At 42.4% G+C, this 72089-nt stretch overlaps 1 protein-coding gene across 1 annotated transcript; it reads right to left on the reverse strand.

Moving 5' to 3' along the window:
- Nucleotides 1–422: 422 nt before the first annotated feature.
- Nucleotides 423–35333, reverse strand: ATP8B1 (ATPase phospholipid transporting 8B1). The gene is made up of 27 exons (XM_066613246.1): nucleotides 35156–35333; nucleotides 33842–33939; nucleotides 32318–32431; nucleotides 30794–30892; nucleotides 29729–29790; nucleotides 29252–29324; nucleotides 29084–29154; nucleotides 27200–27282; nucleotides 26560–26718; nucleotides 26242–26330; nucleotides 24216–24406; nucleotides 21857–22065; nucleotides 21388–21431; nucleotides 19363–19519; nucleotides 17931–18119; nucleotides 16061–16173; nucleotides 14615–14779; nucleotides 12090–12201; nucleotides 11836–11911; nucleotides 10231–10360; nucleotides 9176–9464; nucleotides 7098–7321; nucleotides 6549–6632; nucleotides 4167–4412; nucleotides 3786–3924; nucleotides 2205–2335; nucleotides 423–650 (listed from the first exon to the last, which is right to left on the reverse strand). Exons 1-27 carry the CDS (start codon nucleotides 35331–35333, stop codon nucleotides 423–425), a joined length of 3753 nt encoding a protein of 1250 aa, XP_066469343.1.
- Between the last annotated feature and the right edge of the window lie 36756 nt (nucleotides 35334–72089).

Genomic DNA, 72089 nt, shown 5'->3' on the forward strand with positions numbered 1-72089 from the left:
ATGAAGTGGCACATGTTGGTTTTTTCCTTAGCTGCTCATCTTTGGTATTGTTTCATGAAAAATCAACTGAAATTTTATTTCATGATTGTGATTTTTTTAAAAAAAGAGAGAGATAAGGTTTTAAAAAGAGCATTCATTTTTAAAAGAGCAAAAACAAAGCCTTATGAACTTCAGGCTTTTGAGACCCATGATTATTTATATCCTTCAAATTTCACATATTTTTCAAACATACAAGGATCAAAGTTTAAAAACACCATTTGGTTCTTCAGTTCAAGAGCCCCAAACTAAGTAGTTTGAAAACAAAAATTAGATCACCTCTGCTTAAAAAAAAAAATCCTGAGTCTTTCATACAAAAATAAAATATTTGCACAAGTGTTTTTTGTTTGTTTTAAATCCACTGTCTTTAGGACACGGAGAGTTAATCAACTGTCTTCAGCTTGCCGGACTTCTGCCAAATTGGTGCCAAGTACTGCAGTTAATGAAGCTCGTCTTCTACGAATGATCCGACCAGAAGCAATGAGGTCAGCATAACCCCGCTGGTGGGAGAAGGCATAAGCAGACCGACGGCCTGATATCCCACGACGGAAGGCGCTTCGCCTCCGCTTCCACTGTTCCTCTTCAGCCTTGTACTTCTTACGATTCTTCTGAATCTTTAAATGAGAAAGTTAGTCATGTTAGCTGTCGGCCACAATAACGACATGAAACCTCAATGTCCAGAAGCAATGACTAGCTTGGCAACTGGGAAGCTACAGCAGAAGAGGGCTACTGCTTTCCTTTCCTTGCTTGTGGGCTCTCCAAAAGTATCTAAGGAGCAGGAGTCCGGATTAGATGAATTTTTGGTCTGACATAGGTTCCTAAGTTCACAATGTGTATATTCTGAATACTTAGAATGCACACTACAAAATCTTCATCCCTTATTGGGAGGAGATGTCTGGCACTGTCCCCCCCCCCCCCCCACAGGATGCAGTGTGCTCTTCAGTATAATGGCTGCATCAGCAAGGGAAGATATGGGAAGGATTCTGCTGTGAATCATTCAGACCTGATCACAGCAGTCCACACATAAATGAGACTGAGGTGGGATTATTGTAATGTGCTCTATGTGAGGCTGCCTTTGAAGACTGTTCAGAAACTGCAATAAGTTCTTTGGAGACCTTCCAGCAGGGCCTTAATGAATTTTTTTTTTTACAATGGCCTTTGATGGCAAATGCTTATGGTTTCCAAATTTCAGACACAATTTGACTCTTTTAACTGATGTTAAGAACATAAAACAGCCCTGCTGGATCAGGTCAAAGGCCCATCTAGTCCAACTTCCTGTATCTCACAGTGGCCACTAGATGCCTTAGGGTGCACACAAGACAACAAGAGACCTGCATCCTGTTGCCACTCCCTTGAAGCTGGCATCCTGTTGATCCATGGGGGTGTCTTAAAATTATTTTTTACTGTTTTAAGATCTTCATTTATTATTGTTTATTGTTTTTAGATGGTTGTAAGCTGCCTTAAGTGCCTTCACCAGGAGAAAGGTGGGATAAAAGCCAATAAAACAAATGTGGTGACCTGTGTAGTGCTAAGGATGAGGTGGCCTGACTTTGCTGGACCACTTCCCTCCATCTGCACTTGTTGCTGTTTGTGTACGGCCACAATTCAGTGCTTCTCTTAGCCTTTACAGCTTAGGGCTGAGATGTCCTGGGAACCAGCCTGCTGAAATCATTTGGGGGGGACCTTTCTACAGGTGCCACCAGTCTCTGAGATTAGACTGGTGGTGACAGGAGGAACAGCCTTCTCCATAATAGTACCACAACAGTACAACTCCCTGTCTATTTAACCAAGAATGAAAACCTCCCAGTTAGCTTTCTGGTTGGGGCTTAAGTTGTTTTTGATTTGTATTATGTTTGCTCTTTGATCATCATCATAATTTTGGCAGCTTGATAAATTGAGCTTATGGTTCTTTCCCTGCTTTTATCACTTGGTGTTTTTATACACAAACTTTGATGAAACTGCTATAAAATGATAGTATTTTAGTGACTAACCAATTCATTGTATATATGCTTTTACAAAGAACAACCCTCTCCCCCAGATGTCTGCAGGGAGACTGACATTCCATTACATAAAAAGTCAGGTGTTGTTTTTTTTTTAACTACTCCAGCATTGTTACCACTAGATAGTATTCTAAGCTAATCTGTTCTGGGTCTTGCTCTGCTACTTACCTTCTCACTTTCTGTAGGCCAAATGGACATAGTCAAGAAACGTAGAGCTATCACAGGCAACAAGCAAAGTGCGACGGAGTAAATTATTGTCAGCCAGATATATGGTTGTCGGAGGGCATTTGAAGCCGTACCTGTGAGGAGACAAAACAAAACTATACATCTAGCTGCAGCTCCCTCTAGCCATGAAATACTCCCTCACACCATGCAGAAGCCAAACATGCTTGTAATTTGCAGTGATCCTTTTAAGAATTACTGGCTAAACATTGTTTTAGAGGCTTGCAATTTCAAAAGCAGTCTTCTTGTCGAGCAAAACCATGTTGCCTTTTCCTGTTAATTACAGGCGTGCACCGCTAAACAACCTTTCACTTAATGACAGATCACATATATGACAGTGGTCAAAGCACAACAAAGAGGCTCTTAATGAAGCAGTCAGGTCTCCAATAGCCTGCACAAGAGTGTCTCCCGTAGCCTGTGCAGCCAGCTAGTTTCTGAAAGGGAGTGTCTGTTTACACAATGGCACTAGATTGGGCTGAATGTTCACTTAACAACCTAATTGCATAACAACGTGATCAGAGAACATATCCCCATTGTCAAGTGACACACACCTGTATATGCTTTTGTGTGCCAAATATTTGTGATTCTAGCATATGTATATTCATGCCTTTTACCAAATGTCTCTAGCTCAGCATTGTGTACAAAAGACTGGCAGCAGTCTCCACAGTCTCAGAAAGACACCTTTTCCAGTACCTGTTACCTGAGGCCTTAACTAGAGATGCTGGGGAATGAACCTAATTAAGCAGAGCATGCATTCCACCAGTCCTACATTCCCTTCCCATCACTTTTAGTCCTACCAAGATTTTGATACAGTTGGCCAAAAGGGCTCACTTGACAGGTATCAACACTGCATGCAAATTTTGTAGGTTCAGGTATCCTGAACCCCACAGCCCACCCTAGCAAGATGAAGTTATTAATTATTGCTTCTGTTAATGTCCTGGGATAATTTGCATAATGTGGTATTTTAACATATGGGCAGGAGGTCTGGAGGGTAGATTTTCCGTTAGCCCGAAGATAACATTGGAAGGTCGCCAGTTCGAGGCCACTGGCAGCTCCGTGAATGGTGAGACCTTGGAGCAGCTGACAAGCCAAGCTGAGTTATTCCACCTGCTCTTTGGTGTGCGCGAAGTAGCGTCTTGGCTGCCCTTCCTGTGAGAGATAAAGGAGCTGCTTGTCAGCCTGCGTGGGAGGCAACTGGAGACCAGAAGTGATACAAGACCAGAAATATCCATCTGAAATGTTGTGTGGTTCTTGCAAGGCAGAACCTTTATGTGATTGTAAAAATCCCCTCGAGGATTTAGAAACAGCCTGCCTATGTAAACCGCCTTCAAGTCAGAGGAGTAATCCGATGACCAGAAAGGCAGTATATAAATACCCAGTCATCATCATCATCATCATGCTGCAATCCTATACATACTTTCCTGGAAGTAAGCCCCATTTAGCACAATGGGACTTACTTCTACACAAACATGCTCAGGATTATGTTTGCTACTGATGCAGTCTCAAGAGAAATTAATACCTACTGACCTGTAAACTGAAAAGAAGATGGAAAGAGGACGTGTATCCCAGCACTGTGTAGGTCAAACATAACACCGAAGTAAAGTGCGATACTCCCAAATATTGAGAAAGCATTAACAAACGTCCAGTAAGATGTATCCAGACCCATCTACAAGCAAACCAGACAGCCAGGTTATAAAAAAGACCTGCAAGGTGTAAAGTGATGCACATTGGGCAAGAAATCATAATCTCACATATAGGCTAATGGGTTCTGATCATGAGAAAGATTTTGGGGTGGTAGTGGAAATGGAAAAAAGTACAGAAGAGAGTGACCAAAATGATTGGTGGTTGCCCATCTCAAAATTTGTGCTTTGACAACAAAATCAAGAACACAAAGATTAATAAACTTGCCTGAAAGTTGACTGCAAATGTAAGAGAAGAGGATGCTGTTACGGCAAAGGACTGGTAATCAGAAGGCGCTTCTCCATCTTGCCCCATTGTTTGTAGGTATGCGCCATATGGCACAAAGAAAATGATCAGTGATGTTAGAACACCATGTAGAAGGCTTATGAAAAATTTCTTGTAGTTAAATAGCAAATCCCTCTGTCCTGAGAAGTACAACGAAGGAAACCGTAGGCTCAGCTTGTCGCTCACATCCTGAAATTAAATGATTTTTATAATGTCATTACACAGCAATTGTAGCATGCGTTAAGTATCAACTCTGCAATGCTTTCCACTATTTCCACTCTGCAGATGAAAAATCTTAGAATAGCAGAGTAGCCAGTACCGCAAGCAAAATTTAAATGTAAATATTTAAAGGTTGTGCATGCAAAAATTTAAATGTAAATATCTGCAGGGTTTCTAAACAATAACTGTTCTAACCTAATGGTTTATCTTTCTGCTTTGATGAGTGGAAAGTTACACCCATTTTCCATTCTGTCTGATAACAGTGCCTTGTTTAATAGGCAATCTTGCATATACCCACACCATGGAGACCAAACTAGCTCAGAAATACTAGGATGGGCTAGTTGCCAGAGTTGCCAGATCACGGCTCAATACACGGGTTCTCTTTTTGATGGGGTTGCCATGACAGACCCTGTATCCAAACACAAACACAAAGTGGTCCGCTTCCATGCTGCATTGTTTACATGTAAAAATACTTATCCAGTGGTGTGGTTTTTGTTAAACCTTGCTTACTACATTCACAGAAGTGCTGGTAATTTAATGGGTTTATTAACAGGGTTATATACAGCAACCTGATAGATGCAGCAGTTTTTCTTAGTCCAAGGAAAGGGGGGGAGCCAGGAGATTGGGTTGTTCTTAAGGTGACCAGGTGCTTATAATTGCAGGGATGGGAAAATCCAGTCTACGGTTTCTGTACAGAGTCTTCACCCATCAAATGTTTATGCCTAATAAAGGTTTTGTTGACTGTTGACTGACTGGAAAACCCAGCACAGCTTGACTCAAGTTGAGTCACAAGTCTCCACCCCCCCTGCGACTTGACTCAAACAAGTCATAAGTTTCCAAGTTGCCAAGTCACGCTTTCACAACGCTAAAGAACTAAAGGCCCCCCCCCCCCCTTTAAAAAGCATGCTGTGGTAAAAAACATGGCTGCTGCCAGGGGTTGTGCGTGTCTGAATTCTCTTTAACCACTTCCCTGCTGTTCCTGCCCATCTGCAAACACAGCGGGAGTGGATGGGACGGACTGCATGAGAGCAGGGAAGGAAGTGGCAAAAGGGAGGAGAGTCACATGCAGCAGCTGCAAGTCTTACCAGGATAAGCCAATTCTTGGCAGCTCTACTCAGAAGCAGTCCTACTGCAGCCGGTCATTCAGTGGGACTTCCTCCCCACAACTAACAATGGAGCTCACAGCAGCCATGCGGTAGAAGGTATGATTGCTGTTAACTGCCTCCCTCTCTTGCTTCCTTGCCTCCTCCCCTCCCTGGGTTTCTCCAGCCAATCATAAGGCAAGAACCCCCTTGGACTCCTCCTCCAGCCCTATCTCAGCCAAAGAAAATATCAGAACACCATCCTTCATCCAATGATCATTGGTTCTTTCAGAGATGGGCAAGAGATGCTGTTCCCACCTCCCTCCCCATCCCTGGGCTTCTCCAGCCAATCCAAAGGCAAGAACCCCATTGGATCTTCCTTCTGTCCTCTCTCATCCAAAAAAAAAAAATCAAAAAAAAAAATCAGACTGCCCACAGTTGTCCCATGATCTGTTCCTTTCTTCCTATCAGACATGGGCAAAAGAGTCTGCTCCCACCTCCCCTCTCCTGCTTCGATGCAAAAACAAACATTAACCCTTCCCTGCTTCCTAGCTGGAACTTCCCTGCTGCTTACCCAGTTTGAATTATGGCCCCACAAGGTATTTCAAGCCACGAAAATGGAAAGCAAGCACACCCAGTCACAGGCAGACTTGACTGCTGAGTCAGAGGGCCCTTGACTCAAGTGTTTTTCCAAATCTTCCATACATGGAACTCAAGTCTTAATGAGTCAGCAAAAACCACTGATTTCGCAACTCGGACTCGAGTCACCTGACTCAAGTTCCCATCTCTGGATAACTGCAGATAATTCACTGCAATTAACACACCACTTTTGCTCACCCAGATGACACTTCCCACAGACCCAAAGGAGATGTGGCACTATGGAAGTGCCATACCACCTGTACTTTTGCACAATACTAATGCAACATGGGAGTCAATCACAGGGGACTGATTTTGCATCCAACAATTAGCTCAGAGGGAGTTCTATAGCCATCTTGACAGCCTTTAAAGTGACTTGTTGACATACCTGGTCAAGTAAGCCAACAAGAAGAACAGGAAGGCTGGTATACAACACATTGTAGAGAGTGATGAACCAATCTTCATAGGCAGTCTGCAATTAAACAGTAACAACTCAATTATAGCATTTTGATCCATACAAGAAGAGATTTCTCAGATTATTAAATGAAATGATAAATTATGAAATCATGCAGATGATGCTGTTTCCATGGCAGTATCAATAAATACAATGAAAAACAGCAGACAATACCAGCGTAGGCAAAGAAAAAGAACTCAATAAGAAGACTACAGAAATAAAACTGTCTTCACTGACTGTTTGAAGGTTATTGAAGAAGCAGCCAGGTGTACTTTCCTTGTAAAAGGTGTGCCCCCCCCCCCAAAAAAAAACACACCCTGCCTCTTGTATAGATCTGCTACACTTCCAATAGCAGGGAAGAACAGAGCAGAACCTCTGTTAATTTCAGTGTTCAGGCTACTTCATAAGGGAGAAAATAGTTCTCCATTTCTACATTTCTACAATAGTTCTACAATTAAAATTCATAAGCCCCTTTCCCCTTACCTGAGCTGAAAAGCCATTGAAGAAAGAGTACCAAAAGTGAACTAATGTAAATGCAAAGTTTTTGTAGAAAAAGTATCGTAGGAATTTGCACATCCTTATGTAGGACCATCGACCATGAACAAGTAACAACCTTTGAAGATATCTGAACTGGCCAAAGGAGTAATCACTAGACATGACTGCTTGCATCCCTTCTTGTCCACTTATGCCAACACCAATATGGGCAGCTAAAAGAATGACAACAGAAACCAAACACAGTGAGTCACTTAAAAAAAAAATGGAATAAAGTTAACAGTCAATATTACATTATCGTATTTCACCCCTTCTGTTTATAGTGCTTCTTTCATTAGAACTGTACTTGAGGGAATCTCACTTATTTCCTGCCTTTCCAATATTTAAACACTTGTGTAATATAAAATAAAACTTTTATTTAGACTTCTCAAAAATAGCAAAAAAAGATACAGGTGGGACCTTGGTATCCAGTGATTTAACTCACCACTGATACTAAGATCCACTTTAAATGCCTTGGAAAAACGGCACCAAAATCCAATTTCCTACCTTCATGCTGTTAAACCGCACTGGTTGCAACTGCACTTTAACGTGTGGTTAAAGATAGCTTTAAAGACCCACTTTTAGGTTGCATGCTCCTCTACTGTCGCCCTAGAATGAATTGGTATAGGCGCTATACCGAATTCAGCCACTAGATGGGGTGAATAATGGAATCTAATGGAATATTATTCACCCCATCTACTGGCTGAATGCAGTAAGCATTGAGCAAGAAACCTGGAAGAGGGTTTTAAAGCTATTTTTCCACTAGATTTGGTATCCACTGATTTTTTTAAATCCACTTGGGGTTCTAGAACAGAACCCTACTGGGTAACGAGGCACGACCTATACTGTAAAACAGATCCAGAATACAAGGACTGTTTATTGCAGAAATTGGCAACCTTTTTAGCAAAGGGGTCTGAAATTCAGCAATGACATCATAACATATCTCCAAATTTCCAGGTTGCCAAACTCCCAAAAGTGACAGGATGACCTTGGGTGGCAGGCCACATCAGGCCCACAGGCTGTAGGTTGCCATCCTCTGGTCTATTGGGAGAAGAAAAGAATATGCAAGATTAAAGCAAGAATATCAGGATGAAACATAGAACTGCCCAAATGAACCTGGATACATTTTGGGTAAGATAAATGCAAATGTAATGGCTGAGTATGCTCTTCCTATTCTCCCTCATCTCTGCACCAAGGCTGCCCAAATTCCATATTCATAACACATTTTGAAACCAAAATGAACTTACATGAGTATATTCATTTTTCTGCTTCCACAGATCAGTTAACAAAAGTTGGAGCGGTGGGGTTCGTTTTGTTTTTTGCAAGCAAAAGGGCTCAGGGAATAAGGAACATATAGTTTGAAATTAGGTGGTTAAAAGAACTGTGGTAAGGGGAATGATAATTTCAGTAGCCACGGTAGACTGATAGATACAGTGCATTACATCAGTATTTCATCCAACCCAACTACTAGAAACAGTCACACCCCTTCGACTTATGGGCCTCCAACACTGTTAATGCACCTGAAAACTTTCTTCTGCAATGTTCCTGAAACGTTCTTTTACAGGTCCTGAAACCTTTGGAAGGCTCTCATGGAATAAAAGAACAAACCTACTGTCCCACTGTAAAGTCTGAGACGACCAGAGGTTTGGGGGCTACAGTTTCATTTGCTACCATAGAACCGGCAGAATGCAGATGTACTATGGCCGTTACACAAAATGCATTCAAGAAACATTCCTTGGTAGTGAGAAAGTTATTGGGGAAGGATGGTGACTCAGTGGTAGAGCACATGCCTTGCACAGAGAAGGCCCCAGGTACAATCTCTGGAAGCACCTTCAGACGAAGCAGAAAAAAATCCCCAGTTAGAAACCTGGAGAGCCACTACCAGCGCCAAAAAGACTGAGCTAGAGGAATCTATTTTAACTCTGTACATGGTAGGTTTATATGTTCTTACCAGCAGAAGCTTTAAATTTTGTAAAACCACCAGCAATTAGCCTTCTCAAGAAGAGAGCGTGTTTTATGCAGACACTTACTTTTAATCATATTTACATCATTGGCACCATCACCAATGGCTAAAGTTATGGCTTTCTTGTACTTCTTCACCAGCTCGACCACCATGGCTTTCTGCTTAGGTGTCACCCGACAGCAGATCACAGCACTGCACTCGCAAGCGAGGTCCACGAAGTTCCGCTGCTGCTGCTCCTTATATATGTCTGCCTTTCTTCTGCTCTCCCTCTGCTTCTGTTTCTCTTCCGCTGTCCTGGGAAATTTCAGCTTCAGGAGCTTCTTTTTCTTTGTCTTCTTTTCTAAAAGAATTTCATTCTGTAAGGAGAAAAAGGTAAGAGCATTATAAGGTTTGCTTTATTTGCAGAGTCTTGAGAAACTAGATCTCAAAAAGTTAAATGTCAGAAGCAATTACTAAAATAACCCACAGGATGCTAAAAGTTCCTGGGTTAATAGTCACATTGATTCATTCCCACAAGAGGTTTGCCTTGAGAAGTTTCCATGGGTCTATAAACTAATATGAGGATCAGTACAATGACCCAAATAGATATTTATGAACCATCTGCAATTGAACACACCATTCAAATGCATCTTGTAATAAAGTAAGGCTGCAATCCTAACCACACTTTCCTGACAGTAAGCCCCACTGAACAAAATAGGACTTACTTCTGAGTAGACCTGGTTACGATTGTGCCCTAAGATCATTAATCTTCTACAAGTTGCTTTTATAATAACTTAGCCAGTTGTTAAGAGGCATGGATTATGGAACTAATCTGATCCCAAAGCTTGTACATAAACTTAAGCAAACAGTGACAGTGCTATGCACATCAAAAGAGAATAGTTTTGTGCCTACACAGCAAACAACCATTAATGGCACAAAGGCCTGGTTCATAAAAAGAAATGGTAACCTTATGGTTTCCTACATACATTGTATTGGCAAATCATTAGAATCATACAAATTATGAACGGATGTTGTCTGGTTGTTGGATTCAGATGAAGATGTAAGCTAGACTTTTACCTGCAACTCCTTATTTTGGTCAATTCTCTAGTTTCCATGTCGCAGTAACAACAGCTCTGTACTTACCAGCCAGGAGCCCGTGATAATTAGAGCTCGGTTTCCACCAGCCGGAAAAAAGGGTTCATTGGCTGTTTGAGAATTTATAGTTGATCCATCTCTGTTCCTCTGATTTTCCAAACGTGTTTGAAGGAGAGCACTGAAGAGAAGGGAAAAATAAAGATCCATAAAAATCATCATTGTTTTAATAGTGAATAGTTGTCTTTGACACCTTAAAGTTTAGCAATTCAAGAGCCAAGAACACCACTTGCATGTTCTGAAAAATTCAGCAGTGTATTTTACATTCATCTTGGTGGCACCTGACCCAGAGTCTGCCTTTTTAAAAAAACTGTAGCAAGTTCAAAGTTGATTAACCTCCTGTAATCCCCGCATTTTCATCATGAGACAATTCGAAAGTTCTACTTGGACTTTGGGATTGCAGGTGACAGTTTGCAGTGGTGAGGCCTGGGGCGAGTGGGATGACCTGACACCACCACAGCGATCGCAGTTCTGCGGGAACCCAGGAGCATTCCCCCTTATCGGGGTGCTCTGCTAGTCTTGAGGAAGGTCCAGGAAGCCCACAGCCACCTCTGCAGGACTTCCTGATGCTGAAAATTGTTCCAATCGGGAACTGGAGTGCACTTCGGGATCGGAAGCTGCAAGCCTCCCAGACCCTCCCCAAGGCAGCAGGACCCCCCCCCCCAAGCTAAGGGCAAAGCCCCTAGATTCCTGCGGGGCCGTGATTGCTGCGGTGTCTTGGGACACCCATTACTGGGCCACTTCCCCTAGGGGAGGAATGGCCCAGTTTTGGTTCCCAGTGGTGGGTTGTGGTCTACCACTTTGGGAACCACTGACCTAGACATTTCTATTCCACCTTTCCTCCAATGAGTTCAGTCTGGCATACATGGGGGCTTACTCACTTCATCCTTACAACCATCCTAGTGGCAGACTAGACTAAAATTGTTGTCCGAGTGGAGGATTTGAATCCAAATCTCTCAGCCCAATTCCAGCACTCCAGCTGCTAAGCCACATTGTTGGACTGACTTTCAATGCACACTATATTCTAAAAGGAGAGAGTATCACCAGCCTCCCCATTCTGCTGTAGGCCCTGGGAAGAGGGTACATTGCATCAGACAAGCTTGGCCGACGCAGGGGTCTGGGGGAGCCTGGGGAAGGCAGGAAGGAGGTAGGAGGGAGGAGTTTGGGGGCAGGGGGAGGACTGGCTGCAGGCATTCCTGGGGGTGGGCAGGTGGGGAGCAGGAGGTGGGGATAGCACCAGCAGTTATGCCAGATCCTGGTCCCGTTCCAAGACAGTCCCAGGCTGCTTGGATTTGTGCCACCTCCGGACATGGCACAGATCTGAATAGCCCCATTCAGACTGCAGTGGCTGTCCCCGGGCTAAGGGGAAAAGTTTCTCCTTGCCCGTGGCTGAGCCTCTGAGTCTTAGGATTGCGCTCTTAACAGGACAACATGGCACAATCCTATACACACTTACCTGGGAGTAAGCCCCATTGACTATAATGTGACTTACTCCTGAGGAGACATGCATAGGATTGGGCTGAGAGTCAGGATGCAAGACAAGTGGCGACACCCATTATAATTCCTTCCTTCCAGAAAGAAGACGTTTTTATTTACCTAACATCTTCTCCATAGCAGATGGTAGTTTCATCTGTTAAGAGCTCACAAGAAAACCCAATGTTTTCGGCGGTTTCTGTAACAGAAGACAATACAGTGTCATAGTTTGAGCCTCATCTGAATTTCATGCCAGGTTTGGACAATGACTCCAAACCAACAAAGAAACATGCAAGCCCCGTAATAACCTTTAAAAAGAATTAACTTCCTGTCCCCCACCTTAAGTAGATAAGAAAAGAGCTCTTAATATACATCACCTTTCTTGTCACCTGTTAACACCCAGATCTTAATGTCTGCCTTCGCCAGTTTGGCTATAGTTTCTGGAACCCCATCTTGTAACTTGTCTTCAATTGCTGTGGCACCTAAAAGCTGCAGATTATTTAAAGATTACTAAATACACATGTTTAGCATGTAAAATAATTGATACACAATACTGATTTATTTCCCACCTTTTTTTAAAATTTCCTTTCCCTCCCACCACTCCCCTGCCCCTCTCCTCTCTCTTTCCCATCTCCCTTTTCCCTCCCCCCTACAACCATTCCCCCTGTCCCCCTTCCCATCCCCAAACCCTACTTTGGTATTGAGGCATTGAGGTCTCCAGCTCATTACTTTGAGCTGTGCCATGTGGGTTCCAATGAGAGGTCAGGAGTAGTTCTCCTGAGCAGAACCTCCCCCTCCCTGTCTTCTAACAAACATGTTTTAAATTGTCAATACCATTATTTCAACTATTTAAACTTATTTCAATTATTAATGTCCTCCTCACTTATTAGTCCATCTACTAATAAATTATTAGAACTCACTTTAAAGTGTTAATCATTTAAGTTTCTAGCCCATCTACTAATTCAGTTAATACTTAAATTCTTAACTCTATCTTATTCTTCACAATCCCTCTTAATAACCTCATCCCAATTCTGCTATAATTGGGTCTTATCTTCTCATGTCCTTCTACTTGGCACACAGCGCAAAAACCCAGGTGTTCAATTGCTCTGGGAAAGTTCAACGAAGTCTATCTTTTCAGAGTTTTTTTTTCTTTCAACTCTGCTCCACTGTCGTCCATGTTCCTCTTGCAGGTTTCTTTCCCTTCCTTTTTCTGGGAGTTGTATCTTCATTTCTCTGAAAAAATCCTTCAACTGTATTTCGTCCACCATAACTCTTGTATTATGTCCACACCAGACAATCAATTTGAACGGAAAGCCCCAAGTGTAATTTATATTTTGTTTCCGAAGCTCTTCTGTGTACACTTTCCACTCTGTTTCTGAATTATCTCTGAAGCCAGATCCTGATATATCTCTACTTCCACTCCTTCGTATATTAACTTATTTCCACTCCTTAAAGCACCTTTGTTGTATAGAAATCACATCTTACAATTATATCCCTGCACCAATTCTAATTTCTCCTTCCACCAACTCTGTGAACACGTTCCAACTGCTTTTCTGTTATCTGCAGGTCAGGGCAGACATCTTTAAACCATCTTGTAATTATGTCCTTCAACTCTTCTCTCCTTTCTCCCTCCTTGAAGTTTCTCAGTCGTAAATTCTGACAACGGCCACAGTTCTCAAGGTCTTCAATCTCATCGCTCAGTCTTTATAATTCATTTTCCATAATACCGTCTTCTCCTGCTGTTCTTGCACCATTTCAAATGCTTCATTGGCTATCTGTTCAGCATTTTCAATTCTAGCCTCCACATTAGAAAGTGTTTCTCTTAATGGAGCAATAATAGCTGCCATGTCCATTAGTAAATCCTTTCTTAATTGCTGTAACAGCAGTTTCATATCTCCACATTGGTCAACAGCTATTTTATCCTTCATTATTTTCTGCTCCTTCCCTTTCATCTTACCGGCTTTATCGCTGGTAGAGTCTTCCAGGGAGGACTCCGGAGATTCATCTTGTTCCCATTCTTCTCTAGAGTGTTCCAATCTTTTTTTTTGTGGTATCCTCTTTGACCTATTCACAGTTACACTCTCCCAGAGTTATTCTTAATCTTTCTATGTAGGTTCACATTTAATTATTCCATAATAGACAGGGTTGGAGTGGAGCTGGTCTTCTATGCTACCATCTTCTTTGCAGCAAGCCACACCCCCCCCCCCAATTATTTCCCACCTACTGTGAAGTACTAAGTAAAAAAATATTTGATGGAGGTGACAGGACTATTTAATTATGTCATTAATGTTCTATTCATCCTTGAAGGAGCTGATAGCACTATGCACTATTCTCCCCCCCCCCACTTACATTTTATTGTCACAACAACTCTGTGAGATAAATTGGGCGAAGATTGGCCAAGATCCTTTAATAAGTTTCATAGATGATTGGAAAGTTGAATTCTAGTCTTCCTAATTCTAGTCAACAAACTAACCATAACCCAACCATAACTCTAACCAAGATAGCTCTCTTGTGCCTCCCTCCTCTACCCAGGGCAACACTTACATCTGCCATAATTTTTGAAGGTGATAGAGGGAAATGAAGAAGAACCCAGGCCTTTTTTTCTTCAGAGTTGTAGTACACATCTGTCAGTCTTACACTACTTCACACAATAAGATTTCCCTTAAAAGAGTTTATATGTTGGCTTAGGTTAGTGTGGTCTGCACTGTAAAGAAGCTGTATGTCTCTTGTCTCTAGGGTGGAATATGTACAGCCTTAAGAGTCATGGGAAGAGCAGGAAAACCCATCCTTGGGTTTTAAAAAAATGTAATTTAGGACACACCTTAAAGGAAATATTGCAAAGGCCAAGCACAGAATCAGAGAGTAAGTTCTTCTTCCCCATTCAATTCCCCATTAGACTTACAATTAAATTTGTTTCAATTTCTTCATACACCTTATCCAGAGCTTCGTCACGGTTTGTTTGAGCGACACTAGCAACCATGAATTTTTCATTCCATGCTTCAAACTCCTCATTGCTAATTTCTTTGTAGCAAAGGCACAATGTTCTCAGGGTTTCATTTGCAAATATCTACCAAGGAAAGAGAAAGGAGTGGCTCAGGACCATTCTGAAGTTTCAAAGAAAAAATTCTCCATGACAAATTGAGATAGGAATCATTCTGCTGGCAAAAGATCAAAATCTGTGAAGCCAGATGCAGAAGCAAACAGTAGCTTAGGAAAATTTGATGTGCAAACCAGCTTCAAAGTGATGTCTGATATTCTGGTTCTGCAGATTCTCAGAAACCATGGTTTCTGAGCCGACATAGGATCAAATTGTAAAAAACAAACCATGGAATGGCGACACCTGAATGAAGCCACAGTTTTATAATAGTGAATTGAATTCTACAGAGATCCCAGTACATGAGGAGACGTGACAGTAACATCTATTCACCGTTGTAGTACAGACTCGTCCTAAAGTGGTGATTGAAAAACTTATGGTCATCATCATCAAAAAACAGAGTCCCTGTTCACAAAGACCATTTCTGTAAGCCAGCAGCAGGACTTTATGAATTTTTATTTATGGAGAACTGTTTGGCACATTTTCAATGCTCTAAAAATATTAAATGAAAATATTCGCTACAGACCAGGAAACAGGATTCCACACATTCGTGCATTCCAGCTGGTGAAGCAACCTCTAGAGCAGGCTTCTTCAATCTGACCTTCAATCATGACCCCAATGTGGTTTCAAAAATCTCATGGGGGGGTCACAGTAACCTTTCAAAGTCTGTGCAAGAGAGGGCTTGGATCCAATTCAAAAAGGTACTGCCTTATCAAAAAAAACAGTTCTTGATACAATCCTGCACAGCCACCTCTTGCTCTCTTGCCTACAGCTCCTAAGGCCAGGATGGTGTAGTGGTTTGGGAGGTGGAGTCAGACGTGAAAGATCCAGGTTCAAATCCCTCCTCAGCCATGAAGCTTCCTGGGTGACCTTGGGCCAATCACTTTCTCTCAGCCTCACCTACCTCACAGGGTTGTTTTGAGGAAAAAAGGAGGGGAGCAGCTGTGTACACCGCCCTGAACTCTTTAGAGGAAGGGCTGTATAAAAATGTAATAAATAATAAGTAAAATAAGGTCAGCCCTGCTATCTCACAGAGTTGTCATGAAGACAAAAGCGTTGGGGGAAACAGCGTGGACAGAAGCGGGTGGCAAGAGGAGCAGGGGATGGACTGATTGTGTCCTAGGAGGAAGGCAGGATTGATGGTGGGTTCTCAGTCTCTTACTTTATTTTATTTAAGTTATGGCACAAATAATTTGAAGACTAGAGTTAGCATTTCAGCTTGGCAAATGCAGAAGAACATGGAAGCCAACTTACATCTAGTGCTTCCTGTGTATCCTGCCTTTTAGGATTATTTGGATGTAGCCGTTCATAGATCACTGTGTCGGCCCCTTTACAATATAGCCGGATGTTTCCATTTGGGTCCCTTGCTACAAAAAGGTAAACACTCAGGTTAAGGACATAAAGAACATATAGAATTTCATTCCACTGATGCATTGTTATGAATCACTTCTACATAACACATTAATATCACATAGGGAAGAAATGCAAAAATATAGGCAATTCACTCACACACACCAGGAGGTTAACTAAGCAATATTTACATTTCTAAAGTGAACGATACTGTGGCTTTAGGCTACATAGAAACTATCACTTAAAAGTGTAATTCATTAAGGTTTTCAGCATAGGGAGATGCACTTGCTCAAGGGGCAACAGCTACAGTTCCCAAACTTATTGTGGTTCGGCCCTTCTTTTACGGTGGCTGCTTCTTCCTGGCTCTTCTGGACACTGCCATCTTGGATTGTGTGATCCAAGATGGTGATGCCCAAGAGAGCCAGGAGGATGATGCTGGGGACATCCCGTGGTGCCCCTTGTTTGTTGTGGTGCCCGAGGGCGCAGTGGCACACAGTTTGGGACACACTGGGCTAAAGTGCACGTTAAGTGCTAAGATGTTAACAGTGCCAACCTCACTTAAAACAAGAAACAAATAAAAAACCGAGAAAAATCTTTTCTTCTGGCAAAATGAATTTAGGGTGAAATAGAAGGTGTGCTTAATCTTCCCCTGTGCCTTGTTTCCAAGCAGCAGTTACCACTTCAGCATCTTTGCCTCCATTAAAAACATACATCTGAAACCCTGAGTGAATGGGGGAACCACTTCTCTACTCTAAATTTTCTCTTCTGCTTTGCTTTGTACAAAAAGAGGCCTGGGCTCTGTTGTGTGCATTTCACAGCTCAGTAACATGACTTGAGCTGTGAAATAGGACTTCCAACCTTGCCTCTGCAATGAGTTCATTCAGTGGCCTTAGGCAAGCCACGGCCTCAGGTCCTAAGAGAGATAATAATACTTACAGCTCAATCCTATGCAAGATTGGGGCTGTCGCATGAAAGCATTTCTGCTCTTGCAAAATGGCCATTGACAGCACACAGAACACTCCATCAGTGGCCATTTCGGGAGTGTAACCACAAGAGGTGGTAGCATTCTCCATCCATTGCTGGACCCTTCTGCAGCTGCCGGAGAAGGTAAGGCAGTAGCAGGGAAGGAGGCAAAATTAGGTGGGGAAGGGGTAGAACAGGGGGTGGGGAGGCTGCACAAGGGGTGGATCTGGCAGCAATGGTGTGCACCAGACCCTATCCCCTCTGTCAACAGCTTCCCCTTTCTCTCCTCGGACTTGCATCAGATAAAGAGCTGGTGCAGGACTGAGGAGACCCACTGAGGAGTGGGAGGCTTATGGAGGGATAAAAGAATTTCTACCAACCCCCATTTGCCTCTGAAGCTTCCCCAGGCCTTGGAATGCCTTTTAAGGCAATAAAAACATCACTTGTGGTTTTATGATACAACCAGAAGTCGCTTTTTTCAATTTAATGGTCATTCTGAGGCCCGCAGAGGCTACAAGCAGATGTGCACAGCCTCTACGGGGCTCGGAAGACCCTCTGGAGGTGAGGAGAACACACGGGGCATACAGGGGGCATGGATCTGATCCGTGGATACTCGAAACTGCAGATATAGGATCCACGGATACAGGGCACCCCCGTATTATTAAACAAAGTCCACGTGTGTTTTTCTCCAAATATATGCTCTTTTCCTTTGTTATCACAAGATAATATTTTTAGGGGGGAAAATTCCAGGCATTCCTCCTCTTCCACCAGGAGTGGCAGCAGCAGAGACTTTAAAAAAAATTAAACTTACTGATTACAGACATCCGTTTTCTGTCACTGTTGAAGTCCAGAATGGCAAGAACATCGTACGTCTTTTGAATCCCCATCTCACTTATTGTGACAGTGTTTTGGGTCCGTGAAAGAAAAGCAAAACCAAAGTTTCTGGCTGCAGTAACCAATGCCCCTTCATCAGGGGAGGCTGCCTGATAGTTGAGTTCACCTAGGTTGTGAAGAAAAGAAGAATCCTTACAGATAGGAGAACTAAGCTAATTGAAACCTTTGCACTCAATCCATAGGTTTGCTTTCTGTATCTCAGGTCAGCTCACAATCTTGCTTCGCAAGTTCTGCCCTAGTTCATTATGGAAAAATGGACGAGAGAAATGGAAAATGTTGGGCTCAGAGAGGTGGTCTGAAGCCTCAACAAAATTGTCGCTATGAAAATAGGAGGAGCCACTTCTAAAGGTACAAGAAAAAAAACAGAGTTCAAGGTCCAATGCAGCTTGAGCATGCTTCCTTAGAGGCTGAAACAATTTCCTAAAACAAGTTGAGAGAGTCATATGCTCAGGCTTATAAAAAACAAACATAACCTAGAACAGGGGCTTCAAACCCTGGCATGTGGGCTGGATCTGTCATTACAGAAAAGCCCTCCAGGAGAAGTGCTTTCCACTCTACACCACAGTCGCTTGTCTTCAGGCCTGATCACCCCACAGCCCTTTGCTGGGCAGCCACTTCCAGGGCTAGTCGACCCAGATGCTCTTACATCCCAATTTTCTGGGGGCAGCAGAGAATTTTCTCATGGGGGACTGTGGGACGATCATGCCCGAAGACAAGTGGCTGCGGTGCAAAATGGAAAATGCTGTGCCCAGAGAACTTTTCCATAATGCATCAGGCCACAGTTTGGAAATTTCTGATCTAGAGGGAATTTTAAGCTTCTGTGCTGGCTTTAGAGGGAGGCATTAAGTTCCATCTAGGTTGTCTTATAAGTTAATATAAGCAAACAGAGTACAGGAGGGGAAAATATGATTCTGAGCTAGTAGAAAGTCAAGATGAGCACAAAATTAGGTAAGAGAGTTAGGGCCCAATCCTATCCAACTTTCCATCTCCGGTGTAGCCACAATGCAGCCCTGCGGTAAGGGAACACGTGTTCCCATACCTTGAGAAGGGCCCAGGGATTGCCCCTCCACCACAGGATGCAGTGCTCACCCCACTGGCGCAACTGCACCAGCACTGGAAAACTGGATAGGATTAGGCCCTTACTTGGCAATAGATTTAGTATACACGTGCCAACAGTTTGCAATGCATTGATAACATCTGATGCGCAGACACTGCTGTGAAGATATGTAAGCCTGTGATCTATGCAAAACCCTTTCATAAATACTGCATACCAAAGAACCCTTGGGCTGCCCACTGAACATTAGAGAAGGACTCTTCATAGCTTCCATCTCTATGAACACAGCACATACCATCACTACGGTCCACCATCACTGTGTGGCAAACTGCAAGCAGGAGGAAGAACTGCTGGATTTCAGGTTCCTTCCCAGAACGAATTTGTTCAATCAGATACTGATCATGAAAGCTGAGTTTCCCATCTGCATACATGTTCCAGCTGAAGTCAACTTGCTACGTAAGAAGAGAATGGGAATGCAAGTGTTAGTTTAGGGACAACTTTGTCTGCAGGTACATGATAAGTTCTACGTGTGAGGCAGTACATGAGTAGCTGCCTGGACCTTGGGGTGGTTTTGCCTCTGGTTTACTGAGCTGGGATAAAGCAGTAGTAATAACACTGGAGAGGCAGGTATAGGCCTGATCACATGTATAATTTCACATTTTGGCATTTTCCTTATTCAAGCAAGCTTTAATCCTATACAGGTTCAGCCTTATTATACATGGATTTTTCATACATGGATTTGACTCAACACGAATGGCCCCTGCAAATGAGAAGGAATGTACTGATGTTCCCTGGAGAAGGGGAAAAATGCATCCTTTAAAAATCAGTTTAAAAAACTGAACAGTCCTTTAACAATAGCCTCCTCAATGAGAGAGAGAGGGCAGCTGACTGACAATCCAACAGTCCTTCTCTCTCCAGGCGACCCCTCCCTTCCTCCTGAGCACGTGAAAGAAAGGTGATCACTGCATTGGTCAAGGGAGGGGCTGAGTGAAGCATCTTTGTAAGCACTTGGATGAGGACTGATTGATGGATTGTTTTCTTAATGACTCTTATCTTACATCACAAAGGTCAGCAAGGCTGTTTTTAAACCACCGAAGCAAAGAAACTTTGTTTTTTAAATTGATTTGCTATACTGCGTTTTTTTGCCATCCAGGTGAGTGCTTGGAACAGAACCCACACAAATAATGAGGTTGGTTGTTGGCATCCCTCAGTCTCGGAAGACTATGGTGTCACGCTCTGAATGGTGGTTCTGGAACAGAGTGTCCTCTCCAGTGCGCGAAGCCTGGGTAAAGTAGGTATGGAGGATAGGCTGTTACCCATGTAGCAAATCCCCCCTCTCCACGTCGCTGAAATGGTCCAATGGAAAGGCATAGGCCAATATGGTTGGTTCCAGCGGCGTCGCAGGAGTTGCCAGAACGTGACTGTGTTCAGCCATGAACTGCCTCAGGGACTCCAGCTCCGGATTTTGCCTCGAGGTTGACTCCTGAAGCCTTTTCCATAATTGGATGTAGCCACAAGGCAGTGGAGGTTTGGGATCAAAGTTTTCCTTCTCTCAGATGAGCTGCCTTCCCAGGTGAACGAGTCCCATCTACCCGGTGGCTGTTTAGTCACCTCTTACGACAAGTACAGCCAAACTGAGGGCCTATTCTTATCCCCAGCCCCCAGGGGTATAATGAGGCTCAACCTGTATATTAAGTAAATCAGTTCTAGGCAGATAAGATTCAAGAAAGGCTGGCAGTACTTAACAAGTAACAGTCTTCATGAAAAGTTGTTGGCAAGCAGCCTTAACATCAGTTAGCACTTGATTCTCATCAACACCTAGTGTGATTGTATATTTCTAACATTATTTAAATTATAAGCCTCTTTGAGAGCCTGTTCTGGCTGAAAAGTGGGGTAAAATATAAACAATAAACTCCATTTTTAAATACGAAGTATCAACTCTGCTGTAGCCAAGACCTGTAGACCTCTATTGCCTGTCCAGATGTGCCAACTCCTTGCTTTCTGTGTGCCCAATTCTATCCAATATTCCAGTGCCGGTGCAGCTGTGCTAATGGTGTGTGCACTGCATCCTGTGGTGGGGAGGAATGTTTGTTCCCTTACTTATGGGGCTGCATTGCAGCTGCACCAGTGCTGGAAAATTGGATAGGATTGGGCCCTGTATCATTCATTACACCAATGCTACAGGCTTACCTATTGTTCAGGGTGAGCCACAAAGAGTTTTCATTAAGCTACAGAGTGCTGATGGAGACATTCAGGAGATGAAGTAGCCCCACTATCAAACTCTATCAATTTCAAATGCATTGATAAAAAAAACTCTTACCTCAGGACGATTATGTGGTTGGCCCACCTTATCTCTGCACTCCCCTGAAAGGAAAAATAATGCCATAAATGACACAAGAAATGCCTTGTCAAAACATAGTACATGTCAATCTTGCCCAGATTTCAACAGTGGCCAACTAGATGCCATGGAAAAGTCTACAAGCAAGGCATGGAAACAGCCCTCCTCTGTTGTTTCTTTGGTAATCGGTTTCTTCTTTTGGTAACCGGCTATATAGAGTACCTCTGTGCATGAAGGCGCTATTTAGCTGCAGCAGTTAATAGTGCTGTAGGACCATCCCTCTTGAATGGATCTCATCTTTTCTTAAATACTACAGTACCTTAGATAGTGTCCATCACTAAACAACTTGCGGTTGTTAGTACTCTATGCTGCAATTAACATATAGTATTATCTTGTCTGCCCTGACGCTAGTGGCAATTTTTTCGTTCACCCCAATGAACTTTAGACTTACCATAGGTCTGTCCATTTATGCAACACTTTTTGAAAGCCATTATGTTCTGCGTCAGTGTACCAGTCTTATCTGAGAAGATATAGTGGATTTGCCCAAGCTGTTCATTCAAAGTAGTGGTTCTGGCCTTGGCGGCTGTATCTTTCTCTGGATAGTACATTTGCAAGTCCCAATTGATAAAATAGCTTTGGCCCAAACGGATCACTTCAACGCTGATTGGGTAAGAACATAAAAGGATTATCTTCATTCTGAGCAAGTCTTCAATACATAAAGCAAGGATTTATCAAAACTAAATAACTCTGGACACATTTAAGGGTCTTAATAAATCAAGCAAGCTAACTGGCCTTCTATTCTAAACAAAAAATTATTTGTACTTATGACTCAAAATATTTTTTTAGAGGAAGCACAGGTATCTGACAAGAGCATCTGGTAAACTTGCATTTGTGTTGTTCAACTGAGGTTAAAAGACTGGTCCTGAAACTCTGGCTAGCATTAACCATAGTTAATGTCATTACTGTCTTGGCAACTAACCATGGTCAAGGCTGGTGGGAAAGGATGGGAGAAAGGAGTGGATTATTACCACCCAATTCCTTAACCTTGACTAAGAGATGGGAAGCATTACATCTGATTGCAACATTTTAGAAGGATATTCTATTAAATCCACAATCCCTATAAGGCTAATGAATAAGTCTGACTAAATTAAGAGCTTGCTTACAATTATCATGTTTAAAACTAGCCTGTAAAAGATTGTGCAAATGTAGTCCCCACCCTCACTTCTAACCAGAGCTGTAGTTCAACAACAAAAAGAATAGCAAACTCCAACCTATTTTATCATCATAAGCCTCTCGCACAGGCAAGTTTGACAGTTTTAAATGCTGAACTACGTGCTAGGACAGGCATATTTACAGAAAAGCTATTAAAAATAGCACAAATGTTTGAAAAAGTTTTGACATGCCCAGACTTCAACAGGACATTAACATGATTTTAAAAATGCAAAGTCATGGTGTGCCTTACAGAAGGAATGAAATATGAAACTTTTTGGACTGAAATTCAAGTAAGCCTTGACCACCTTGACAATAGTTATGCTCAGTCATAACAAAGTCATAAATATTTGTACATAACAAAGTTTTAGGAAGGCAGACAAGAGATGACTTTTATAAAACTGAACATTTTCATTCTATTTCAGAAGTTAATGGACAGATGGGAGAAATTATGGATAAAACAGACAAAATTTACTTTGAATGTTAACATTAAGGAAAATATATATAAGATGATCTATCGTTGGTATGTGACACCAAGTAAATTAGCCAAAATGTATGAAACTATGTCCAATAGTTGTTGGAAATGTAAGAAATAAGAGGGAACATTTTACCACATGTGGTGGACGTGTTCAAAAGTTAAAAAATATTGGTCACAAATTCATGCACAGATACAGTTGATCTTAAAAACAAATATACAATTGAAGCCAGAAGTATTTTTATTAGGTATGACAGATGAGTAGGTGGAAAGAAAAAATGAAGTTTTATTTTTGTATATGATAAGCGCTGCCAGAATACTTTATGCTCAAAATTGGAAGACTATGAATATACCTTCGGTGGAGGAATGGTGGATAAGACTTATAGATTATGCGGAGATGGATAAATTGACAATTTTGCTTAGGGAGAATTCAACAGAAACCTTTTTGAAGAACTGGAGTCCAGTTATTGATTTTTTGAATCAGAGAGAGGATGGGGATTTGAGGTATTTTGGATTTGAAGATTGATTTTGAAGTATTAGTGGTATAGATTAATATTTGTTAGTGTTTGGACTGTATGTATTCGGATTATAAGTATGGGAATGTTTTGGCTTCGCTCGTGCTGCTTTATTAGAATTTTGTTTATGTATGTATTTGTTTTTCTATTTTATGTTTATTATAGTTAAATAAATAAATGACAAATTCAAAAAAAAAAAGAAGTTAATATGGAAAATACAGTAATATACAAATAAAGATAAGCAGAAGTAAGGATTGGGGTGGTGTCCTGGCTTGGGAATGCCCTCCAGAAGACTAGCCTGACATCATCTGATATCTTCTTGACATCAAGTGAAGGTTTCTTTATCTTTTTTTTTTTTACTCCATCAGATCTTTAAAATCTAATCACTTAGTGGTTTTAGAGCATAATCCTATGCATCTCTATTCAGAAGTGAGTCCCACTGTTTGCAACAGGACTTACTCCCAGGAAAGTGTGCATAGAATTTCAGTCAATATGCTGCTTTTTTAAAGCTGATCTTCTGGAGATGGTTTTAGCTTCTTTGTTTTTCTTATTATCACTCAGTAAGCCTCCAGAATGAAGAGCAGGCTATGAGTCTTATGATAAACAGTTACCTCACATAGAGGGAAATGGGAACCATAGTGTTCAGGACAATGATATAGCCCCAAAAGTTGAGGAAGCCACGATATGAAGCGGTATAATCTTTTCCATCATAGAGGTACCAAGAAATATCGCCAATCTGCTGCTCCCAGTAAGTGTGCCCGATAGCCAGGCCAGCTGACACCAAGATGAGTAAAACAAAGATCTGAAACAGAAAAAAGTCAACCTTTGTTTAAGAGGCAACAGCCAAAATTCGTCACCTTTGATTCCCCAATCTTACACTCTAACTGTTATGACTACACTTTAAATCATTGATATTTTTCTCTATAAGTAAAACAATATAGGAACTGTTGTCTTCTGAAGCAAAATAACTTCAAGGACACTGCCCTAAGCAGCCACCTAGAACTGTCAGCTGAATTCTGCTGTTCACAAAGCAAAGTATATTCTGATAAATATATGTTCGTGCTTCCATCCCCCTCACCAATAATGTGAATTCAGAAATATCAGGTCAAACACAGCTTTTTGCCCAAGAGGTATAAATTGTCATCTCCTCCTCTTGGGTCAGAGAAGGCTGGTCAGGATGAGAGCCCTTGGATGGGAGGGGTCAACTAGCCTGGTATAAGCATCAGAGGCAAAGGCAAGAAGCGAGTTACAGCAGCTTTCCTCCTCCTCCTCTCTAGACATCCTTCATTGGGTGTCAGGCGTCTCTGTTAGAAGTCAGGGAGTCTCCTGGCCCTCCTGGTGATCCTCCCTCATCACCAGCCTGACAGAAGCTTTAAGGTTTGTGCTGTTCTTTTCCACCCCATCTGTTCTTGTCCCTTCTCCGACTCACATCCGACTCCCTTAGACCTTCCTCAGGAGCCCTTCTCTCCAGAAGCCTTTCTGTGGCCTGCTGCAGGAGGTAGCTGTGGCACTGCATGTTTACACTGGCTGCACCCGAGCCTAAGCCTGTGATCTCGGCCCCATCCCCAGGGTTTTGTGCTGCACTGTGAGGAGGTCACCCATTCAGGTTCTCACTGGGCTGCATCTCCTCGACCTTGGTCTTGCCAGGCAAGCCCCTCGATCCTTGGGCTGGTGGCTCAACTGCCTTTTGTTGCCAAGGCATGCCAGGGGTTCCTCCCGCTGGTAAGTCCGAAGCCGGACACAAATTTCCCATACGTGCACATTATTGTCATATGATCTAACATGTACTAGTTTAAAATGCAAATGAAACTGCATGTTTATAATGCTATACTTCTATAAGGAAAGCGTAGACTGACAAAGATGGCAAAACTTACACGTAAATATGTCCATCCACTGGAGCACCATAAACTGCATCTACCCATTCATATATACAGATTAGTCGTACAATAAATGATGCCCAACCTATTTTGACAAATTTAAAAAACCCTCAAAACCTACACATTAAACAGTTGAGGCATTCTCCTTCAAGCCCCTTGAGAAAGTTGTCCTGGACACATATACAGGTAACACATGAGGATTTTTACTTCTTAAAAATGCATCTGTGAGCAATGAAGGATAGCTGTCCTACCTCTTCTTTTGGAATTTTGATCAACCGAGGTATTCTGCTGTTGATCAAAATCCAAAAAGAGGAGACAGGACAGCTACTCCATTGCCGCCCCAACAGCAGGTCCTTTGCTTCCCCGGCCTTTTTCCCCTCGCAGAATTCCCCGCTGCAAAAGGGACAAGTTACTAGCCAGTTACTTGCCTCTTCTGCAGTGATACAAACTGCAGGGAAGTAAGAAAATAAAGTCTTAGCTATGTGCATGACGCTCCCTCCAACATGCGCTTATCATTTATTTAACCTTCGCATCTGTTCACGTTTCTCACAAAAACTTTCAAAAACCCTTCACCAACATGGTATCCAATGCAATCCTACACGGACGCCAGTAAAGAAATGAGCATAAAAAACCTGTCAAATTTATAGGAGGATATTCATAACTGATCCCTCCGTTCTGTTTCATTGAGTATAATAAATATTTAATCTTGCAAAAACAGTAACAATGTACAATAAAAATAAAGTAAATGGCAACTTCTTACCGTATAAACCATATAATTCATAAGCAAGTCAATTTTAGTCCTTTTAAACCGTGTTTTTCCACTGTTTTTCATTATTTTGGTGTCTGCTCCTAAAATCACATTAAAACTCACAATGTCAATATCACTGAATTTTAATCAATTCAAATGTAACTGTTTTCTTTAAGGATGAGAAAACCTATGAACCTGAATATGCCTTTCAACTATGCAGGTGCATTTGGTTATTTCCGATACATCCAATTTAATGCTGTCCCACGTGAACTTTAAAACTGAAGCCTTTTCTCTTTAAACAGATAGCAACTTTCTTCCATAGAGACATACCTGCAAAGATGACAAGTCCATGACAAGCATCAGTGTTACGGATTTTACAGCCACGTAATAAGATTTTGTCAGCATCCAGTCCGTAACTCTTTCCTTTCCAAGTCAAGGTTCCTGTGAACTTATCTAGACGATTGTTGGGTTCTTCGCACTCTACCAAGCCTAAAACGATGTTTAATAAAAGATGGGGGAAGGGAGGAGAGAACAAGAAGCACTAGATCACAACAGATGAACAGATAACTGGCAGTTCAAGTTAATATTTTAATACAATCTATTAAAGGAAATTTCATAGAAGCACAATATTTAAAATACAGGTTGGACCTGACATACAAGATCAGTTCCTAGACCCCCATGGATACTGAACCTGTGGATACCGAGATCCATGGGGGCTCACAGAGGACCTTTGGCTGTGACTGCAAGTGCATTCTGGTCACATCCAGACGTGTCCTGAGATGCAAGGAAGTCACGGCACCTCAGTAGGCATTTGAAAGGCACTTCTGGTTTGCTGAGAAACTGAAGTGCCTCTCAGAGGCCTTTGGGTATCCAGTAGACATGAGAGATAGGAAAGGTCTGGTTGGATGGGTGGGTGGAATTGACATTGGCTTTTATGGTATCTGGAAAATGAAATAATGTTTGTACAAACCATCAAATGTTGCCAGTGCACTTTCTCCTTGAAGGTATTTGTCTGTTACCTCCAGAGACATTCTGAACTTTAAGTTGGTTTCACTGAAAGGGAAAAAAAACATTGATTCTAACATGGTAAAGTTCAGTGGAAACAATGCAATATTTCAGAGGTTATTTGTTTAAAATAAGCCTCTGCATATGTTTATTTGGGCTTTTGTTGGGTCATTCCTGTTCTTTAGAACAGGGTTCTATGTTTTTCCAACTGAACAGCTACAGAACACACACAAAAAGCAAACAGACACAAATACAACAACAAAATATATCTCTGGTGCCAAAGAGAACATTTAAAATGAGAAACATTTTTCTCAGGTAAATAGGAACAACAGAACACATTGCCTCAGACTGTGTTCCTTGTGATCCTTGCTGCAGGGGTTGAAGTGTGAGGACAGCTTCACAATGAGAAATAAAACAAGACACAGCATGCAGACCCTGAGCTAATTAGATGCAGTTAAAGTAAAAATTAGTCATAATATGGCAGGCTTTCTTAACAAACTTTGCTGCCACTCAACAGGGTTTTAGAGAAGCTACCTAGAACTTGCTCACACATAGAAGCAGCCATGTTCCACTAAACAAGCACGTATGCAGCTCCACAGGCAGCTGGAAAAACATTAGTATAAGCTTGGGAGGATTCCAGGGAGCCACTTCTTTGATCACAATGGGAGAAATATATGAAGCTGCCATCACAGAAATGGTTGTAGCTGTCTCTGCACCTAGCCTTTTTCTCTGTTCACACCAATGTACTTCCACATAGACTTCTATGCAAATTATCACACAGGAAGGAAACACTGGCTGCTCACTGGCACAAGTCAGACCTGAGAGTAACAGCAAATGTAACAACATAAGCAATGAATAATGTTCTACAGAGAAAAGTACAAGTCACGGCCATGGTCTGCGATTCTATCCCCCAGCAAGAGTTTGACCTGGTGAGGTAAACCATGAAATGGTCAGCCTGCAGTTAAGAGCAACACTGACAGTGTGATAAAGCCTTAAAATGACCCAAGATTGTTTATTACATTAAAGAAAGATTTATCATAAAAAGGAACCTCTGCTATTTGAAAGAACAATGTTTCAGCATTGTCTTATTCCTATGGAAGCAGGTAGAACTAACTGGACCAAAATTTTATCTCCTGATTCCATACAACTTAGAAACAGTCAATGCAAATTCATATGGCACAACAAGACACTTAAGAGTGCAATCCCAACTGGTCGATGGGTCGGTTTAAGTCCCTTACACTGGCCCAGGAGTGTCGTAAACATGACTTAAGGCACATACATCTGTGATGACTTTAGAGTCAGGGAGGCTAGTGCAAGGATGTACACCAGCCTTACTGCATCAGATCCAGGCTAGCAATGAGTGAGTTAGAAGTGGCCTAGGAAGATTGGCACAGGGCGTTGGGGAACTAGGGGAGGGTGGCAGGAAGCTGGAACAGGGCTGTTTTGGGGGGGTGAGGGCGGGCTGGTAGGCAGACCAGGCCAGAGAGGGAGGTGGGGCCATCCTGGGTGATCTAGGTTGTATTCTAACCCCCCTACTGAGCACCTGGTATTACACCAAGATACTTGGATTTCCATCAGCAAATCTGCAGGCACAGATCCGAGTAGCTCCATTGGGGTGGCTGCCGCATGACATGGGATAAGGAGAAATAAATCCCCTTACTTTGAGTTGTGCAACAGCCACCATGAATCCTGCACTGGATATAGTGCAAGCCAGTTGGCCTGCTTGTTCCAGCACAGAATAGGATTGGGCTGCCCGCCATATTGGGACAATAAACAAGGGCATTCATTCAAGAATTATAAAGTGTGTTTTGGCATATTAGGGAAGCAAAACTGATAAGAGGAGCCTTACCCATCTAGCTCAGCTGTCTCTACATAACAAAGGCTATTCGGTTCCGAACTGGACAACAGCAGAATATCAGCCTGGTTGAATAAAGAATAAAGCACATTACATGCATGTAGACATTATACCAGTGTTCCTAATTAAACTTGCATACACACAGAAAAACATTTCACTTACAGGAACAAAAGAATTCTTCCTCAGGCGAATGACATCACCAACTTTGATGTCTTTCCATTTTGTATTTTTGAACCTGAAGTAGAAGTAGCGAGATAAATTTAACTGGGTAGCACAGGTGAGTCATATCTGATGTAGGGGTTGGGCTCTAGAGTCATTGCATAAGGCAAAAATTATGCATGGTTTATTACTCTTTAAAAACCATCAAATGTTGTATGAAAAATACATACTGTCAAATTAGAATCACACTATGAGAGGCACATGGGAACCAAGACTAACTGAGGAATAGCAGATTCACGTCTCTCACCTCACACTCAGTCTGGGGCATACGCACACTGTGGAAGTGGGGGGGGGGGAAAGACTGCCTGCACTATTAATTTAAAAGGTATTTGTGCCACTTTTCTCCAGTGAAAAGTTTCCCAGAATACAAATGACCACCCACTCCTATGTAGACACACTACAACCTAAGTTCTTTCATACCTGCCCTCCTTGATTACATCACATGTGCGGTTGTTAACTTCATTGTCCATTCGATGTCGAGCCTGGAAAAAGGGGAGAAAAGGTTTAAAAAGGGACATTATTATTATATAAACCTACAGCTCTTAAAGTGACCCCATACAAATCTATTGTGCCACAAGTTCTGTCCACTCCCCCTACAAACTTTCTCCACTCCTTGATCAGTCACCGAAGGCACTGAATAGTGTTATCTCAGCAGCCATCAATATTACACAAGCAACTTAGCAAACCCAGAAGTGATGAAACATAACTGGGCAGCAACCTTTACACTTTTTGCATGGAGTTTTGAAATTTCCCAGAGGGAAGACAATAAATAATGATTCTGTTTGCCACGCACCCCCATTATTTGTTTTATATCCACCATTTTAAATTTTGTTTTGTCAAAGTACAATAAGAAAAGAAAATCATATTCTTCTTTAGTCTGAGAAGGTTTACTGTGGAAAGCATTTACGAACCCCTTATAATAGGGTTCCCAAACTGGTGGGTCGCAACCCACCAGGGGAACCAGAAAAGGGCCTTTCCCCTTTAAGAGGAATGGCCTAGAAATTGGCGGCAGCAGCACAATTGAGACGATTGTGCTGCTGCCAGGGAGGAAAGGGTTTTTAAACTTACCTGGGGATCACTATGACTCTCTGGAGGGTCTGGGAACCTGCAACCTCCTATGCAGACCTCCTGGCAGTGCCAAACTGCAGTAGAAATGAAAACTCGCTTCCCAGTTTCACAATGAAAATGGAAAGTGGGGTTTTCCCCCCCCCTTTTTTTTACATCAGTTTGGAGATGCCAAGAGGGCTGCATAGAGGTTTGAAGGCTCCCCAGACCCTCTGGAGAGTCATAGCAACCCCCAGGTAAGTTTTAAAAAGCCCCTTCCCTCCCTGTCACCAGCACAATCGTCCCAATCATGTTGCTGTCTCCTTCCCTCCCCCCACAAATACTTACGGAGTTATATTGCCTTATAAAATATCAGATAAAAGTAGGATCAAACTTAAACTGTGAGGCAAAGAATAATTAAAAAGAACAGAAGGTACTTACAATATCATCCACGAGGTCTTTGACTGCAGTGATGCCCAGAACCACAAGTAAAGGGATCAGGGTTGTATACCATGAGAGGGTGGTTATTTGAGGAATGGCCTGAAAACAAAGCCAAGTATTTAAGAAATGCATACCCTCACTTTCCATCACAGTGACATCCAAGGCAGTGCGTATTAGCTTTTGAAAAATGAAATAAAAGCCCACTCTATACAATGGGAAAACTGCAATTATTGTAATAATTTTTGAACAACAACAAGATCCTATATAATAACAAGAGCACTGCAACGAGATCATGAAGCCATAATCAATTCACTAAAATCTGCCAAATAAATCTGCACTTTTTTCACCAGAAACCTGAACAATATTAAATTCTGCAACAAGCAAGTATGTTTGGAACATATGAAACTACCATATGCCACGTCAGCCCCTTGGTCCATCTATCTCAGCATTGCCAGCACTAGGTCGCCAGTGTTTCAGGCAAGGGCCTTTCTCAGCCCTACTTAGAGATTCCCGGAACTGAACCTGGAACATTCTGCTTGCAAAGTTAGGGCTCTGCTATTTACAAATATCTCTTCTCTTGCAATATTTGAAAAACCTCAAGCAATTTTACAAATATTTCCAAGGAATGCTCACAACACTGAAATGACATAGCTCCAGTGCTCAGTTCACCAACTAGGCATGCATTCTCCCATATGAATCTGCTTCAGAAAGTGGGGAAGATCCCTGAGCTAACTGCTAAGCAGAGTTCTGTCAAATGCTTAATATCTAGTGAATTTTGGCCCACCAATTGTGGCAAGAAAGGGGTGTGTCAGCAGGGATGGTGCCAGGCTTTGCTGGGAGGCTGTTATGTGTGAATGGTGCACACCCTGGCCAGGCCAGGCTTTCCTTCCTGTTGGCAACATTTCCCTCTAAACACATGCTCCCCAGTTCAACTGACTAATTCTCTGCCAATGGGGCAAGCTAGCAAGCAAAAAAAAAAGAGGGTGAGAGTGTTTCTAGGGATTCTGTGCATCCAATTGGTCCCTGAGAGCAAACATGATTTGCACAAGGGAAGGGGGAGGGAAGAGCTTGGGTTCTTCTTTTCCCCATCCACCTCTACTCAATCACATTTGTTCCTCATGTACCCAGAGACCACACAAGCTCTTCTACCTTTTCCCATCCTCTGGCCAATTACGCTTGGCAACAACACAGTCCACTGAGTGCATCTCTCCACAGCTGCCTGCTATAAAGGGGCTGGCTGGCTGGGCCCTCAGCTAGGGCATGCAGTTCTTCAACCAGTGTCCAATCTTGCCAACTTCTGACATCATCCATGGGTTTAAAGTAGTACATTTGGACACTGACACACCAGTACAAGATTGCAGTCTCATAAGCAGTGTAACAAGCTACAAGGCCTACAACCCAATCAAAACTTCTGGAAGCAAACAATGGATTCTGATCTAACTCCCACCTTTACAGTCTATTAACTATTAAACAGGGCACAAAAGAAACAGAATCACCATAAAGAACTCTCCAGTTCTGTTTTACCTGTAAAATGAGTAGACCTAGGAAATAAGAGTTGGCTACCCTTTTAAACTGTTCAAATAAATTCAATGGCAAGAAGGTGATTGGATTATATTTGTAGGTTTTGATTGCATTCCCCTGATGAAGGAAAAAAGAAGAAATTCCAGACAAAACATTAGCATACAAATTCAATTTGAATTTTATGTAAAACATTTCATTTAATTCAAATCATTCTACAAACTGTTTCGAGTTAGCCAAGTGCATTATGCAAACCAGTTTTTCACGGTTGCTGCCTTGAACAAGTCTTAGGAAACTGACTTTGGAGGATGGGCGATCAAATGACCACGCAAAGTGTCTTCACTCTGGAGCATCAAACTCTTTTTGTATATCAAGTGAAAGGTTCCAACTTCTATGAGTTTAAAGATCACATTCACTTGGTCTAGCTTTTCCTGACATTTTGCCCTTAGCTATGTAGGGCATTGTCAAAGGACTAAAAAAATTTTTCTTTCAGGCGTTATTTTTTTTCAGGCGCTGCTTAACCCATTTTTGCCCAGTCCACAGGTGTACATATTTGACCCCTGTTGCATATATGCATTGTTGGGCAGAAATGGTTTAAAGGGCAGCTTGCATGGTAATTGGGCTTTCCAAGCACCTTGGCAGCATCTCCCTCTCTTGCGCTTCTTGGTGACCCCCTTGGTGTCCCCTGCATTCCTTGCCCTCTGAGGACGCCTTCAATCTCTCCCTCCAGTGCCTTGTCAGAAGGAATGCTGCTGAAAGAGTGACACCGGGAGAGCCCAATTATCATGTGGGTTGGATAAAGAGCTTCCATAGGTTGTATGGGCCTTATGCATGACATCCCTGTCTTAACACGCTTCACATTATTGATGGTCATGGAATGGAAATACAGAACATTTCACTTGACTTTCAGGTCAAGTACTGAAAAAATTGACTCAAGCTCCTAAAATGATTACTGCAATAACGAGGCACGGTCAATGTCCCCCTGCTTGCTTCAAATAGTTCTGCAAGCATTTTCTTGCACTATTTGGAAAACCTGAAGCAATTTTACAAATATTTGCAAGGAACGCTCACAAAACTGAGACGACATAGCTCCTCCATTGCTTAGTTCATCAACTATGCATGCATTCTCCCATATGCATTTACTCACCAATCAAGACCTTTCAGGGAGGCTCTCTTACAAGTTCCAGCACCATCAGAGGTTGGGCACTGTGGATCATGCCTTTGGAGGTGTGGCCAGTCCCTTCTCTGTTCCCCCCCACTTAATTTTTTTAAGGAGACAACATTATAAAAATTATCTCTGGCTGTAATGTTTTGTATTGCTGCTCTTTTTGTTATTTTTGTTTGTTAATCCTACCGGTTTAATTTTTTGTATGTCTTTTTGAATCCTTACTGACAAAGTGGGATATAAATTTTTTACATAATTGTTATTGATTAACCAGTCAAAACTCATTTGATAAATCAACTAATTGGATCACAATCCAATATATTACCAGATTTTATTCTCTTATATGTATAAAGAAATCCACTTACTGCATATTTACTTTTCTTAAGGCACAGAAATATTGTTTTCTGGAAGTGGGGCTGTTCATAGAAGGCTCGATCATTTGCTTTAACATGCCAGCTGCAATCTGGAAATCAAAAGACAAAACCCAGAAATATAAAGAACAGAACATGCAAGCGCAAAAAGTAGAAGAAGCTGTTTCATCCCACCTACATCTGATGGCTAGACTTTAAATCTAGTAATTTTTTTTTAAGTAAACAGTTACAGCATAGACAAGTTTAAAAATGAAATAGAAACCAGTGCAACAAACAGGTGAACAGCTGAGCAAATGACAGATATTTCATCCTGATCATGTTCACTTTTTGATCAAGAATAATGTAAAAGGGGTATGCCCCAAATGCTAGCAGAGCTGTGGAAAAACTCATTCACAGCAGATTCAAGATACACAGAGCACTTTATACACATACTGCAAAGTAAAAGTAAGAGAAGCAACTCTTCAAATCCAGCAAAGTAGAGATTGAAGGTAGGTTCAACTCCATAGAATCTCTATGGGTTAAATTACCAGGCCTGAGGAGTGGTGTAATACTGGGGGCGTACTATCGTCCTCCAGACCAGAAACCGGAAGGGGACCTTGAAAAGAGGAAACAGATCAGGGAGGTGTCAAGGAGGGACAGGGTTGTAATCATGGGGGACTTCAATTATCCTCACATTGACTGGGTCAATTTGTGTTCTGGCCAAGAAAAGGAGACTGGATTCCTTGACCTGCTAAATGACTGTGCCTTAGAGCAGCTAGTCATGGAGCCCACCAGAGGACAGGTGACTCTGGATTTAATATTGTGCAGTACTCAGGACCTGGTTAGAGATGTCAATGTTACGGAGCCAGCCGTTGGGAGCCAATGTCAATGTTACGGATTAGATTGTTAAGTGAACATTCAGCCCAATCTAGTGCCTTAGTTGTGTTAACAGACATTCCCTGCCAGACACTTGCTGGCTGCACAGGCTACTGGAGACTAATTGCCTCTTCTTTGCATTAAGAGCTTCTTTGTTCTGTAAACAGAAACTCTGCTACAGGCTATGGGAAACCTAACTGCCTCATTAAGAACCTCTTTGTTGTGCTTTGACCACTGTCATATATGCAGTCCATCATTATACAGGTCCATTGTTAAACAGTGCACACCTGCATATGAAAGATCTCATCCCACCCCACTTCCTGCTTCTATCAATCTAAAATTGCCTTGGGTCCATCAAGTTGAAAACACTTAAGCAAAAAATGAACATTCAGAGTAATACCTCCCCTTCTGTAAGATTTGTTTAGGAAATCAATCCATTTCTTTCATTCTCACCTTTCCTAAGTGTTTCTCGGGTTACCTCCACCTCTCTATTGATGCGGTTTTGCTCCGGTTCGACAGCAGGCAGAACATCCAATTCATCCTCAGTCTCATCGTCACTATAGGGCATCTCCTCATCATTGGGCTGGGAGTCCTCATCGAAGGTTGTTTCTGAATCTCTTTCTGAATGCATTCTGACAACAGTTCCTAAACACAGAATGAAAGTAATTTTGGTCAAGCTGATGGACACAAAACAGAATTTCTGTTTATTCCATTTCATAATCCCAAACTTTACAAAGAAGAACGGAAGTTCTCTTAGCTCTGGGTCCTCAAACACATCTCTGACACTAGCATATTGCAGTTAGTAGCCTTGCTGTTTTGAACTAATTAAAGTTATTAACAGTCTTTACGGATAGCCCCAAGCACAACACACTGCAGCGACCTAAACTGTAGGTTTTTTTTTCCCAGTGACCAACAGAGGCTACAATCCTAACCATACTTTCCTGACAGTAAGCCCCATTGAACAAAATTGGACTTACTTCTGAGTAGACCTGGTTAGGATTGTGCCCACAGAACGTGAAATAATGAGAATTTATGCTCAAATCGCAATTGAAATGATATTAAGATCAAAACACAAAAACCACTTATTTCACGAAATAACACCACTTTTGTTTTCTTCTGAGGAATCCACAAGTAGTTTTCACTCAGGCAGACAGCATTTCCGACGGTGGAGCAGCTGAGTAAAACTATCTGCTAGAGATCTGCTAGAGGGTATGCACATATTCAACAGCTGGGGCGAAGAGACATGAGCGAGTGGGGGAAAAGCAAATGTCTGCACAAAGACACTGAGAAGGAACAGCTTGGCCTGCAATTCTGACCTGCAGGTACAGGAGAGCTACTGCCTGTTTGGGGCTTTCCAAAGATACCTGGGCTGATGAAGAGGCCAGAAAGGTGGCCTGCATGGATCTTTAGTCTGGCCTACAGGACCTGTTCACAAGTCCATATAAGGTGCATTCACTGCCCTTCTGCACAGTCCAGGCCCCCTCTGCATGCTCACCTTCTCATCCTCAAAGATGAACTTCTGTGGTGCTCTCTTTATTATTTTAATGTTTTTCAAAAATATATGGCAAGTTTGTGTCTGGCTCGCAGAAAATGTTCATGTGCTACAATCACATGCATATCGCAGGTTGGCTACCCCTGGTCTAAAATGATGCAGAGTTCACCATTGAAATACTTATTGTGCTTATTGCACAGTTTGTACAATTTTGAATAAGAACTGGGATAAAAACACATAACTACGATTTGCTATTTTAAGCAAGAAATTTCAGAAAAAGAATCACAAAAAGCCACTAATCTGTTATGAGCACACAGCTAATTGTAGCAAAGCCATATTTTCCCCAAGAGGAAAGCAAATATTTAAGTAACTAGCATTTTGCCAAAAACCAAAGATTCCAGAAAACAAGCCCACTACTACACAAAATCTCTTTTGCATAGCAATTTCACAATGGTTTCAATGGCAATTGATTATCAAGGCTACAATCCTATCCCCACTTACCTGGGAGTAAGCACCATTGACTACAATGGGACTTACTTCAGAGTAAGCATGCATAGGATTGGGCTCTTTGACACTGTTAGGCACATAAAACAATTCTGAACTTACAAATTCTTGATACCAGGTAACCTGTCCCAAGTTCTTCATCTGCCCATCAGATCTCTATCCCACATTCCTTCAAGATTTAAGCACCACATGCACGGTCACTTCCCCCCTTTTTCCTCAAGAGCAGGGGTGGACCAACTTTCAACTTTAGGGATCACAGACCTTTAACAATTGTATAGAAGAGGGAATTTCAGCAGGTGCAGCTTGTCATCTCACAGATGACTTGTTTCCTGTAAGTTTTTATTTTCTTACACTGGTATTAGAGTAGCTGGGGCTCCTTGGGCATCAAAGATTCAGGTGAGAATGGTTGGGTTCATTAGAGGAGAGGACCTTCAGAGAAGGCAACTCTGTCATCTTCCTTTGGATGAGACCTAAGGAAGAGTTAGCCTCATGCTAGTGGTGTGAGTAAATGAAAGAAGTTAAATTAATTCTGACTAGTCAGTAAAAGCATTAGACTATGTTAGGGTTTTATCTTTTCTTTGTGGTTCTTTTCAGCAGGTTCACAATACATTTCAGCCCTGGAGGTATCCTGCAATTTTTAGGAGCCTCCTGTAACTGTTGTACCTTTAGCCAACTGCATCTGGATTGTGCAGAAGCCCTTTTTGTTAGTTGTAATAATTAATGGATTTTAATAAACTTTGTGTTTCTTATTCTTTCTTGTTGGGGTTTCATCCAGGTATCTGGGAACCATTACTCTTCCCTGATAGGGAGTAAAAGAGGGGAATTAAGAAGACCCCAATAATTTGTGTATTTAATAGGGAAGAGGTATTTAGCCCAGGGAATCCCTCTAGTAATCCTGGCTCTTGGGCTGGTAGCAGCAGGGTAGTTACTAAAGGGTCTTGCCCCTCAGGACCCTGACAACCCCAAAGGACCCATATTAGAAAAAAGATGGTTGAGAATTCAAACCCTACAACTGAAATAATGCAAATTCCTCCCAATGAATCAGAATCTCCATGGGGCCCACAGCTACTAAAGCAAGACATGTGCTTCCCAGCTGCAAAGCTGCTATTGTAATTAGCAATTAATTTCTAAGAGGAAATTCCAGAGGCTGAACTTGGAAAGGAGGTTATTAGCCTAACTGTGCATACCTGCCAAAAAGCCAACAGTTGTCCCAGCTGCAGTCCTCCCAGATTCAGGCACATGTTTCAGACACAAACATTTAAGCCTAAAGGACCAAGTAAATTTGTGTGATCCAACCATCAGTAGTGGTGATCTCATACAGCCAATCAGCCACCTGCTGTGTTTTGCCAACTATGCATCCAATCTGACATATAGCTCGAGCTCCAATTGACCCTAGGTTTACTGCCTGTACTCCATTAAGGTCAGAAATGGTCTGAGATCAGTCATGAACAAACTCTCAAGATGCTTTAGCTGTGGCTTGCAGTTAGGGTTAGGCAGCAACTGAGAAGCATTGGGTGGACAGATCATAGAGCAGATTACTGAATAAAATCTCTTCCAGCTGAAAACATGTGTGCAAAAATGAATAATAAGGGAGGAGAAGTGAAAGGCTTCTGAGACTAAGTGACACTTTCACAATACAACAGAACACCACACAGAATGGAAAGCGTGTGCTGCACCTTTTTCTCCCATGTCACCTTTTTCTCCCATGTAAACAAAGCCTATTGGAACAGAATATGCTGTACTAGAGCACGCAACTATAGTCCACCTTGGTCAACTGAACAATGATGTCAGAGCAGATAGCTGCATTGAAAGGACTATCAAGGGAAACTAGTGATAATGGCTATGCTAATACACTAATGCGCTATGCTAGTGCACTATTTAACAAGAAGGAACATGTTATGTGGTCGAGGACACATCTAGTTCAACAATTAGTTACCTGTATTATTCTGCCAAAGGGTTAGGGCTGCTAACCAACTGGAATGCCTGACCTGGGACATAATTGAAAATATGAACACCACATTTTCTCTTCTGTCATTTGCATATAAGAACAAAGTGCTTATCTCTTGCCATTATCTGCTTAATGATGTCACTTTCTGCTTAATGATGTCACTTCCAGCATTTCGGCACTCTTTATGAAACAAGTTAGACATCCCTGGGTCTAAACTTCCTTTTCTATCTCAGTAGTTCAGGGTTTTTTTTGTTATTCTAAATCTTAGGTGGTTGATTACCACCATTATTATAAGAAAATTTGAAAACAAAATAAGTTCTCAGTTTACAGAGGAAAAAAAAGACTTCAATAGTAGACAGCTTTTGCACCAGGCATCAAAGATAGACCCATCAAACACAGGTGGGCTCTATTCCCACCCCAAGGACCTGCCCAGATATTAGATTTCTTTATTCTACAAGTTGACAATATTACCAGTGATAACAAATGGCAAAATCCTCCTCAAATGCAGGTGCATAGTAAAATGTGGGTTAGTGTCTACCTATATGGGCTCCATCAGTATCCTCAGGTGCCGTTATCTAATCAATTTTCTTTACAACATATTCCATATCCTTTAAGGCAGGCGTCTCCAAACCCCGGGGGCCAGATGCGGCCCGCAGCAAGCCTCTTTCCGGCCCATGGCCAACCTCTTGTCCCCTGAAAGCCTCTGGCCCACTCAACTGAACATGACCAGAACTGTACTCTGATTGTGTCTGGAGGGTGTTCTGAGGGCCAGAGTGGTTGAATGAACAAGCCCATTCATTCATTTATTCACTCATCTAAGTTCCATCTCCAATTTATTTATTTAAATTTTATACTTAAATTTTTTTCCAGCCCTCCACACCACGCCAGATATTTGATGCGGCCCTCTGGCCAAAGAGTTTGGAGACCCCTGCTTTAGGGAAAAAAGGGTAACAAAACTGCAGCCTTGTCCTTTTGGATGGGCCATGAAAGATAAGTTAAGAACTTCTGAAAGCCCAGACTGTGTGGCAGTTGCCGGCTACACTACATACAGCTCACAACCACTACATGAAAAAGAACATCACAAAAAAAGTAGCTTTTCTACCTAAGTTAATGTGTCTGGAAGTTAATGTGTCTACCTTACTACACTACAGTAATTAACGAGCTTGCTGGCAGCCAAAGGTTGCCAAAAATGCCAGCCAAGTTTAAGCTTTAGCAAGGTCATGATTAAGTGGGCTAATGATTCAACCTCTACTTTGGAGTTGGCAGCAAGTGCTCATGAAAAAGCTACTGTTTTGTGGTCACAACATGGAATTGGGACGCCTGGTTAACTGACATTGACTGACCGATTTTGGAGTTTAAAAATAATCCAGTAGACTCCAGTACATCCCAACCAGCCATATGTCTACCCTCCTCTCTGACAGCAGTCAACTATGACAGTTAATTTCCTGACATAGGCTAAAGCCTAAGTATGTACTGATTTCTAACTGTATACAGTTATTTCAATAATTACAATTATTTAAACGTATACACCATTCTAGTCAATGGACTGGCTTACACCTTTCTTCCTACATGTTACCACACCTATGCCCAAGGGACTCACAATCTTAAAAAAAAAGCTTGCGAGATTAAAAGAAGCCAAGTGAACTAAAAATGACATTATAAAGAGCTATGACTTCAGTCCCAAATGTGAGAGACAGAAGGAGGGAGGCAGAAGGTGAATCCCAGCTCCTGGACTGCTCTCTCCTCCACAAACAGCACCACTAACTGCCAATGACAAACAGTGAAAAGGTGTAGCAGAGACTTTCAGGGCTGCACGGAGTCTGGTTTATTACACGGTCTAGGGAGTGTCCCTGTTAATGCCTAACAGGGTGGTAAAACCGTTAGCCTCACGTCTTATCAACTGTTCTTTGAGTCTTTTTGCCTGGTACCAGATATTCATAAAGAAAGGCAATTATGATCTTGATTACTTCCTTAATTAAAAAAAGGAAAAAAAGACTTCCATCTAAAGTACAATACAGTACATTTAGCTATGCTAATGGCCTACCCACTCCTCATCAGATCATCATTTTATAAGATATGAATTGTTATGCAGTAAGAATCCAGGCAGGTGGAAATACAAGTGGCTCTCCCAGCCTGCGTGGGAGAACTGGAGGCCACAAGTGAGACCAAACCAAGAAGATTCATTCTGAAATGTTGTTGGTTCTTGAAAGAGAGAACCTCTTTGATCATAAAAATCCCCTTGAGAGATTTAGAAACACCTGCCTATGTAAACCGCCTTGAATAAAGTCAGAGGAGTAATCCGATGACCAGAAAGGCAGTATATAAATACCTAGTTATTCGTTATTATTAATATCAGTGGCATTCCCAGAAGGGGTGCAAAACACTAATTTTTTCAGGCACCTTGTAAAGCAGCCTCTCCCCCTTGCCTTCAGAGCTATTCACAGCTACAAAAGCAAGGTGGAGGCAACTCCTCTGCTCTTTTTTTTCTTTTTGCTGTTGCATGGGATGAAACAGCAATTAGGATATGTTATAGGCAAAGCAGTATCTGTGGAAAGGCTACTTGGGAATGACTCAGTTTCCGATCTGTAAATATAAATAGCAAGTGTCTAACCTTAGGTTTGTTGCAAGGATAAAGAAAAAAGGAATGTGGAGAACTTTATTTCCAAAATGTATGTTACTTTGATACCTAAGATCTGCACAAAGCATTCATTTAACAGAGCTTCTTTAAGCTGGTACAGTTAGGCAAGGAGCAAATTCTTCATAAATATAAGTCCTTTTGCAAAGTGACAACTGGACCTTTCGCACACTCTCCAATACATGTCCCGCTCTCATTCTATTCTCCTTCTGACATTTTGACCTTCCTCAGAGAGATTTCAAAGTTTAACACAAACACAAGGCTTCCTCCCTACTTTCTCCAGTAATTGCCATTGGGTTCAAAGATCAATACTTTTAAACTTGAATTACTCGTGTAACTGTCCTCAGTCTATCATCAATACTGAACTGTATATATAAGCCATGTGCTCGAATCAACAGCACTCATGTAAAACAGTACAGAACAAAGACATCACTACAGATGAGAGTGTATTGTCTGAAGTGGTATCAAGTCTGAAAGGTGTGAAGTCTTAGCTAGCTATGGATTTCTAAAATTTAACTTTATTTCAGAAGTTTAATTAAATCACAGAGCGGAAGCATTTTCCCCCAAGGTATGAGATATTTGAATTAGCCAAGCCAAAACAATATCATATCAGGCACTTAAGAGCTTACTAGAACTGATATATCAATTGCTCTCCTCCAGTCAGTGACTTTGCAGAATTAATGACTAGCCCAAAGATTCTAAAGGATTGTACTTTAGCTCAAATTACACTTTAGAAATGCATAATCTGAACCAGACGGTTTTACTACCTAGAAACTTCATTTTCCAAATGGAAGATGAAGGAAGATAAAGATCCTTCCCTTGTAGAAAAATACAGAGGTGTCAAAATTAATCTTTTCGGTGGTCAATACCTCAGTGGACCAAGGTTGTGCATAACATATGCAGTACCCTCATGCCGCTGGTCCATATCTTTGGTAGCAGAGTGCAGCACGCCCACTGAGCCAGAGAGGTTTACTGACCAAATGGAAAGCAGCAGCAACTTGCCACTTGGTCTAGCACAAGGTCTTGAATGAGTGATCCAAGGTATCACAGTTACAGCTGAGCATGCAGCATAGACCATCACAGTAACAGCCACCACAATATGATCAGGGCCTCAAACTTCATGTCAGTTTCTGCAGGTCATGTGTGCCATGGGTACACAGCTGCCCACTACATTTTTAATATGACAACCTCATGTTCTTAAACACCTGCATATACAGGTGCTCAGAGAACCTCAGCTTCACCACACTCCACAGTGCATGTGCACAAGTGTTTAAAGATACATGATGATCATGATGTAGAACATGTAGAACATGATCATGATGTAGAACATCTTTAACATGTAGATCATGTTAAAGATACATGATGATGGAAGAACTTAGGAACCTGTAACTAACTACCTATTTCACAAATATCTATTTCACATTTTGCAAGCCACAGACTTAAGTAACAGCTGCAGAAAGGAAGAGCTTTGCATGCAGAACTAAGGTAAACACCCCCAACAGAGTCATGAACAGCCATTGGGAACACTCTATAAAATTCTTACGAAATCTGTTGTCAGCCGTGATGCTCACTAAGTGACTGGGACTGTTGCTGTTTCTCAGACTAACACATGTCAACTTTGCATAGGAGGATAAAAGGGAGGGGGGAGGAATGCCATTATATGCCAACCCTGAACTCTCTCCAGGAAGGGCAGGATCCTAATGTGGTAATGTAACCGTTTTACAGACACCACTCCTTCCATTCTATAAAGCTTTAAAACAATATAATTACCCATTTTACAAGTCAACGTTCACCAGAGAAAACAATATATCTGCCCATCAGAACCACACAACTCTTTTCCGAATGCTGAGAAGCCCTGGATACTGACAAGAATACAATGCTTCTAAAGATGCACCAAGTGTTTCTCCCCAATAGTGCAGTAATCGCAGCCAGCCTCCCTGCACACAAATAGAGCTGGGCTACAGGGTGAAAGGGTCCAGCTTCCTGAAAAGCTCAAGCCCTCCATACCTCTCTTTTAACAAACGAAGCACAGAAGCAGACAGACTACAAGCAGACAGACTACAGCTCATTTACAACTATTAGACACATCAATGTAATGCTCTCCAGAGGGTAGTCATAGTTATGAAAGCACATGACATACCATTTGGTACTGGCCATTTGAAGTTTTATGGCCTGAAAGGAATGGACATTGCATCTCTAAGATAGTAAGGGTCCTACATGCCCATTTAATTCAACATCCATTGTAATACTATGCAGCTGCTTTACATCTGAGCCAGACCACTAGTCCACCACTGCTTAGCCTAACTGGGAACAGCTCTCTAATGTCTCCCTTAACACCAATATCTTTTTCTCTGGAGATGCTGGCAGCGTTGACCAAAGAACTCCTGGCACCTCAGACACAATGCCACATGCTGTCCTTCCCTTGTGATGCACCAACCGCTCCTCCTCCCACTCTCCAATTATCTAGTGTCCTCCCCTCTTCTTTCCTTTACCCTTCCATTCCACCCCCTACTCTTCCCTCCCTCACACTTCCTCTTTTGCTCCAGCTCTCTCTACCTTATCCAAGCCAGAGAGTGGGAAGAGGAGGGGACCGAGCTGGGAACACCCAACAGAAAATAGTTACTCCTCCGTCCTTTCTCCAGCCATTCTCTTCTACTCCTGTTGGCAGAGGGGATTTGACACAGTGAATTAGGAGAGCTGAAGACAAGATGTTGTAAAAATGTGGGTTATGAGATGGGAAACCAAAAGGACAGGAGAAGGGAAAGCAGTTCCAGCCAAAGTGAGAAGCACTGGATAAAAATGGGAGACCATAATTGGAAGCGGATGAAGGTGGCCAGCAGTAAAATTCAGTCTTCAGCTGAGAGCAACACACAATCTCCAAGAGTGCACTTCAATCACAATAATCAAGAAAGTAACAGAGGCTGAATACATACTTCTACAGTTCTTCTTATTCATTTAATCCTTCACAATAGAAGCTGTCAGATGCAGAGTTTACTGATTGTAAGCAACTGCTTTGTCATTTTACAGCAATCCCCACCAAACAGCCTCATGGAATATTATCCTTCATTAAAGTTGTATTAGTAGTTGTAATTGCTTAAAGATGTATTAGCTGCCCTGTAACAGGAGATTCTGCCAGAAACAGTCCAAATAGCATAAGCAGGTATGCTTCCAAAAATATTAACAAGAGTTCAAAGCAGGTCGTGCACAACATTCAGCTTGTGTCAAGTCAAAAATGAACATTTGAAGATCCTCCTGTTTGTCACTTGGATCCAGACAGGGAGATACAATATCTAGGGCTACAGCAGGGAAAACACACACACACACAGGTTCTTGGCACTCAACTGGGAGGACTCACGTATCAGATTTTTCCCTTTTCCTTTTGTGCAGTGAAGGAGGGCCAGTGAAACCTGAAACCCTGAAAAGCCATTGCCAATCAGTGTTGACAATACTAGCTAGATGGAGCAATGGTCTTTTTCAGTAGAAGTTGCTATATTTTATTCGCTGGTGTTATTTTGCTGTTTTGTATGGTTGTTGCATTTTGAATGCATCTCAGTTTTCTATCTACAAGTTGCTTGGAACACTTCTGAAGAAATGTGCTCTGTGGGTGTGTGCGCGCATGAGAAAGAGAACACACAATGTCAACAGTGTACAAACACCAATGGGGAACATTTTGAGCACTATGTCTAATTCATTCACTACCTGTGGGCCCAATCTTATCCAACTTTCCAACGCCAATGCAATCAAGCCAACAGAGTGCATGCTGAATCTTGCAGTGGGGCGGGGGCAGTCACAGAGGCCTCTTCAACCTAAGGGAGCATTTGTTCCTTTACCTTGGGACTGCACTGCTGTTGCATTCGTGCTGGAAAGTTGGATACGATTGGGCCCCGAGTCTAGCACTGCTTTTGTGTACACCATATGCAGTATGTGTGTGAATTATAGCATCACAGTATATGTGTAAATAATAGCTTAATAAATTTGGCACTATAAAGTCTGTGCTTTTCCTTGAGCTGCCCTTTATTTGCAAGGCTTCAACAGACTGTGCTGCAGAAGCACATAAACCCTAGAAATAAACTAGTAAAACTGAAGGCAGCGGTCCATTCACTTCTGCACCTCTTCAGCCAAGAACTGGAGCAACCTAGAAGTCCATGCCTCTCCAACTTTTATTATATTTGTTCTCACAACACTCCCATGATGAAGATCATTATACATCCCTATGCAGTACAGATGGAAACCTAACATTAAAGAGAAACTCCAGAGTAGCTCCCACACAAGCACTATCTGGAATATCAGCAGTACACCAGTTGGATGCTGTTCAAATCATCTGACCTGCTCAGTGGACATTACTTCTGATGAGTTGCAGGGAGTTCATTCAGCCACCCAGCCAGTTCACATGTGACAGTTTGAAAATGATTGCTTGTACAGAGAAGGTATTTTTTCCCCCTTTTTAACTTTCCCTTGCCCCACTTTGGATTCTTCTGGCTGAAAAGCACATTCTATGCCCTTGAGAAGGGAAAAAACAGACACATGCCTAGGATTGTAAAGCGAAGCTTGAAAATCTTGTTTTGAACTATCCAAAAGACACATAAACAGAACACACGCACACTGTCTCCACACGGCTTGCAGGAGCTGTCTGACTGCAACCAGACAAGCTGAACTCCTGGTAAAAACCGAACATCACCACTGCCCATAATACTAACAGGCACCACAAACTTTATTTTCCACACAAACAAGGCTTGAGTAAGAAAGTTCAAGAGTGCTTCTCTTTCCTGGTATCTTTTAGAGTGGGGGGGGGGGACATCCCGCTGCTCCATCACAGCTTTGTCCACCAATTCCTCGGGGCTCCTCTCACTTCCACCCTGAAGGTGAAGCCATTAAACCATGGCTACACCTATCTGAACAAGGAAGTGGCTCACAGGTATCATGTGATCCTTCCCTCTGGTTTTCTTTTAGCTTGGTACAAAGCCTCCTGGGGTGAAAGGGATTTTAGTGGAAGGCAACCAAGTGACACCAGATAAGGAATTCTGACCGAGTTGGATGAGGTCATCAGAAAGCTTTTTTTTTATTTCTAAAATAAACGATTATTTACTGGAAACGTGAGATTATGCCTCATAACTTACACCTTTGAATGTTATAGGTATACATGTACTTCGTTCTTTTAAACACTTCATCAAAACACAGTAACACAAAATAAGGCAGAGAACGAGTGTGCCAATATCTACTTGATTTAGAATTAAGACACACCTTGTTCAGCTCCGGCAAACACACATCCTGTTATTTAGTTTTACATCTATTTATTCAGGCCTTCAAACAGAAGCCCAGCACCTTTCATCCACATCTGGCAAGCTGGATTGTTGATTTTAAGTCAGCAGAAGCCAAGCAGGAAATAAAAACCTGACAAAAGGTGACACCCACAGTGCTGAGTTAAAAGTCCCCCTCCAAGCCTATCCCTGCATTTCTCCTTAGAAACAAGATATTGCTAAATACACCCATTGCTAGTTCAACATTTATTTAAAATACATCCAACCCACTTTTCCACCAGGTGCACTCAAGGCAGCTTTCCTAGAAAGTGCTTAAGACAAATTAAAAAAAAAAAAACAAATTACTTCGCATTTACATATCACTTTCAAGTGTTCAAAAGACCTTCCTATGAATTATCTCACTGTAACCCTCACCAAAAAGGTAGCGAAGTGCTATTTATCTTGCAGGTAGGTGATCAAGGCTAAGAAATTGTGGTTTGCCCAAGGGTACCGCTAAAGGTCAAGAGCTGGATCAGGGCCTTACTGATTCATAGCTCACTCTATTAGCCAAGTCTGGCTGGTGCTTGCATGCCACTTGAAGCAGCCCAAAAATTATTGCCTTTCTCTCCTATCAGTGACGTCGCTGGGGGGGTGCAGGCCGCACCAGGTGACGCGCCCGGGGGGGGTGACGCATCCTGGGGAGTGATGCATCCTGGGGAGTGACGCACTAAAATTGTGGCTTTAGGAGCTATCCCGTCATGCCATACACTGTTGGATGTGCAATTCCCAGTGGAATGCAATGCAAAAAACATAATTGAAATCGCTCCTTTCATTCAAACGTTATGGCCAAAAAACCGAAAAGAAAAAATGCATGGATCCCTAGCTGTATCGTGCATTTACTTGTGAGTAGGCATGCTTGCCATGGTCTGTCGGAAAGGGCAGAGAGGAATCCAACGTCACCAGAATGGTCCCAATCCAATGAATGCAGCCCCCCAAAACACCCGAGAAGGAGGTCCCCCCTCCCAGCTGCGAGTCTATGGAGCCCTACGGAAAGCAAACTCAGCCACATTGACATGTTTACTCATGAGTAGGTAGACGTGCCTTGGCTGGTGGTCAGGCCAGGCAAAGGGGAATGTGAGGACACCAGAATGGTCCCAATCTGATTGAACTGGAATGCAACAAATGCTGCAGAAGGTAGCCTTCCCCCCCCCCCCACTAAAATGGACAAAAAGAGGCTTGAACTGGTAAGGGGAAAGTTTTCTATTTTGCACTTGCAAAGCCAGGTGGGTCTTTATCTTGACATGCCTGAAATAGAAGAACTTTAAACAGGGCACTGGGAGGGCTGGAAATCTCACTGATTCTTATTGGGGGGTTGTTATTGGAGGCAGGCTACAGAGTAAGCCCCATTGACCACTATGGGACTTACTTCAGAGTAGACAAGGATAGGATTGGGCTCACAGGCTGTAATCCTACCCACACTTTCCTCAGAGTAAGCCCCATTTACCACTATGGGACTTACTTCTGAGTAGGTTCACTTGGTGGAACAGGACTGGACACCCCTTATTTAATTATTTCTTTTATTTTAATTTAATTTATAATTATTTATTTTAATTGGCTTGATGATGTCACTTCTGGCCATGACATCACTTCCAATAGGTCCTGGACAGATTGTCATTCTAAAAAGTGGGTCCCACTGCTAAAACTTTGAGAACTGCTGCAATAAGGTGTTAGTAAGTTGACGTGTGTGTGTGTGAGAGTCTCTACAAGTTTTCAAAATCACTAAAATCAGAGTTTGGAGGAATAATACCATCATGTTATATATCAATGCAGAATGCAATGGAACAAACCACACTGAAATATCTGTGTTCTAACAAAAGGTACAGCCAAAATACCAGTGGGGCAGGGGCGATGGTACATCACCACACCCACCACCTGGGGTATTGCCCCACCCACTGCATGGGGTGACACTCAGGCCTCCCGCACCAGGTGACGCAAATCCTAGTGACGCCACTGTCTCCTACCCAAAAAATGCAGGCACTCGCTCACCACTGTGCATGGCTAAGGAGAGCCAAAGCCCTTCTTCTCCCTTAGCTCTGATTGCTTTTGGTGATCCTCACTCCACAAAATTTCAAATTAACAGAAAGAGTGGAGTGTGCAAGGAGGCTTCACAGAGAGCAGCCAAAACAAAAGGTAAGAGAAGGGGATGTGGGCTCTGCCTGCCCTGATCTGGTCCACTTGGCTGCTTTCCTAAGTGGTCAAGTGGGAGAGGTTGCTGCAGCAGGCTCCCCACTTTTCTTCCTCCAGCAGCACTGGAAGGGGGTGGCTGCTGCCCCAATCCTATTCCTGCTTGCTGGATTAAGTGCCTGTATCAGCAGCAGGCAGACACAGGATGCAAGGCACCCCTCATCCGTTCACTGCCCAACTTGCCACTCAATGCAAGACTTTCAGTCTCAATTGCCAGTTGGCCAGCCCTGCTCTTAGCCACTATGATTTATCAGCTCCTAAAACCATAATAAAACTAATCCAGGCAAAACAGCAAAATCAGAAGCAGCAATAAGAACTGCAGCACCATGATTAGCAAAGTGTTATGTCATTTGAGTAAAAGTCCAGGAAAACAGAAGACTCTTCATTTGGCGCCCAAATGATAAAAGCATAGGCTCAGAGCTGACCTTTCCGGAGAGGCTGTTCCCTTGCTACAAACTGACCCAAGGTTGCAAATCTGTCACCAACTGCAACTGACCTTACAGCCTCCACATATCAAGGTAGTCAAAGACAAATATTCTGACTCACATGATAGAGAAACACAGATCTTTGGAAGTGTTTTGTAGAACTGGGCATTTTAGTAGTACAAGTAGAGAAAAGGAACACATGAAGCGACAGAAACTACGTAGTTGGACCCCAACAAGTGAGCCCATCATCAAGAATGATTGCAAGTGTCTCAGTTATTCAAATCCTTCATTTAATTTAGAAATGGAGCACTGTTTACTCAAGAGCCATATTATCAGATAGCAGATGTATTTTAGCTTCTCTCTTAATCGACTAAGTCACCAGCACATCACTGCAAGCATATGCTCATTTCTTCACTCTCTGCCCCATGGATTTTACACTTTCAAAAGCTGGGGAGGCCACAAAGGGAGAAGCAAAGGACTGAACATGAGCAGATGGTATCATACAAACTCAGGCTTAATTTCAGTTGGGGATAAGGGGTTAAATAAGTAATAGGCTTCCCTGAAAATGTGGAGATTGCAGAGGGATTTGAAGAATGAATATGAGAAATGTGTGTGCCAGTGCATACCACTCAATACTAATTTCTGGGTGGCACCAACAGGGCAAGGCTATTTCCTTTGTGCTGAACTAGACAGACCTTTGATCAGATCCAGCAGGGGTTTTACGTTCTGACATCACCATTAAAGTTTTAGGAGGCAGTGAGCAAATCTTTGGCAAATACTGGAAGTTGAGAAGGCAAAGAAGAAAGGAAGCATGGTGCCCAGGGGAACTGAAAGCTGGAGGAACAGTAAGCGCATGAAAACGCACACCTTGGGCACAGGATGTTGTGTCCAAAGTGACATGGGATCCACATTCTACTGATGGTTTTTTGTTGTTTTTTTCCAGAACTACACCGTGCACCTCAATGCTAGCGGCTTGCCTTTTCAGAACAAGAAAACAAACTTTGATACTCAGAATGGAAGAGTTTAAAGGAACATTTAGTCACATGGTATATCAGCGGGCACGCACACACATTCCACAAGGTCCACTGTAATTGTATACATTTCTATAATAGGATGCATGTTATTATGTAATTCACCTCAGTCACATTTGGTTCAACGCACTCACTCTATATAGACATTAGGGAGGAGGCTAAAAAGCAGCTGACTCTTTGGAATGTGTCACCGAAAGCATGCCTATGGAGCGTGAATGTAATTCACTCCTGCAGGACATCCATCTCAAGAATGGAAATTAGTTGAAAAGGAGAGTCTGAGCAATCTGCACTGTCATTAATATCACATGGGAACAGATGTGCCACTACAAAAGCAAGCTAGTGTCATGTTTAAAGCGTGTGGTCTGGTCATCCAGCAGTAAGAACATAATTTTCACACCCATACACCCCTTTTATGCTGTAGTTGCCCAAGAATGCCTTCAGGAGTTTGGTACTTCTGCAGAAAGGGTTTGGCACTTCAGACTACCAAAGAAGTAGGAGCAGAGGAGGAAGCAGGCCTTCCAAGTCAGCGCATGCCCTTGAAAACCCTGTAGTCCAAAGGTGGAATGATGCAACTTCAGAAAGTCAGGTGCAGCTAGAGACCAGGAACAGAAACAGTATTTCTTTTATTAAAAAACAGAACAAAGACACCAGGAGGAATACACAAAATGAAAATGATGGATGTAGAATTAGAGAGATAGACAACAATCATCCTCAAATGCTGTTCAAACTGTTAAGCACAATCTTATGAGTGTTTACTCAAAATTAAGTCCCACTATGTTCAATGCAGCTTACTCCCAGGTAAGACTGTAGAGCAGTGTTTCTCAAACAGTGGATCATGACCCAATTGCTAGTGGGTCAGGTAACTGACAAGAGAACTATTTTGAGCCCTACAGAAAGTGAAACTGAGCCACATGTGCATGTTTACTCATGAGTAGACATGCCTCAGTTCCCCCACCGTAGTAAATAGGATAAAACCAGAGGCTTGAGCAGCTGCTAAGGTAAACTTTCTTTTAAAATTCTTTTAAATCTAGGTAGGTCCCGACAAACTGTCTTTTTGAAAGTGGACCCCCATGCTAAAACATTTGGAATTGCAGCACAGACTACTTATTTCTGAGTAGATAGGTGTAGGATTGCATTATTACAGAAGTAATCATCCATCTTTTCAGATGTCAGACTAACTTTTAAATCCAGATGGCATCATGGACCCACATGTGTGTTTCGCTTTAGCTCTTCAAGGTCAAATGCACAAGCTACTTGTTCAACCCATGTGCATTCATTAGAGCAGAGGCTCTCAAAACACACAAAGACTGCAGGATGAGTTAGGGCCCAATCCTATCCAATTTTCCAGCGTCAGTGCAGCTGCAACGCAGGCTGGAGGTAAGGGGATAAATGTTCCCATACTTTGAGGAGGCCTCTGTGACTGCTCCCCCAACACAGGAAGCAGTACATACTCCATAGACACAGCAGCAGTGGCATTGGAAAATTGGACAGGATCGTGTCCTCAGTCATTTCAAGGCAGGTGCCCCCCCCCCCCCGCCCTGATCCACATGCAGTCCTTAATAAAGTCAGCTAAACCCTGTTGCTTCTCATCGTACCATCTTTCATCAGTTTGGTCTACTTCAAAGCCAATTCAAACATTATGGCTATATATGGAACACACCAAAGGCATTGTGCAATGGTGGGGTGCTATACAAAGATAATCAGTTCGCATCTTGTGTGCAACAGATGTACGCAAATTCAACTTCACATGGCAAACAAAAAACAGGATTTTAAATACTTCAGGTAATTCTGCCCACTATTCTACTTACTAAATACATAATCTAGATTCTAGAAGGACCCTAAGATCAGAGAATAAAGCTGCTGTTCCTCTTGTAATTTTTAAAGAGACAGTACACATTTTACAAATGTCAGGAATTTTCATGGCAATTTTAAGTAAGCGCTATTTTAGCTTTACACTCCAACCTTGAAAAGTAACTTTCACGTAGTATGTGGGCTGAGTCTTTTATAGCATTCCAAAGATGCTTCACAAGTGAATCAAATCTAGAGTCTATACCAGTGTTTCTCAAGCTCTGGGACCCCTAAGTGGGTCGTGAGTCAATTTCAGGTGGGTCCCCATTCATTTCAATATTTAATTTTTAATATATTAGACTTGTTGCTCCCATGGTACGAGACTGTGTTTGGGGAAATGTTACAAGTCTGTACTCTTAACTACTATTAAACTACACCATTGCTTTTAACAATTATAGTCAGTGGGACTTACTTCTGGGTAAATGTGGATAGGATTGCAGCCTAGTATTGTTAAAAATTGTCATGATGATGTCACTTACACTCATGACATCACTTCTGGTGGGTCCCGACAGATTCTCACTCTAAAAAGTGGGTCCTGGTGCTAAAAATGTGAGAACCACTGGTCTATACTAATGACAGAAGCTGACAGAAATGGACAGCACCAGCATAAGGATACTTTAAAAAGAGTGCTTGAAAAATCCCTGACTTCCTCCAACAAAACAAAAGAAGCCTTACCTAGGAGCAAGGCAGGTGTGGCTTTGGAGTCAGCCAGGTTCAGCACCAGCTAAGGACCTGTACCTATCAGACAGCACACCTGAGCAGGCTGATCCTTGAACTATATAGGTGGTTGTATCTAGACAATCTATATATAGGTGTGGGTAAGGGAACCTATAGGTGGCCCAATCCTGAGTTTTGCCCCCAGGGTCTCCAGCAACTAGGAGGGAAGCCTCAGAGCTATAGAGGTACGCAATGGTTTCCCTTAGTACAGGCATGCCCAAACCCTGACCAGGGGGGTCATTTGTGGCCTTCGGGGACCCCCAATCTGGCCCACGGGGAGCCCCCAGTCTCTAAATGAGCCTCTGGTCGGCCAGAGACTTGCTGGAGCCTGCGCTGGCCCAACATGACTACTCTCAGCACAACAGCCGACTGTTTGACTTCTAGCATGAGCTGCAGGCTGAGTGCTGCTTGCTGTTTCATGTCTTTGAAGCAGTAGTGGCAGAAAAGGGCCACTTTGCACAAGGTCTTTTATAGGCCTCGAGCTACCACAAGACCTTCATTCATTCATGCAAGTTCCATATTCATTTATGTAAATTTTCACTGTAAATAAATAATTTTTTTCCTGGCCCCTGACATAGTGTCAGAGAGATGATGTGGCCCTCTGCCAAGAAGTTTTAACACCCCTGCCTTAGTGGAAAGGATGCCAACTTCTGCTGTTTAACAGCAAACCCCCAAAGCTGCCACTTACCACCTTCCCCAAGACAAGGCTGTTTTTGCTTGGGAGTGGCAAAAGGGACAGGCAGGGAAGGGTGAATACTGGGTAGGTGTGTTTGAGTGTGCACACTAATGTTGGACAGGCCCACTGGCGAAGCTAGAGGGGAGCGGGGCTCCGCCCCTTTGGAGGAATTTGGGGAATGGGGGAGGCAAATGGCTCCCAAGGGGAGGGGTCGCTTTCACGCTGCAGGGAGGCTCCCTGCAAGACTTAGTGCCGCACCCCCCCCAGCTACACCAGTGGACAGGCCCAACCCAATTCAGACCCAATTCAAAATGGAATCAAACATTTTCACTTAGGAGAAGTTTGCAGTCTGAAGTCCCATAGCAGAAGTTTCATACCATTTCTAGTGGAAACTTACCACGGGTACAAGCAAATGCACGAACTGTAGCTATGCGTAATGTAGTTTGCATGTAATTTACATCAGCATCATAGATAGTAAGACATAGTTGATAAACAAGTTACAGCCTCTTTCAAATTAATAATAAATGACTAAAAGTTTGAGAATCACAGTACTCTGAAGTCATGAAATAGATTTACAGCACTATCTAGTGCACAGTTACCAGGGAGTAGCAGGGAACAAAACTGGATTTACTTCTTAGTGTACACATGTAGGATTGCGCTTTAGGAAACCATAAAGTCTATTGGAATTTACATTTATTTCTAATTTCTTAATTCTCTGAACCCTGGTACATACTTCCATCTCAAGGTTCAAGTTTAGTGCTGCAACAGGTTTTATTTTGAGAAAGGCTGAATTTCAACTTCATTTCATTGTGCACCTTGTAATCCACAGACTTTCAGGTTGTGTTTAATTGTGTAACACAGGACTAACTAGGGCCAAATTTAACCACTGACTAAAGACAAATTAAGTTGTTTTCTTCTGTGCTATTTATAGGTTAATTTTTATTTATTTCAGAAGCGATTACCGTAATTGTGAACTTTCTGCCTCACTGAACTGAATACTCCCCTATAAAGAGCATGCAAGAACGTACAGTAAATGGGGAATTTTTCCCCTAGAGGAAGACCATTAGGGACTAATTAATATTAGCTCTTCAAGTGCAAATTAGAATGTTTTGAGCACCCATCTCAAAACTGGACCCAAGCAAACTTGCCAGGATTAAAACAAGACTTCACCCAGACTGCAAAAAAGAAATCTTAGACAGCAAATTGCTTACTTTAATCAGAAAGCATATTAACTCCTGTCTTCACAGCAAAGCAATGACCTAGCAGAAGTCTCTTATTGATACGCATGTTTTTTTAATGCTGGATTTGCTTCTTGAAGAGTTTCTGAGTTAAATTAAAATGAGACTGTTCCTACTGAACCCTATACTGGTGCAAGTTGTTCAAAGCACCAGGTGCAACTTGCTAGCAAAGATATGTCACGTAGCCTTACAATGTACTGTATTCTCTGCCCAGTCTTCTGGTACCTGCTTACTTACAGTCTAGCCTTCTTGCAAAAGCAATTAACTATGGTCATTCTTGCTGCTTTCTAGGCACATGAATCCTTAAATTGGGGCACTGACTTACTTTTTCCAGAGAAAAGATTACACATACATACAGTATTTGTGTCAACTGTATACAGCATGTTCATTGCGGCTTTTATAAGATTCAGCAATTTGTTATCCCTATATGCTGCTAGAATCCTGAGTAAATGAAGATGAAAATATACTTCCAACAGTGAATTATAAAATTCCCAGACATAGGAATCCACAAAAGCATTCAAATGTTTCCTGAAAAACACTGTGCCAGGCCTAGAAAAGTTGTGACCCATGCACTGCCCATCAGCTTTTATGCCTGCATGTTTTTGTGCCTGCCAATTACTTAATAAACTCCATTTTTAAAGACTAAGATTGCAATGCTATATGCTTATCTGAAACTAAGCCTCACTGAACACAGAAGGACTAATTTCTGAGTGAGCATATACAGGTCCAAGTCTTGTTATACACTGATTTTTTTATACACGGATTTGACTCAACATGAATGGCCTACTGCAAATGAGAAGGAATTTGCTGATCCCTGGGGAAGGGGAAAAATGCATCCCTTTAAAATCAGTTTTAAAAAAACTGCTTTTCTTACTGTTCTAGAGAGAGACAGTCACACAAGCCATTACAGGTATAACCTAATCATCCATAGATTTTTCTCTCTTAACGAAACGAGCCCTTTAAATTAAAGGAAAACAGAGAGAGAGAGACCGATTGAAGGGTAGTCCACTTAATGACTCTCTTACATCACAAAGGTCAGCAAGGCTGTTTTTAAATCACTGGAGCAAAGGAACTTTGTTTTTAAAATTAATTTGCTTTAGTGCATTTTTTGCCATCAGTGTGAGTTCTGGAAACGGAACCCTCGCGAATAATGAGGCTCAACCTGTACAGGATTGCACTTAGCAGATAACAAACAGAAGATTTATGGGCAGCCCAATCCTAAGCAGTGCTGGCACAGCCAGGCCACATAACGTTCGCTGCAGCCAATGCAGCTTAGGAGGTGGCTGTGTTGCAAGGTGTCGCAAAGTTCAAAAGCAAGACTCGGTAGGCAAGAGTGGTGATCGTGTCCAAGCCTTTATTCTGTTCCCACCAAACAGCGTCTCAAGGGATTCCTTTCCAAGCTTTGAGTACCCTCCAGTCTAAATCTCTCTCCTTTTATTACAATTTTAGATCCCCCTTTTGAGACGTGTACACTTCTCATTGGCTGGGGGATTGACATCATACATGGGGCTTTGACATCATAACTGGGGGAAGTCTCGTTGGAGTAAGAGGATATATTTCCCTTTACCCTGAGTAAAGCCCCAGCCACCCCAAGGATCTTCTCAGATCCATGCCAGCTATATAGCTGGCACAAATCCAGGAAGCCCATGTCCTGCCCAGGCCAGAAACTGGGATTAGAGTACAGTGGAGAGGCCTCACCAACCCTGCCCCACTCTTGGGCTCGATACTCCCCCCGTTCTACCCTTTCCCTACCCAAAAATACCCCTCCCTGCTGCCAACCCACCCTCTTGCTACCCTCTTCCAGCCCCTGCACTAGCACATTTCTGACACTTTTGGCCAGCACATGGACAGCTGCACTGGCACAACATCACGTTGGGATTGCATCATGGATCTCTTTTGGACTGTTATTACACATGGGCTATACTTCAATGTTTCCCTTCCTGGGCTGCCTAGAGCAGCTTCCTGACCAGGCAGCAATCTTAACTAAAATGGCCAACCTGAGGTTTTGCAAGTCTGCAGACTTATCTCCTGAAAGCCAGCTATCCATTAAATCATAAGTTCCCCCTAATCAACAGGTGGCAATAGCCCTGGACTATACTAAAAGGAGAGAGCAGATTGAAAATATATTATCTCACTTTTTGTGGTATCAGATATGGTTTAAAGACTGGACAAACTGGAAATGCCTACCACACAGGAAGATGGCCAGCAAGTTCACTGCAACATTTCAGTGTTTCAAAACCAAACTGCTCTGTGGCAGAAAAAGTGCAATGAATGAGATTTTGCTATTGCAAAAAGACAGAAGTTTAACCTTTATTCCTGTTAACAGGAAGCAATCCAGCTTTGGGGGGGGGGGGGACTTGCTTGAATGTTCCCCAAAGTGTTCATCTTTGAAATATCATCACTTCATACCACTGATGCCAAGAACCTACTGTGTCAACCCATTTGTGCCCAGCCCACAGGTGTAAACATTTGATCCCTGTTGCATATATGCAAAGTTGGTCAGAAATGGTTAACAAAAGTAAAACTTTGAGACATGGAATCCATTTTGCTGAGAAGAAAGGAGGTTGGGAGGAACAAAGCACATGTTTTGTGATTAGGAAGTCCAAGATCAATACTCATCATCCACACTTAACAATCTCATGTAGGAAGACCAGGCTGGGTAAGACCTCAGCCTGAGATCTGGAAAAGTGCTCTATGTCTGGAAGACTGGGATGAATGGACCAATAGCCTGACTCAGCACAAGGCAGATAGATCTCTATCTCTATAACTTACAAAAAAAAACTGGCTGATATAAGATTGCCAGACCTATAGGACTGGCCTGGTGACTCCAGGAGACAAGTGAAAACAATTTTGGAGATTTTTAAAGATGTCATTCAGCCAAGATGACCCTGTTAAAATCTCCAGGATTCAGCTTCCTTGGCTAAATGACATTTTAAAAAAATCTTCAAGAACAGTTTATTGGCAACCCTTGACTAACATTGAAAATCTGTTAAGGAATTACAGTGTAAAAATATTTAGGAACCTAGATGTTTAATATCTTACTTAGAATGTTAATCTGAATTTTTTCATAACCTGATCACAAGATTAAAAAAACAAAATACATATATGATTGGATACATGATCATGGGATAGACATTCTCAAGGTCCACAATATTCTGCTGTTTTCTTTTTAAATTTGCGGATTTCAAGCTGGGATCAGATATATAGGTACAGCAAGGAAAGGGGATGACAAGAGTTTTCTTTTAGTGCTGACCCACTCATATAGTTTTGCTGCTTTTTAAAAAACTTACAATTAATACATCTACCTCTTAACAATGTCTTTAGAAAGCTGAGAATGGCTGAAGAATTGCTTAGTATTTTTTTTTAAATTTGTATTATTATATTGCAGTCAAGTTTACCACCATTTTATCAGAGACGTAACATTCAGGCTACAGCAGAAAACAAACATTTAATCCAAGACCAGAACAGTGTACACCAATTTCTCAGAGCCGGGACCCACTAGGTGGGTCATAAGCCAATTTCAGGTGGGTCCCCATTCATTTCAATATTTTATTTTTAATATATTAGACTTGATGCTGCCATGGTATGTGGCTGCATTTGGGGAAATGAGACCTGTACTTTTAACAAGCTACTATGTATATTCTTTTAACAATGATACTAAATAGAACTACCCCTGGGTAAGTGGGGGTAGGATTTCAGACTAGAACTGTTAAAAATTTTCCAGCTTGATGATGTCACTTCCAGTCATGACAGCACTTCTGGTGGGTCCTGACAGATTCTCATTCTAAAAAGTGGGTCCTGGTGCTAAATGTGTGAGAACCATTGGTCTACACACTTGGCAGCCAACAAGCTACAATGGAAGACTAGAATAATGGTTTTTTTACTACATTAAAAACCCATAAAATATAATCAAAACAATAATCATAAAAGCAATATAAAAATCAGCAAATAATTGACAGCCCAATTCTATCCACACTTTCCTGGGAGTAAGCCCCATCAACTCAAATGGGAATGACTTCTGAGTAGACATGCATAGGTTTGGGCTGTCAGGCTGCAGTCCTAACCACACTTCCTGAGAGTAAGCCCCATTGAACAAAATAGGACTTACTTCTGAGTATACCTGGTTAGAATTATGCCCTAAGTAAGTTTTTATTAAAAGACATCTAGATTTAATTATTCAGGACCATTTAAAAAGCCTTGAGAAAGGAGACTTGCTAAATCCCCCTAGGGAGAAGATTGCAAAGTCTGCAGTGTCACCATGCAGAAGGCCCCATCTCTGGTTCTCACCAATTGAATTTGAGTTTTAGTTAACAGTGGGCCAAAGAGGGGGGCTTATAATACCACTTTCAGGGCTCAAGTAGATGTCCTTTTGGTAATCAAGTAAAGTAAAGAAAGAAACAAGTAAAGAAAGCAATTCAAAAAGCAAACTATGTTAAATTGCATTACTTGGCAGCAATAAGAAACTCAAACAAAGCATAGAGATTTCCAAGATTCACCCCTGAGAGTAGATGGGGATAAGAATATTGTTCTACTGTTGCATGGATTGCTCATGAAGCGCTTAGAACAAATGAACACTTTGCATCTTGAACAGAAGGGGATTCCTACTCTGAAGGAGCACAAAGCAGAATCTTTGTGAAAATGAGAGCCTCTGTTTTGCTTGGCTGTGTTCATGACAAACTGTCTTCTTCAGTCTAATTACAAGTAAAGGTATGCCTTTGGCAAAGAGCAATTGGTATTTGGCTATGAGTTTGCAAGTCTTTCACAAGCAGTATCAGAAATAAAAATAGCAAGGTTCAGAGACAATACAAAGAGATCAATCAAAACAAATAGAGACAAATATAATGTAGAAATTATTCGGAATATTGACCCTCACAACTTGAGGTGAGATGCAAGTGTCTGCCAGTGGGGTTCTCTTGTGAACAGGTATATATGGCACTGTTACTATGTTTTCTGAATTTTAACTTCAAAAGCACTCTCGTTACAGTTCTTTAACAGGAAAACTTTAAGACAGGAATCAACAACTTACTGGCTGAAGCCTCCAAAGTCATTGTTTTAACCCCTAGGTAGTTCTACAAATGTTCATTAAGGCCTGGTAAAAACATTACTTTCAGGAAAAAAGGAGAGGGTATGAAAGAGAAATTTCACACTTCATTATGTCTCTTGTTTGGATTTTGTATGAGCACATATACTGAGCACGTACATTTTTGAATGTGTATGCTTTTTTCCCCTCTCTCTAGTGATTGATTTATTGCAGGAGTGGGAAGGAAAAATGTAAATCGAAAAGGTATTTTTAAAATCTTTTCTTCCCATACTCCTACTTAGATAAGAACAGCCCCACTGGATCAGGCCATAGGCCCATCTAGTTCAGCTTCCTATATCTCACAGCGGCCCACCAAATGCCCCAGGGAGCCCACCAGACAACAAGAGACCTCATCCTGGTGCCCTCCCTTGCATCTGGCATTCTGATAGCCCATTTCTAAAAACAGGAGGTTGCACAAACGCATCATGGCTTGTAACCTGTAATGGATTTTTCCTCCAGAAACTTGTCCAACCCCCTTTTAAAGGCATCTAGGCCAGATGCCATCACCACATCCTGTGGCAAGCAGTTCTACTTACTTACTCCCCATTGCTCTTTCTGGACTTCTATATACTTGCCCATTGTTATACAGAACAGCTGTGCTCAATAACTGTGAAGTATAGATGGTCCCATCTTTAGAATAGTGCTTGACCACTTGTAAAAATCTATTTGTGCATCAAAACACAGTTCAAGTGTATAAACTGCTACCTGCATGGACCCAGAGAGGTTAGAGCAGTTGGAAATTTCTGCTTTATATATACTCCAGCAAGCACCCTGCAATATGGAGATACAACCCAAAGCCTCAATACTACATTCAGAAAAAAAGTTGCTCTAATAACACAGGCCTACAAAATTGAGGGTCAGAAAGGTTTTTCCCAAACTTTATGGCGGTTTGATATGAATTTGGGGTGCTGATTCCAAAAATGGCATCCGTCATGAGGAAGCTGCTTGAACCATTTGAACCATTCACTATTTAGGCTATACTATATCTCCAAAACTAGACGTGATAGGGCAAAACGGATGCCATTTTTGGAATCAGTACCCCAAATATACCCCGGAATTGGTGTAACATTTAAGGAAGCAAAATGTGTGTGGGCCTGTGTAATTTACACAAATTCAGCTAACTGAAGCCAAATATAACCTATTACAGTAATAGAGAAATTCCTGATATAACTAGACTTTGAAGCAACAATTTACCAAATGAAACAATGCCACAATTGTTCACTTGTCAAAGTCAACATGATCTAATAAAAAACATCAACTCCCCTTGCCAGCACGTTTGACTTGCTAGGTTCAGTGTAGCTTCAGTCATGATTTTGCAGATTGATACACAGGAAAAACAATTGATGATGCGGAATTTGGGTAAATCATCAACCTGTTTGAGACCGCAGTCCTATTTTAAGGCATCACAACAACTATTCAGACAGGAGTAAATCTCAGTGTGAATCACCACACGATTCTTGTGCTTTGATCCACTATTTTTGTGTCAGATGCTCTGGCACATGTGAAGTGTAGATTCTTTGCAGTGAGTTATACTGCATGTCCTTGAATGTGCTCTCCTGAATTGTTTAAGGATTGCATAAACTGTGACTAATTACTAATTACTGTACTTACGTGAGAAATCTGACACTTCAAACCCAGTGCTTCTTTACAACAAAGGCACCTGAGCAGACTGAGTAATTTCACATTTTATGGGCTCTCTCATCTAACCCTTTCTTCACCCTTAGCTATTACCATACCATGTGGAATTCCATGCAACCAGTCACAGTGGTGGCCACTAGCTGAGATGGCTTTTAAAATGGATTAAACAAAATACATGATGGATACGTCTATCAGTGGCTATCAGCCATAAATCACTGTAGGGGAGATTTTGGGACCTTCCTTGATGTATTGGCCATTGAGTAAAAAGTAAATTACTACAACAGCCAATTAGTATCTTTTTGAGTTTATTATAAAAATACAAACCAAATAGTGGTAATCCAAGTTGCCCTGATGCCTCTCAAACAACAAGAGAGCATCTCAGAGCTTTTCCACACCCACTGAGCTTTTTACCCACCAAATGACATAAGCAAGTTAGGCACAACTGTAATCTAGACAGATTCTCTAATTTTGACAAATACTCTCTATCTGCACCTCTTTCCTTCTCAGGGAATCACTCCTTTCTTCCTGCATCATCATATCTATTTACAAAAGACTTTTGAAAGTTCCTGTGTTTATGACTGGCCTACGTCTTGGCCAACAACCATCTCATAGGGTCATTATGACTTTTAAGTATGCACAAAGTTATCCTATTCAGGCCTTTTAAGAGAAGCGCTGTCATCCTTTTGGCTACTATTTCAGTTGGTTTTCTTTCCATCCTAACTGAACCATTAAAGACCACCTAAGGCTAGTTGAGTATCACTGGACCAGATCATAGAATCGTAGAATTGGAAGGAACCTACAAGGTAATGTAGTCCAAACCCCTGGCTGTAGCAGGAAATTCTTCTAGAGCATCTTCACCAGGTGCTAGTCAAGCCTCTGCTGGAAGAACCAGCAAGGGAGAATCTACCACCTCCCTTGGCAAAGTCTTCCACTGCTGAGCCACCCTTACCATCAGGAATTTTTTCCTGATGTCCTATTAGAATCTCTTCTCTTGCAGATTGCACCCATTGGATTTAGTTCTACTCTCAGAGGCAGTTGAGAACAAATCTGTCCCTTCTTCCAGGTGACAGCCCTTTAGGTATTTGAAGAGCGCTATCATATTCCTTCTGTATGTATGTTGTATACATCTGTATGATGCTGTGGATTATTATTAGATGAAAAAGGTGCAAAAGAGAGCAACCAAAAAGATTCCTGGGCTGGGGCACCTTCCCTATGAGGAAAGGCTACAGCGTTTGGGCCTCTTCAGCCTAGAAAAGAGACGCCTGAGGTGGGACATGATTGAGACATACAAAATCATGCAGGGGATGGACAGAGTGGATAGAGAGATGCTCTTTACACTCTCACATAACACCAGAACCAGGGGACATCCATGAAAGCTGAGTGTTGGGAGAGTTAGGACAGACAGAAGAAAATATTTCTTTATACAGCGTGTAATTCGTTTGTGGAACTCTTTGCCACAGGAAGTAGTGATGGCATCTTGCCTGGATGCCTTTAAGAGGGGATTGGACAAATTTCTGGAGGAAAAGTTCATTACGGGTTACAAGTCATAGTAGGTATGTGCAAGCTCTTGGTTTTAGAGGCAGACTGCTTCTGATTGCCAGATGCAGGGGAGGGCACCGGGACGCAGATTGTGTCTGTTGTCTTGTGTGTTCCCTGAAGCATTTGGTGGGCCACTGAGATACAAGAAGCTGGAACAGATGGGCCTTTTGCCTGATCCAGCAGGGCTATTCTTATGTTCTTAAGTAATTTAATTTTCTACCTGTCATCGCCATGTGCCGAGGCAATGTGCTCCAGAATACCAAGGGCTGTGAACAACAACAGGGGAAGACCAAGTCCTTCATACACTACTTTAAGGGTGCCCAGGGGCATCTATCTGGCTACTGCTAGAAACAGAAAGTTGGTCTAAATGGAGTTTGGTTGCATCCAGCAAGTCAACCCTTTCTTCCACTGACAGATGCTAACCTATTTGTCATTAGAAACAACAGATACACACAGAACACTACAGTGAATGAATACTATATGACTATGCACACAAAAGAAAATGGCCATGTGAAGTTGTGCAAAGTAAATGTGTGACTAAGACCATCACCTTCACAAGATTGACTTTACAAATGGGAATGCAAAATCCTAACTAGCAGCAGGACAAAATAGATAGCAGTCCCAGGTTGTTTGTATGTGCACAAATTATGAATACATATGTTCTTTTGTCATTAAGTACTTGTTTGTGTGCACTGTTATGCACGATAAAACAATGTTCATATTTCCAGTCAAGTAAAGAAGAAAAGGAATAAGGCTACTTTTGCCAGTTTTTTGTGTGTGTGTGATTTCCTTCAACATTATCATATTTTAACAATCTGTATTTTCACATGCACTGTTTCCTGATCTGGAGAAGCCACAGTTCAATTGACAGAGCCCAGATAGTCCATTTCTCTTCAACAAGAATAAATGCATATTCTTGTTCACCAGTTGCTATAAGATCACATCTATTCACAAGAAAAATTAGTGCTTAGTAGGACATTTTACTTTAATTGCCAAAATTCTGGGGACTCACTTTCAAAAGACTATTTTTCCCAGCAGCACTGCATGTGAACCCATGCATTAAAAAAATGTTTCAAGGGCTCCAAAGATACTCTATTTGTATTCCATAATGTTATTTGCAGCGGGCTGCTACATACATGGAACAGAGTAAAAGAAAGTAAACAGCAAGGTTCAATGTTCATGAAATGCAACAAGAGGTGTTGGCTGTGAAAATTCTGTAGAGAAGCAACTCATGTAGGACAAGCACCATGAAAATTCACAACAGCAACAACTGGCAATAACAAAATCTTTCTAGCCTTGCTAATTAACCCTGTAATGTGACAGGAATATTACATTACTATTTACTAGCCTGCAAAAGGTGCCATGAGACTGTGTTATTTCTCTTTGTGAAGTGACCACTAGCTCATGATTTACTTCATCTGTAATTTTAAGTATTCTTAAGCAGTAGTAAAAACAAGTTAATAGATGCAAAGGGACAATTTATGCCTCAAGCATTCTTATCCTCTCAGTTTCAGCAATAGAAACTGCATAAACCCCAATGCTTGGTGGTTGACTAAGACATCCAAAAACAGTCTCAAAGAAGACGCTATGCAGGTCATCTTTACAAGCTGTTACCCAAAAGAAAAGTCAGTAGCCAGATAGTTCGGGGGAAAGGAAGCCATATTTTTCCCCCTGTCATCCAAACCATGGCTGATGTTGTTTAATGGAAAATAACCTGATTTCGCTTCTGAAGCTCGCTTTGTATTTACATGCCCTGCCAACCATGGAAAGATCTAAAGCTCTGGGTAAATAGCACGCATGTTTGTAGAAGAATGCTCTCTGAGTGTGAGCTAAGAGTGGAATCTCCAGACTGACCAGACTCCTGGACTCTAGTTGTGACCTGCTTTAATTTTTGCTCTAGTGAATCAGCTGCAGGCATTCCATGTTGTTTTGACCCCAGCAATAGCAAACCAGGAAGAGATCCTATCTTCTACACTTGGAACACATTTAAATCAATCATTATATAAAAGCAAGAATTAAGTACAGCAAAAACCCTGACATCCAAATATTGATAGCTCTGAAGTTTTAGGCAATAAGAACTGTGCCTAAAAATCTTAGGCACACTTAGGACTGAATCCCATGCAACTCTCCAGTGCCAATGCAGCCATGCCAATGGGGTGTGCGCTACATCCTGTGGTGGTGGTGGACAGTCATGAAGGCCTCCTCAAGGTAAGAGAATGTTTGTATCCTTACCTTGGAACTGCACTGCAGCTGCACTGGAGAGTTGGATAGGATTGGGCCCTTAGTTACTTTGGACTAAGCTCCATCTAACACAGTGAGACTTAGGGCACAATCCTAATGCCTTATGTCAGTGCTTTCCAGCACTGACATAAGGGCAATGCAGCTCAGATAAGGGAACAAACATTCCCTTATTTTGAGGCGGCCTCCATGAATGCCACCCAACTGCAGGATGCAGCACATGTCCCATTGACATGGAAAGCACTGACATAAGGGGTTAGGATTGTGCCCTTACTTGATAAGAATGCACAAGATCAGGTTATTACATTTCTCTTTCATCCTGAACACTCCATACAAAAGTAGACCCATGCCAGTATAATCATACCTAGCTAGCAGCAATGCTCTTAGTTCTATGCAATTAAACCATAAATGCAATTTAGCAATGCTCTCAATTCTGTGCAATTAAACAATAATTTATGCCCTTCCATAAATTGCACCCAAGGTGGCTAACAGCTAAGCTAACAATCTAAAGCAAATCAATCCAAAATAAAAAATAAAACTACTAATATGACTGGACAAAAAAGAAAACTGCAGCAACACAAGTAGAGAGACATGATGCCCACTGACCAAATGCTCAAGAAAATGAAATAATCCACACCTGGCACTTAAATGATAGCAGCACTGATGCCAAGCAAACTTTCAGAAGCACGTTGCCACTCAAGAAGTCTTTTTCCTGATCACCATCATTCTAGCCTCCAAAGACACTTTCAGAGAATGGGTAGGTTCAAGTGGGAAAATATAATACTCGGCTCTTTTACAGATGCCCAACAGGCCAAGGACAGAAATGGGCTTTTAGTCTTATTAGAAAATGAACAACAGTTAGCCCTTCTAGAACTGAAAAAGAACACATTTGCCCATGAAGCAGAAAGGAGAAAAGTGTGAAAGCATCTTTAAATCCAGCTACCTTGGGAGGGCAAATCTTAAGAGGCCACTTCAAAGTATCAGATTAGAAAGGAGAATGAAAGTCTGAGGAGGAAGAGGAAAATATAACATGGTTGCATGCTCTCCAAGCAGTAAGAAGTTTCAGAGGCAAAGTGATAGCATTTGATTTCCTATAGGTGAACAACATTAGTGATTGACAATATCTTTGTAATTCAGTACTTGCACTATTTACAAATATACATGAAGAGGCAAAGCTGCACTCCTTCAAGGCAGTAGATATGCCGCACACCACATCACATTCCCCAGAGGGAGATTCAGCACAGTAAGGCACTTCACTTTCAGGTAATTCACCACACATTCTCTATTTCGCTCTGCCTTTCAGTTGTCTGTCTCCCATACATCCCAAACTGAGTCTGCATACCGGTGCTACCTTCTATAAGCTTGATGTGTATCTCACTCAGAGACACAAGGAGATTCCCAATTGCCTAACCACTAGCTCTCACTGATGTAACATCCACTGACATCAATGTCAAATCCAGGCCAGCGACTGCCCAATAAAGGAATGGATGGTCAGCTGGCATCCATAAACACTACTGCATTCTGAAAAGTGAGCATATCCACACAAAAAGTTGTATAGGAGGAGAAAGGCAGTAACTAAAGTTTCTGGAAGATGTGGCAGTGGCGCTTTCATTGTTTTTACAGCCTTGGGGAATGGGGTTGCCAAGCCTGACTGATGCTATTCACCAAGACTTTTTTCCACCCCAACATGATGTTAATTCCTGGAGACCCTATTAAAATCTCCAGGACTGCCCTCAAGCGATCACCTGGAGGTTTATGCCAATTCCAAACTCCAGGCCAATCTTGGAGGGTTGGCAACCCTAGGAAACCCATGAGATTCCCAAAAATGATAAAGTAGTAAACCCAATTATAACACAGGGGTGGGGGAAAACAAAGCCCTGTCAGGTGCCTGGTCTTGGCCAAGGTCTTGGTCCCAGCTCCTGCCCGCACTCCTTGGCGGTGGGTGCCAGCTTCAGGAGGCCTTTCCTGTGCCAGCCTGCCAGAAGGTGCTCCCCCTTCTCCACTTACCCTCTCAGTCTCAAGCCAGAGTCCTGGGCAGGCTGCTGCTGCTGCCCTCAGCTTTCATGCTTTGCCGAGGGCTCTGCCTGCCTGCCTGCCTGCCTCTCTCCTCTTTCAACAAACTGGTTCCCAGAGCCAGGAGTGGAAGAACAAGTTCCTCAACTTTCCTTGCTCTGTGGGCAGCACCCAGGGAGTCTCCCTCCCAGCAGGGGGAGGAGGGTCAGTGGGGAAGGCAGGAAGAAAGGCAGAGGTGAGCCCACCTGGCTGGCCCGCCCTCCCCGACAACCCAAAGCCCGTCCCCTCGCCGGGAAGCAGGCACGTGACTCCCAGGTAAAGCCTCCAGCCGCCCCTTGCCTCACACGCACCGAGGGTGCGGCTTGGAGCTGCAGCTGCTGTGCTCTGGTTACGTTTGTAATCAGTTGTAGCAGCAGGTGGGTGAAGCGCAGAGCAGCTCCCCACCTGGCGCCCCGGGAGCGCGAGCGGCTTTGCGCGCCAGGGCGCGCTCGAGGCGCTTGGCCTGAGTTCTTTTGTTGTGCCCGCGCCTCAGGCGTGACTGGCGTGGCTGCCACCTGATTGACAGGGAGGTGCGGTGGGCGGGCGGGCGGGCAGGTGAGGCAGGGCCTCCCCCACTGGAGTCCTTGGAAAAGCACTGCCACCGTGTGAGGCACCCAGACACTCACAACCGATGCGCCCTCTCCACCCACCTCACAGACTCCAGAGGGGAGGCTCTGCCTCACTTGCCTGCCCACACAGAGCATGTGGGTTGTGAGTGCTTGGGTCCCTCACAGTGCAGTGGTGCTTTTCAAAGGACTCCAGTGGAGAGGCTCTGCTTCACCTGCCTGCCCACGCAGAGCATGTGGGTTGTGAATGCTTGGGCACCTCACACAGCATTGCTTTTCAAAAGACTCCAATAGGGAGGCTGTACCTCACCTGCCTCCCCACACAGAGCACATGGGTTGTGAGTGCTTGGGCACCTCACACAGCTGCAGTGGTGCTTTTCAAAGGACTCCAGTGTGGAGGCTGGAGTCACCTGCCTCCCCACGCAGAAAACATGGGTTGTGAGTGTTTGGGCACTTCACACAGCAGCAGTGGCACTTTTCGAAGGCCTCCAGTGTGGAGGCTCTGCCTCCCCACGCAGAGCGCATGGGTTGTAAGGACTTGGGCGCCTCACATGGCAGCGGCGCTTTTTGAAGGATTCCGGTAGGGATGCTCTGCCTCACCTGCATCCCCAAACAGAGTGCCTTATTTACAGGGACATGCTGTGGGTGAAGAGGCAGGTGAGGCAAAGCCTCCTCACTGGAGTCCCTCGAAAGGCACCGCTGCTGTTTAGGCACCCAAGCACTTACAACCCACTCGCTGTGAGTGCTTGGGTGCCTCACATGGCAGGGGCACTTTTCAAAGGACTCTAGTGTGGAGGCTCTGCCTCCCCACGCAGAGCGCGTGGATTGTAAGTGCTTAGGCGCCTCATATGGTGGTGGCGCTTTTTGAAGGACTCCAGTGGGGAGGTTCTACTTCACCTGCTTCCCTACCCGCTGCATGTCCCTGATTCCTTCGCACAATGTGTTCAGAAAATACAACGTTAGTGAGTGGGTGTGTCTAGCATGGAGGAAAGCAGGAAGGGAAGGACTTATCTTGGCAATTTATTATTCCCGCTCTTGTTGTTCTTCCTTGATTTGCTTTTGCACCATAGCCTGCTTGGCTGACCTCATTTAGTTCTTCTAAGAAGTGGTGAAGCTAGAGGGCATGTAAAGCACCAAGTTTTGCAGGCACCTTTGCCATGCAAGCAGCCCCTCCTCCTCTCCTTTGGAGCCATTATGGGTGGTGGAAGCACAATGGCGGGGCCGTTTGCATGGCGTTTTCAGGCACCTGCAAAATTTAATGCTTTGCACCCCCTCCACTGCTCCACCCCCTCCACTGCTACTGAGTTTGCACCCTCTCACAAGCTAATTCTAGAATCTTCCAAAGAAATTAAAGAGAAAAGAAACTACACAGAGATGTGCAGCTCTGTTATTGCCGCACAATAAAGAAACTTCATGAAATACTATTGCATCCATTAGGACCTGGCTAGTTCAGGACCTACTCTAAATCTCTACAGTGGTTCTCAAACTTTTTAGCACCAGGACCTGCTTTTTAGAATGACAATCTGTCAGGACCCGCCAGAAATGATGTCATTAATCTGGAAGTTATGTTGTGGCAGGAAGTGACATCATCAAGCAGGGAACATTTTTAACACCTCCCATACAATCAAATCAAAGCAATTAAGTAAGTAAATTAAAAGTTTACAGTAAGTTTAAATTTAAAAATACATATATTTAAAATAAAGAAGAACCTACCCAACCCTCCCAAGCAGTTGCTGATCTTTTTAAAGATTCCCCAAACATCCCAGTGGCTGCAATCTTATCCACACTTACCCAAGAGTAAGTCCCATTGACTATCATGATGAAAAGCATATACACAGAAGCCTGTTCAAAGTACAGATCTGTAACATTTCCCCAAATGGAGTCGCATATAATCAAGTCTAATATATTAAAATACTATGCACATTGAAATGAATGGTGACCCACCTGAAATTGGCTTGTGGCCCACCTAGTGGATCATAGTTTGAGAAACGCTGCCCTATAATAATATACATATGTAGATGCATTGCAACTTGGGAATGAGAGCAAATGAGAGCATGTCAAAAGCTTGGGAAATGGTAGCTAAAGAACAGATCACTGGCTTCTACCCAAGTTAATTTTGTACCTACCTACATGGTCCAGAAATATGTGTGCACTTCAAAAGTCTCTGTATATCTATTTAATTAGGCAGGTCTGTTGTAGGTTCTGGAGAAGATAAATAATGAGCAACTGGCGCTGACTCTTGATGGAGATGGTGAGTATATGAGATCTCTACAGTTGTCTCCCCCAATCTCCCAGCTGCTGAAGCTTCTGGTTCTCCCAATCCTGATTATAATCACCCTCCCCCCATGTTGTTGATAATTTTCACCCAAGTTAAGCTTGGAAAGAGTTTGGGCTGATCAGCCTTTCTGTGTTTGATGTATTTGTAATGTTTTTGTTAAAATAAAAATAAAATGTATTTTATGGTGTTTGGCAAAAAGGAATGAAGGCTCCTTGCAAAACAAAAAAAAATATGGAATGATAAAGAATGTAATAAATTAGATACTCTGAAGTTGGGAGCATCTTTTCTTCTTCTTGCTGAACGTTTGTGTCTGAACAAAAGAGAGCAACATAGCAGGAGAAACTTTTCTCAAAGGGAAATGAGGGTGTAGGACAATGCTTTACCTGTTCAATGTTTGCCCTTGTGCAACAAAAGGCATAACAGCTAAATTGTGAAAGCCACAAAGAAAGAGAAAGATTCTCCTTGTGTCCATGGGTTTGGAGTCATGCTGTCTTAAAACAAAATCCCATCAGTCAAGGTTACCTAGGCCTGTAGCTATTCAGATCATTTTGTCATACAGAGGAAGCTGTAGGACACTCACATCAGCCTGATATCAAATCCTGGAAGGAATTTGGAACAAATTATTAAGCAGGATGTCTGTGATCACTTAGAAAATAAAAGGAATGATCTCTAGGAGTCAGTATGAGTTTGTCAACAAATCTTGCCAGATGACTCTTATCTCCTTCTTTGATAAAGTGACTAGTCTGGTAGACCTTGGGAACGCTGTGGATATAGTGTACCTGGATTTCAGCAAAGCATTTGACAAAATCTGCCATGATATCCTTAAAATACAGATGGTAATACTGTTAGGGGAGTTCAGAGCGGGTTGAAAACCATTCCCAACAAGTGTTCTACATCAACCCAGAAGGAAGTACCAAGTGGAGTACCACAAGATTCTGTCAGTACCTGAGCAGTTGAACAATTGTTATAATAATCTGTATGGTGAGGGTAGAAGGGATATTGTCAAATTTGCAGATGACCCAAAACTGGGGTGGTGGCGGCGGTTAAGATTCATGATGATTTTGCGAGCCTCTACCAATGGGCCTATAACAGGATGAAGTTAAAAGTAAGGTACTCCATGTAGGATTTAAAAAATAGAGGCACAAGTACAGGATTGAGGACTTGGCAACAGTATATATGAAAAAGTTCTAGGCATCTTCATGCACAATAACCTGAACATGAGCCAGCGGCTATGAAAAAGTGACTGCATTGCTGGGGTGCATTAGCAGAGGCACAGAGTCCAGATCAGGTGAAGTAATTCTACTCTATGCTTTCCTAGTCATACCTTACATGGAATGCTGTATCCAGTTTTGGGCACCATGTTTCAAGAAGAGTATTGACAGGCTGGAGCAGGTTTGGAAAAGGGGAACTAGGATGGTGAGGGGTCTGGAAATCAAATCCCATGAGAACAATTAAAAGAGCTTGGTATGTTTAGTCTGGAGAAGAGAAGACTAAGGGGAGATATCATGGTCATATCCAAGTATCTGACAGACTGTCACACAGAAGAAAGGTAGAGCTTACTTCCCTGCCCAAGGGCAGGACTAGAACCATGGCTTGAAATGCAAGGAAGTAGTCTAGACATGAAGAATGTCCTATCTATTAAGGGCTGTCCAGCACTGAAACAACCTGACTTGTGCATTCGTGGACTCTCCCTAACTGGACGTTTTCGAGCAGAGGCTAGATTTCCATCTGTTAGGGATGTTGTAGTTGCTTGTACTGGTCAGGATGGTGGACTAGATGACCTCCAAAGCACTTTCAACTCTAGGATTCTAGGATTCTCTCTCTGTTTAGATTGTCGCAAACATGCTGCCTATATTTAGCTTTATGGGGAAGGGGACAGCTGTAGTTCAGTTGCAGACAACATGTTTTGCATGCAGTACATCCCAGATTTAATTCCAGGCATCTCCAACTGAGAAAGGAGCCACTGCCAGTCCATGGCTGAATTAGATGGACCAGTGGTCT

Source organism: Tiliqua scincoides, chromosome 2, assembly GCF_035046505.1.
Source record: "Tiliqua scincoides isolate rTilSci1 chromosome 2, rTilSci1.hap2, whole genome shotgun sequence".
Taxonomy (NCBI): domain Eukaryota; kingdom Metazoa; phylum Chordata; class Lepidosauria; order Squamata; family Scincidae; genus Tiliqua; species Tiliqua scincoides.

What these genes read in the sequence shown, in the direction of transcription:
- ATP8B1 (XM_066613246.1), bottom strand. Translation starts at nt 35,333, where the DNA reads ATGCATTCAGAAAGAGATTCAGAAACAACCTTCGATGAGGACTCCCAG. An exon ending in CCCATTTCCCTCTATGTGAG is followed by an intron (nt 22,066 to 24,215) that starts GTAACTGTTTAT and finishes TTACCCAATCAG; the next exon opens with CGTTGAAGTGATCCGTTTGG. An exon ending in AAATTGAAACAAATTTAATT is followed by an intron (nt 12,202 to 14,614) that starts GTAAGTCTAATG and finishes AATAATCTGCAG; the next exon opens with CTTTTAGGTGCCACAGCAAT.